The following is a 71,516-nucleotide window of genomic DNA, read 5'->3' as shown; positions in this document are numbered from 1 at the left end:
TTTCAATTACCTATCATAATTTTCTAAGTTTCTCAACTAAGTCCTACTATGAAAATTTACATTTCTTAGACTAAATTAATTCATCAAATTTGCACAAAAACACCACCACACATAGAATATATGTAGTTAAATTTAAATTAAATTTTTATGACTCGGTTTTGTGGTCCCGAAACCACATTCCGACTAGGGTATAATTAGGGCTGTCACATGATTGGTTCGTTATAATTACTTAATCTTGTTTATTTTCTACCAAAAAAAACTAGTCACTATCGACAAATCCAATATTAACTCTTGTATAAATATGTATCAATCGTGCTAGGGATCAAATCATATTATACATTATACATAACTTTCATTTATTATACCAACGTTTATTAGACTGAGTGATAAAAGTTTTAGACTTTGTAAGTAGAGGAAACAACCCTAGAAAGAGCTTTGTTCTTATTTAGAAATCCAATTAGAGGTGTACATGGGATGGGTCGGACTTAAACATGATATTAATATATTTTATATTTGTCCAAACTCAACATTACTCAAAATATGAGTCTAAAATTTTATCCAAACGCATTTTAAGCTTGTCCATATCAATTTTTTAAAATATTCATATAATTTTAATTTAATATTTAATAATTTAAAATATTTTTCATTTATTATATATAAATAGGTAATTTAATATTTTTAGTATGTTTAAATTATAGTATTATTTATTGCTATAAAATTTAATTTTATACGCTAAAATTTATTTAATATATAAAAATAATATAATATAATACAAACTTAAAAAACAAATCAAGGTCGAACCTAATATCTTAAATGGAATTAATTTTTTTACCTAAACTCATTTTTCAACTCTAACATTTTTACTTAAATTTTTTTAAATTAAATAAATAACCCGAACTACAAAACAAGTGTAGATACATTCCTATTAAAAAAGAACTTTCATCTAGTGTATAATTAATTGAGAACCTCCATAATTCCAAATCTACCAAACTCCTAGACCCCCTAAACTATCAGTATTCAGATTCAGATTGCTGTGAATAATGTTCAAAGGAACTTGTTCGTGTAATGACAGGGCAAGGGGGGACCTATGCACCATGTTCTAACTAGTCCGACCATTGATTAAATTAAGACCACGAGGTAAGAAAGTGACAAGTAGAGGAAGGAACATAGTAACCCCATCCACAATAAATTCCCAGGAACCAAACCACGCATCAATTTACTTTACATGTACTCTGTCAATGTCGTGTCAACAGCCTGTTTTATGTGACATAAATAAATATCCTTTGTACCTCCTCGCATCTCTCATTTTTACAGTGTATATTGCTAATACAAAGTGGGCCACCTCACATTAGTTGAAAAAATTTTTTAAGGGATGTAAATATAACGTGGACTTTTATTTTTATTGAGTAAATTGGGGCTAAACACCTAATACACGTATTGTCGCTGTCTGGTTTGATTCGTATATGTTTGTGTATTGCACATATTTTTTTGACACTGTTATTTTAACATTTTGTCTCTTTAAAAAACAGTATAAATAGTAGATTATTTTTTTATTTTTCCACAACAAGAAGTAAACAACAATATTTTCTCTGCCTTTCTTAGTTTTAGAAAATTTTTCCAGTCAAAATTCCAACTAAGTTTTCAGCTTTAGTTTCAAGTCTACTTCTCCAAATATTTTGGAGAAGAGCAATATCAGTTGTATTTCACATTCTTTATTCGGGTGTACGAATATTGAAATACTTTGTTAACCTTGAGAGGTAACACCCACTACACAATTACACAAATGGATGAATTTACTTCTAAAGCAATGATTCTTCAACGGCATAGTGATTGTTTTATTTATTTAGTCTGTTAGTGTTAGCTATTTCATTTTACAGTAATATATTTCCAACAATCTGCACCATTGTTACATTTATTTGTTTTATTGTGCAAGTCCAATTCTATTTGGGTTGTAATGATATTCAGGTAAATCTCTCCCAATAATATGCATGTTGTGTCATTTTTTAATGAGTTTTCGCATGACAAGTCTAGCTAAACAATATTATTTTTACCCACTAATACCAGCATATGTTTGAACTCCACCAAAGCCAAATATTAGACGTTCCCTTGACGGTGAGGTGCTCCCCGGACCCATTGGGTTACCCTCGAAGTCAGGAAACAATACCCAAAATTAAAATCAATTATAGACATTCTTATCACAATATCTCCACTATTTGAGGGTTCAACCGACTACTCCAAAAAAAATCAACCCCCAACAATTAATTTATATATGAGCTAATAGTTTTGGTTAATGCACTCAAGATTTGTCAAATATTCTTCCAAATAAAAATACATATAGTTATTAAAAAAATTGAATTAAAATATTAATAGCATTTAAAAATGTCATGTGTATTTATTAAATGTACATAAACTCGTGTGGTAGTATCATACATCATACCAAACCTTGGGACGTATCTAAATGTTGTTGCCATAGGAATCCGTGAGTTGTGTTCTATTTTTAATTCTCAATCCATCATTTTCACATAATAAAATAATAACTTCTCAAATAAAACAACAAAATTAAACTCTAATTATCAATTAATTTATATGTGAACTAATAGTTTTGGTTTATGATTAAGTTGTTAAGCCTTCTAATCATTTCTAATTATTGTCAATCTTCAACTTGTTTGTATTCTAATCATACCATTTGTAGGGTTGTTAAAAATTCAAATTCTCCTATTAGACCTTATACTTTGCGTAAGTTGTAGGTTTAGTATCTGTACTTTAATTTGGTACATTTTAGTTCCTGTACTTTTAGGATTTGAAAATTTTAGTACTGACCAAATGATAACTATCAAATTCATTAAGTTAAGTCCTGTTATTTTTTAAATTTGATGCGTTAAATATATTATCACATGTGTAATGCTATGTTTATTTGTTATTTTTACATATTAGTCATTAAAAATGATCCAATTGGTGAACTTGACTAAATCTATAACTTTAGGCATAATGCAAGGCTAATGATATAATTTAACCAAATGATTTAATTATTACCATTGGATCGGACTAAAATTTCAAAACTCGAAAAATATAAGAACTAGAGTGTCCTTGATTGAAATCATATCATATCATATCTAATTTTTATTAATTTAAAATAATATAAAAATATTATTCTAATAATATAATTTTAATTTGTAAAAATATTATTTTTTTAATAATTTTACAAATGAGTTTAGATTTGACAGATGAACAATACCAATTTAATCGGATAAGTAAAAATTTTGTTCAAATCCGTCCTTATTTGTAAAAGACTAATCTAAACCAATTTTAGGCCTCCTATATTTATTTTTATTTTAATATATATTTATATTATATTATTTTTAATATTTAATAATTTAATATTTTTTATAGTTATCTTAACATTGTTTTAATGTTTATATTATAATAGTATTATATATTAATTTAAATTTATTTTTTAATGTATTCTAAATTACATAATATATAAAAATATAATATAAAATATTATAAATTTAAAAATGAATCTATATTTTAACGATTCTAATATTTTTACCTAAACCTCCTAAATTTTGAACTTACCTTTGGATCCGAATGTAAATCACATAATATGTAAGAGATGGGAATTTGGAACGACAGAAAGAAAATAAGTTGCAAGGCTGATGAAAAAATTAATTTAAAATTGAAATTTATCAAAATAATATAATTTTGTTATTTTTATTCAAAATTTTAGATAATTTAAATTTGAATTAAATCAAAATTTTAAATTTTTAAATTAATCCGAATAGCTCAAATAACTTAAATTATTTAATTTAAAATTTAAATTTTTATCAATTTTTTTGAATTAAGTCGGATTTTGCTGATCCCTCTATGTAGTAATCATGTTTTATTGCCACACCGACACACCTCTTTACCTTTCCACTCTTCTGCCGAAACGTACGCTTTTAATCACGTGGACCACGTGATCACCCTGGTACCAAAAGAAAATAAAGACGTATCTTCAGAAATAGATAAATCAGTTCCCCTCAAAAATACCGGGAAGCTTCTTATCCGCACGCGCCTCTAAGCCAATTATTTTAAGAGTTGACATTCATACACCCTCGTAGCGCGTACCGCTCTAATTCAAGATTTTTAAATAGTAGTACCCACCAGGGTTCGCTAATCTTACGCCGCTGTTTCTTACATTCATCCTCAGCCGCACCCTCGCCACCAAATCTCATAATGCTATCCCACCACCGACGCTACGCCTACTTGTACTTTTTACCTCAAAATATCTCCCTTCTTTTTTCAATTTTACCGTTTGGTTGCTGAGAAAATAACAAAATTTGATGGAAATTTTCATTTTGTCTTGCATGGGATTCTTTTTATATTTATGAGACCTTTAAAATAAAATTCAAATATCATTTTCTTAAAAAAAACAAATTCAAATTTCAATTTCTTACTTTCCCACTTTATTTTTAAAAAATTGATATTTTCCCCTATTTTCTCAGACCAAATAGAATCAATTTTCCCTCTCCCACCATTTTCTCAGACACCAACCACAACTAATTACATTTACATTTCGTAAAAACTAGATTATATATATTTTGTGGATACACTTACAATGGTTAAAAGTTTTAACCTTTTATAATATTACATTTCTGTACCTGGAAAAAAAAAAAAGAAAAAGAATTGCCAAAGAGATTAAACGCCGTCGGAATTTCACTCAATCAACATCCTCACCCGACGATGATGAAACCGACGCCAGCGACGATAGCGTCGTGTTCTTACAAAACCCAGAATTTTTACCATCGTTGGCTTCTCGTTTTTCCACGACGAAATGACCCAAAGAATCCACGGTTTCCACCAAGTTCTCGTCGCATAAAAACTCGTCACTAAAAAGACTTTCAACGTCCCTTTCGAAATCATGCACGAAAACATGCGTTTCCCTCCCTCGTTTCTTGCTCCTCGCCAACACTCCCGCAGTAAAAATCGGAGCCATCCTCCCCGGAGCATCGGGAAAGTACCCACGTGGACCGTCAATCAAGATCACGTCCCAGCTTAAATCGTAAATATGGTTCGGCATGTCGTTGATGGCAAGCTTACAATCGGAAAACAAGAGGTTTTGAACCGGTCTACATTCGTCACCGACATGGGATTTTGCCGTTGACAACAAGCCCGACATTTGACTCACTTTGGTACCGTACTGTATATCATACGCTTCGATTTCCGGGTGACTCCGCTCGAATGAAGAAACCAAGTACTCACTCTCGTCGAGAAACACGGTGTGGCCGTGGATATTAAGCGAATGCCAGAGGAGAGATTCATGGGTAAGACCGAATACAAGGAACCGACAAGGTGAGGAAGGACAGTTATGAAGAGCGGAAGCAATGACGGATAGTTCAGAAGACGACATGTGATGGGTAGTAGAGTTGGCCGCCGCGGTTGAAGCATAATGGAGGAGCGCGGCGGTTACGGAGGAAGGGAGGGAAGAAGAAGCGGCGGTGGAAAGAGAAGGTGCGACGGAATTCGAAATGGAAGTGGTGGTGAAGAGTGTTAAAGAGAAAGCTAAAGCGAAAAAAGTGATGAAGAACAAGAGGAAAAAACGGTGAGGGGAAGAAGTGGGTTTGTGGATTGAAGGGTGGAGAAGAATGAGTTTAGTATTAGGGTTGCCGGCGTTCTTCATATTCTTGCTCGCCGTGGGTTGTTCTTTGTTCGGTTGGGGGTGTTATTTTTGAAGGGAAAGAAAGGGGAGGAATCACGGAGGAAATTGTGAGGAAGTACTGACCCCAAAGCACGAATCCCGAAGGGAAAGTGAAAGGGATTGACTGAGAGAAGAAGTAAATAGTAATGGGGGGGAGGGGAAGAGGTGGGGTGTTTTTATTGGAAGAAGGAAAGGAAAGGGAGAATGGTGGTGGAGCCGCTGACTGTGGTGAAAACTGAAAACACTTAAAAAACGGGTTGTCGTCGCTGTTGTCTGTGCTTCCTTGCATTAAAGTAATTAATTAATCACGTAATAAAGGGAATAGAGGGAGGGTTTATTAATTGGTTAAAATACAGTCCCTGTACTTTCCCAAAATTAGGAATGTAGTCTTTTTCCTTTTCAGATTTTAAAATTTAGTTCCAACAGTTAATACTGCAAAATTTGTTAATGTGATATTTTAAAATTCTGTGGATTGAGTCTTCGATTGACATTTGTATTATTGCTAATACAGGAAAATTTAAATTTAAGTGTGTTGAAATGTATTATCCTTCAATTTATAAGTTAGAGAATAGTTATGGTTAATTCTAGGTATTATATTTAAAAAAACAGATATGGTCAGGAGTTACTCGTTTTCTTTTGTTTGTTTCGAGAAAAAAAAATTGGTAATTTGTAAATTTTGTTGTTTTACTTGTTACAAAAGAGTAAAACATTTTACAAAAGCTTTTCCGTGTAAGTTGATTTCACAAAATCACGTAATCTTTTTTTCTCATTTTTCATGCCATAAGTTGATTTAATTGCATGAATTTTGTTTCATGCCATTTTCATGCCCTTTTGCTTCTTCTTTTTTCATTTTATTTTATTAAATTTAGATAGTTTGATTTATATTTTTCATGCCATTTGCTTTTTTTTCTATTATCAAAGTTTTAAATCTCAGATTAATTATGAAAATAAAATCTCAAACGTCATTTAAAAATTATTTAAGAAAAATTTATCAAACAAAATTATTTTATACGAGAATCATCTAAGCACCTAAAATATCAAATTTTAAATAAAAAACTAATACAATTTATAACATCCCCAATATCCCCAAGTCGACAACAGTGTTAAATCGAGAATAAATAAATTAAAATTTGAAGAAATAAAAACGAGTTAAATATAAATATAGATATTTTATTTTTAAAATATAATTATTTCATGCAATATTTAGTAATTAAATAATATATAAAATAAGGTAACAAATTTCAAACTCGGACCAAGCCTTGCTAGGGCTTTAAAATTGGAAGTCTAAATTCAATTTATATTTTAATCAAGTCTAATTTTTTTTATCTAAACTCCATTTTTATTCTAATGATTTTTATCTAAACCGTCTGAAATTTTAAACAAATCTTTGAATTTGAATAGAAAACCTGACACTTGAACAAGTATATGTTACAAGATTAAGGCTGCGTGAAAATTTAACGACAACAAATAAAACCAAAATAGAGGGACTAAAATCAGAATTAAACCTTTATGGTGACAAGGTTGTAGACAAAATTTTCTCCATTTTTTGAAATTTGAATGGGTCTGTAATTATTAATAGAGGGTTTAAATCTGCAAAAAGAGCTTGAGAAATAGACAGTTGTAACTGATGGGGGATTTGCATTTATGAGTTTATGACACACATAAGGAAGTACTTTTTTTTTTCTTTTAATTTTTGAAATTGATGAACTTTCTCTTTTTGGTACTCTTATTTTATTTTTCTTACTACCAATAATAATAATAATGAGTTTGCAGATTTGGGTTTTACCTAAGTTCAGTTATATAATAATAATAAATGGTTCGGATCTTGGAATATTCAGATTCGAGTTTTATCATGTAAAATTGCGATGTATGTATTTCAAGTCTCATCTTATGTGTATGTCATGTGTGGGTTTGATAGGTTCTTTCTATTATAATTCGATTTTCGTCAATTCTTTGTCTATTATATTTTATGTTGGTTTGATTCTATATTATAATTAGTCGAATATATTTGTACTAGACACACTTCTATTACCCGAGATAATCAAATATTCTCCTATCCACAAATACTTTATAAATTTGAATAGAGATGAAAAAATCTATTCAAATTGAATAACTCAAATAATTCAATAATTTGAAAAAAATAATCTCTCCCAACAAAAATTACAAAAAAATCAAATTAATTTTCAAAAATTCAAAATATTTATAAAATTTCAAATTTATATATATTTTTTAAAAGTTCTAAAATATATATAAAGAAAGTTTAAAAATTAAAACTTTTCTAGAATAATAATTTTGAGACTTAAACAGGTTAATTAATGATTCAAATTTATTATATTAAATTTTTTTTACTTTAAAAAGTTTTTAAATATATATAGTTTTAATTTTATATGATACAGCATGAAATTAATTATACCATAATAAATTTTAATTTAACATATTTAATTTTAAATTAGCTCGAATAATTTTACTTAAATTTAATTCAAATAAATTTCAAATCAATTAAAATGATAAAATATAAATCATCAATTTAAAAATTTTCACTCTATTACATAAAACGTTTACCCTCTATTTGCATATATAAAGTCAATGAGGATTCGTTTTACGGGTGTTTAAAAGAAAAATCATGAAATATGAAACCAAAAGTTAGGCTTTACGGTTGTGCCATTGACTACAACAACTGGGCATGGTTTTGTAGTCTTAACTATGATTTGTCGCATATTTACTCCGTGTTTTACGGGATTTTCTGTTATGGTTGTTACCACATGCTTCCTCGAGCCTTCAGTTTCGTACATCCTTTACTAATGTCCCCTGATTAGGGATGAAAAAGAAAACCCTAATCGAGAGATTTGAGATAAGATTTCATTTGATTAACATCCGAGTTTTTATAAATTAATTTAAATTAATTTTGGCTTTGTCAAGATTGATTTTGATTCGGATCAAAACTAAAAAAATTATAATGAAATTTGAATTAAAGCCAATTACATGTAAAGATTCAAATAGTACAAAATAAATTATATAATATCTAATGAACTTGAAATCTAATTTCGAGAGAAATAATAAACTTCACTTTGAATGAAATCGCCATTATTGAAAAGAGGAAGCAAAGACAAAAGCCTTCATTGGTGTGTTCTTGCAAACTAAAAACAACAAATACAAATATACGAAGCAAATAAGTTAATGTCAAGAAGCTCAAAAAATCTCATAATACTTCGATGGATGTCATCTTTGAAACAAATAACATCAAGATAAAATCATTGGTTTCATTCTAGTTTAGACATTAAACTTTTCGAAATCAAATATTTTAGTTACTTTCGTGTTTGATGAGTGACAAGAAGCTAACGTGAGATTTTTTTTATTAGTCTAATAACAAAATTAGTCTTTTAATATTTACACAGTCTATCATTTTGATCATAAATATAACATATTCAATAAATTTAGCTATTACTATTTATAAAATCTATCAGTTTAGTTCAAATTCTAAAAAAATCAAAAAGAATAATTGAATTCTTAATTTAGAGTGAGTTTCGATGAGCGGTGCATTTACTCGCAGTTAGTGTAAAAACAGTAATAACGGTGAGCTTAGATACTGTAATGAAAGATAAAAAGTAAACTAAACGCACTCTATATCCAAACTCACCTTAATCAATTAATAACTGAGTGACTAAAAACAACTTGAATCTTTTATAAAAGGAATTGAATGTCAATTAAATTGACTTAAATAAATATTTTATAATAATTAACCTTAATTAAATTTGAAATTGAATATCTATATTTATAATTTTTTATCGTGTTAATTTTAAGAAAAATAATTTAAACACATTTGACGTGTAATTATTTAATTTGTGTACTACAAAATTAGAAATAAATAAATAAAATACACGTGAAGCGTAATCTACCTTTGAAGCAATGTATTAAAAAAAGTAGAAAAAGCCCCACGACAATTAAAAGATATATTAAAAAAACATTTTTTTTACAAAATTAAAACTAATTTAAAAAGAAAATCCAAAATGTGCCGACAAAATCTGAGATACTTCTAATTGCATTACAACGAGATCTTTCAATAAATACCTCAACCTCATGTTGTACATCTTTTTATTTATTTATTTATTATTTTAGTTATGAAAAAATTATTTTATATATTTTTCCCACCACATTATTTATAGTATTTTTTCGATTATTTAATAAAATTTTAATAATTTTTTCATATTATTAACACATAAATTTGATTTTTTTACCTTGAATCATAAACTCCGAACTTGAATCTTAAACCTTAAACTCTAAAATTGAATCTCGAACTCAAATACTGAACCTTGAGCCTTGAACTCAAAGTTCGAGGTTTAGAGAATTTGAAGTTTAAAATTCAAGGTACAAGATAAAAGAAATTATTAAAATTATATGACAATAACATAAAAAATTGCTAAAAATCATTAAATAATTGGAAAGAAATTATGAATAATGCGATAGAAGAGTTCATAAAATAATTTATCCATCGAATCTTTATTTATTTTTATTTTTTATTGAAAACGAGAATATGATTAGAATATAAAAAACAACATATTTATATAATAAAAAAGTGTTAACAAGTATATTTAGAATTTAAAATAGATATAAAAATATGGGTTTTAATATATTAAAATATGAATTTATATTTTGTATACAATATTAGGGGTGAAGATAGGAGTAATACAGTTGAAATCTATATCAAACAGATATTTGATAAAAGTTTTAATCATTACTCTATTTAAATCAATACAAATATGGATTAATATTTAATACGAAAAAGTTTTTTTAAATATTTATAAATTTAAAATTTGTATAAAACATTTTAAAAGTTTTTGTTAAATCACTTTATAAGTTATTACAGCTCAATTAAGCACTAAACACAGGGATTAATGATAACAAGAAATAAGACATTGTGTTTGAAAAAGCTTTGTATTGATTAAGGAAAAAGTTGAAGCTAAATAATAATGGTTGGCAGTTGATGACCTTTTTGGAAAAAGGTGTAGGCAACTTACCCTACACCATTTCCATTTTTCACTCTTTTAATCCAATAATATATTAAATAAAATCTGAAAATTCTATAATAAATAAATACACTTTAGTGAAATTTTATTTTATTTTTATTTTAAATTAATAAAGACATTCTTTAAACTTTAATTAGTTGTAAAAAGTGGAATTTGGGCACTAAACCTGAAAAAGTTCTCCTTGATTTCTTCTAAGGGTTAATATAACTTTCAGTCCTCGAATTTAATAATTAGGTCCACTTCAGTATATATATATTTTTGGTTCACTTTAGTATTTAAATTTGACAAGTCTATTATGGTCATTGAACTTGACAGTTATAAAAAATTGATGATGTGTCACTCTGAGATTATACCAGTATACCACATCATCACCTGAAAATTTTTAAAATGTAATAAAAATCCGAGTGATGATGTGGCACAGTATCATAGTACCACATCAGATCCTGATGGGATCCAAGTTTAAGGCTTAAAATGGTTTTATTTGCGAAGTTTGGTTACAAAAGTGGACCAAAATATACAAGTACCAAAGTGGACTTAATTGCCAATTTCAAGGACTAAGAGTTTATTAATCCTTTACTCAAAATATATAGAGCTAAAATAGCATTGTTAGGCCCATTAACCCTTAAGCTCCAGTGGTTAAGGAATTAAAGAAATCTGGAGGCCCAAAGCCTAGATCTCGTTAAGCCCGATTCAGCATTTCCGTTGAGTCCAAGGATGGCCTTTTGTACCCTAGCTCAGAGGTGACCCACTTTAACAGGTCCGAGACAGCCCATGCAGAAACCCGAGTCAGGAAACCCATCTACATCGACCCATCTTTTAGAAGGATACATGTCTGCCATTCATCAACCAATTTTCAACTCAATTAAGAAATCACTAAAAACTCTATTCTTTCATAAAATAATAAATATTACTATAAAAGGTATTTATAGGATTTAAACTTAAAACATCAAAACACTATAATAACTTTATCATTTTAACCAAAATCTCATTTTCTTTTAATATTAATTTTTAATAAATATATTTTTTGTATAGAATTTTTCACTAATCTAGTAATTATATAAGAGGGATTAATTAGGAAAAAAAACCATTAAATAACCTACTAAAATGCCACTAAATAGCTATATATAAGAAGCTCCATCCCTCCCTTATATGGTCCAGATGTTTAATGTCGATTATTGATTCATCTTCAACAGCATATAAATGAATGATTCGACATATTCCAAGCTTTTCAAAGCTTATGGATGACAATAATCTGTTCGTCGAGTGGCAGACATGTCAGTATTGGATATGTCGATGTTGCCCTGTAACCGGAGAGTTTCGATAAAGATTGATGACTGGATTGTTGATCATGGTGGACGGATTTTCGATGAAGGGGTAGTCATTGTTCTAAATTATCTGCAAGAAATTACCAGACACTGAAACATGGGCTTCTTAAATGTCGTTCATGGAACATGCAAATCTTAAATGTTGAAAAAAGTGTAGCCATTGTTGTCCAAACTAAACTATTCTATAACAGTAATGTAAAAAAGCACTGTAAACATTAATATTTAGATACAAAACTACAGGTAATATGGTTTACTGCAATGGCATTACTGATTCTAACTAAGCTACTGTTGCCCTGTTTTAACAGGCTCACGGTTTCGTGTATAAGTTGTACATGGCAATGGCAAATGACCAAAAGGGAGACCGAGAATACTTGTTTCATCTGTATATCAAAGAAAGAATCATGCCATCAATTTGATGCCCCGAGATCGTGATCATCTCTGGATATTGGCATCATGTCAACTTTCAATCGAATGTTTTATCTGCAGGGCAGCTCGAACAACGTTTCCCCTTGTAATGATCCCGACCTTCGAGATGTAAATAGATATCGATTAAAATCATCCCGAGCTAATATGAATCCGATAGGCTAATTGTAAGAGAGAACATATAAACATGACAGAAAAGTTCTTACTAGTCTGCCATCAATATCTACCACGGGTAGTCGGCGATATTTGGTCTCGAGCAATAGCCTGATATGAAAAACATCGGATTAGGAACATCTAGATAACGAGACAAATGGGCTTGATGCATTAGGAAAAGCGGAAAAAAAAAATACCTAGCAGCATCTTCCAGGTTTGTTGTTTCACGAACAACGAGCGGTGAAGGTGTCATCAAGTCTCCGACCACTTTTCCGTTATTTTTGTTCATCAATTTCTGTATTTCATTGAATGTCTGCATAACAACCCGGAATTAGAAAAAGGCAACAATTGTGCCACAAAATTCACGATCTAGACCTCTTTTGCCTGAAACCCAGCATTCGATATACAAAAAAGGAAATCAAAACAAAACAGCAGGAAAACGGACAATGTGAACATGCTCCGAGGCAAGCACCATATGCTGTTAAGTAAATTTATCGAGATTGTGACAGAATTTAGCATCTGAATATTGATAATTTAAGACATTATAGATAAACTTCAAGCAAAACTGAAGAATCAGAAAGATAATGCTTACGTACTTTCCAAGAACTATCAACATTAGGAAACAAGGTTGTGTCATTTTGACTGCTACCTGATAGTTCAAAAACAGAACAAGTAAGTAGCCATTTCAGAACTATTGCAAGAGAAACCAGATATAGAACCAAGGTGGCAAAACTCCATAGCTCGTTACATCAATAACGAACAACAAAATAACACAAACGAAAAAAATATATCATCGATGTATCATCGAGCTTGCATGTGGATACTAGATCCGTCAAAACTCCAAAGTAGGTGTAGCATTCACCTCTAATTCCATTTCTGAGGTGCTCCGATTTCTTAACACTTTATAAATATGCATGCTAGAAAACACTACTCTAAGCAAGCCTTGTATACACGTTGTTATGAAGCATCAAAAGCAGCTAATGTCATTTACCTAGGCAAGGAAAGTTATCGATAAAACAGAATTCATGAATAATAATGACTTTAAACTCACGGTGTATGTATCCCAATACCAATCACTCGTAATGAAAAGATGTTAGAAACTGATATCAGTAAATTTCTTTCACGGCGATTTGAAATAAACTTCAATAATCCACTAGCAATCGCAAAGATGAAAAAGCCTATTTCAATGATCTATCACAAAAGAAATGTTAGGATGAAAACAATCTATCTGCTTTCGTCCTTAAATAAAACTTGAACAAGCAAGGAAGGGAAAACACCAAATCAACCCGAGAAATTCAAAGTTTCCAATCAGTTTCATAATCATCTTGTAAACTTACCTGAAATCGAGTCGAGTGCCAACAAATCATAATCGGAAACAACGCCAACCTGAAATAGGGGAACCGGTCAGTACGAAAGGCAATAGCTCAAAATTCCCAATCCCGGACGGATTATAGACCAGAAAAACCATCTTTCTCACCACAAAACAAATCGATATCGAACAAGATCATGATCATCAAGTAAAGAAACAGCAAATTTGTGCATTCATGTACCAAATCAACATGTATGATTCTCAGCAAAAGTAAAACAAACAAGATCTTAAGTCCATATGTAAGGTAAAAAGTATGGGATCAGGTAACATTTTCTGAAAATAAAACCCAAATTATATAAATGATGAAACAGTAATTAAAGAAGTTACCAAATTCCAGTCATCATCAATCACTGGGAAACCAGTAACTCTCTTCTCCACAAGTGCCTCCAATGCTGCAATTACAGAATTTAAGTGCAAAATTAGACACAAAAATGGTGATGATCAAAGCATCATCAGCTAATACCTTCATCCACACTTGTTGTAGTTTTGACAACATGTAAATCCTCTTTCCTGGTCATAAAATCACCCACAGTATAATTTCCATTTCTTGACTACAAAAGAACCAAAAACAAGTAAAAAAAAAAACAATCTCTTTAAATAAAAGGAAAAAAAAAACCCAAAAAGAAAACAAGGGGGAAAGAGGGATACGGGAACAGAGTTGGTGATAAGTCCAGCAGCAAGACGAAAAGAGCCATCTTTGGGTTTGGGGAGAGACAAGGAGGGTGCCAGTGCCACTTTATGGGAATAATGGTACATGGAGACAATGCAGGGTTGCTTAGAATGAAGAAAGGAATTGAAAGAAGGGAATAGCTTCAGGGTTTGAGAATTAACGAAAGAAATGGAACCCATTTTCGTTAAAAACACAACCTTTTCCCCAAAAAAAAAACAAAAGAAAGATCCTAGCTGTATGTTAATGCTATGACGATTGTTTATGATAAACCAAAAAAGGGGGGGAAAGGGAGGTTTGGGTATTGAATAAACAGTGGGGAAATTGAGAAGTGGATATTGAAAGGAGGAGAATAACGAAAGGGGGTGATCAGATGTTACTTGTTCCGCTGAAACAGGAGACTTCGGAAAGTGAGAGGAAAGTGAGAAATGGTCGGTTCATTAATGGGTGAGTTTGCTGCTTGTTCTTTCTTCGAGTCCCCACAGCCACGCGCCAATAATGCATTTGTCCATGCTTGTGGATATATTCGGTGCTTCGCAAGGAAATTGAGACTCATCTTCAAAGGGAGGGGGTTGGTAGGTAAACTATCCTTTTCTCATTTACTTGAAATAGAAAAATGAGGAGTTTATATGATTTGGATTTTATGTTTTAATGGGTTTAACTTAACATGTTGTATTTCTAATCCTAATAAGAGTTATAAGAGGTTGTAGTGGTTTACTATGGTTTATTCGAGTCTGAAAAGTTATAAGAAAGTTAAGATAATTAAAATATAAAACGAAGATTGAATAGGTGAATAAAGAGTTAGAGATTTTTATTTTCAAGAACAGGAAGTGCCTTGGCCTCTTTTTTTTTAATGTTGGAAAGACTTTAAGGTTTTTTTCAATAATTCTCGAGGTGTTATGTATTACTCACATATTAGTTTTGGATTCCTTACAAATTAGTTGGCCTTCGATTTAACCTGTCATAATTATAGGTATTCATCGATTGAGCCTAGGCATGATATTAGTACTTGCCTAAGCTCAGTTTGACTCAAAATATAGCTTAAAGCTTTGTCCTAACATGCTCATATTTGTAAATAGCTAACCCAATCTTATTTTAGGTCCGCCCATATTGTTTAAAAAATTTTAAAAATATATTTATTTAATATTTGATATTTTTATTTATTTAAATTTTTATATATAATCTCTTAACATTTTTAATGTTTACATTATAATAATATTATAATCTATTTAATTTTTATGTGTTATAATAACAATTTTTATTTGTGATTGTGGTATTATTACAATTGGCTGTATAGTTAGGTTATGCTATGGAAGTGAATGATCTAATTTAAATGAATTGCACGGATAAATTTATTTATTAGAATCGAATCTTTCTCACTCACAAAGCTATCCAATGAATTAAATCATAGGATTTGTTCTTAAAGTTATTTAATTAATAAACATTAATTGTCGGATTATTCCCACAATTAATGTCGAAACCATTTTCATATCGTGGTGTTGGAAAATGGGAATCGATTTTAAAAATGAAAACGGGAGTCGCCACCAATCTTTTTAGGTGTGATTGGATCACCTTTAAAACATTTTGTTTTAAAATCATTAGTTTTGGTCCACAAGTAAAAGAACGGGTTCGAGATTGGTTACGTCACGAGGAAGGATTAGCACCCTCGTAACGCCCAAAAGTTGGTACCTAATTGATTATCAAATGTCTTTAATGTCGAAAGAAAGAAAAATTTAAGATGTAGTCCTCTTTAAAATATTTTAACTTTGAAAATTGGGATTCACTAGCGTCAAAGTATTAACATTAAGTTATCCCTTTTTGAAATTCATATCTCAAGCAACAAAACGCTATATCCAATAAGTTAGGACATATTGCTTTGAAATTCCAAGATACTAGCTTGCATTTAGAAAACCTTTAAAAAACTTAGAAGGGTGCTTAATTATTCAATTCAACGAGAAAAGTGGCAACCCAATAAGTTAGGGCACTACTTTCGAAATTTCCAAACACCAAGCATCGCCTTATTTGCAAAAAAAATATCTTATCTCGAGGTAATAAGATGTCATATCCAGTGAGTTAGGACACAACACCTCAAATATCGAGAGTAAGTATTTTATTTAACACTCGTATTATGATTTAAAAGAATATGCCGTTATTTAGGTTAAACGTGAGAGAAAAAAAATCGAAATCCAAGAAGTTAGGGAACGATTGTCTCGGATTACCAAATACGAAATATTTACTTTAGTGAAAGAATCAACGTCGGATTGGATAAAACCTAAATTGTAATGAAACGAGATAATAAAGAATGCATAACAAATAAAAATTGATAACCATAACAGGATAAACATAAACACAAATATGAATACTAACGATAAATACGAAGGTAAGATAAATGAGTCGAATAAAAAATAAGAAAGGAAATAATGAATAAGCTAAATGTTTGAAATTATTTAAGAAAACTATAAATAGAATATATGATGAAATAATAATAAAAGTAATGATATGTAAATAAAATAAATATGCTAAAAATATACAGTTATCAAATTAGTTAATATAAAATAATAACGTATAAGTAAATACAAAAATAAAGGAAAATATAATAACAATAATAGAAAAATACAACAATAATAATAGTAAAAGATATAATAACATAATAATATAATAGTAATAGTAACAATATGACGATAATAGTAAAAATAATATATTAAATAATAGTAGTAAAAGTAGTGCTAATAATAATAATAATAATAATAATAATAATAATAATAATAATCTATTAAGTTATAATGAAAATAATGATAATGATGATATATTAGATAATAATAGTTAAAATAATAAGTAACAATAATAAATTATAATAATAGTGATGAGAATAACAAGTGATGATAATAACAGTAACAATAGTAGTAATAATATATTAGTAATACATAATAGAGGTAGTAAAAAAATATAGTAGTTATAGTAATAATAATATAAACAATAGCATATATACGTATGAAAAATAATGATAGTAAAATATAATAATAGTAATAATAATAATGGAATGAAGGTAATAATAATATTAAAATAAAGTAAACAAAAATAATACTATATATCAATATATATATATACATATAATGCAAATACACACTACCATATTATAATAATAATAATAATATAGAAATACAAAGAGTAAATAAAATATTAAATTTAAAAACAATACTATATATAAAAGTATATACATACATATATGTACATAAAAATATACACTAATATATAATAATAATAATAATAATAATAATAATAATAATATTAAAATGCGAAAAGTCGATATGATATAATAGTAATATTAAAATTACGTAATAAAAATAGTACTTATATATAGAAATGTACATACGTACATATATAATAAACATACATTAATTAATAGTAAAAACAATAGAAGTGCTAATAATATTAGTATTAGAATGAAATAAGAGATAAATGCAAACATAATAGTATAAATAAGGTAAACAGAAATAAATAAAAAAATAATAGGAAGGACATAATCGAATCTGAGAGCAATATTTTGGGGCAAATCCGTAATAAATAAAAGAAGAGGGGATTAATTCGCACATGCAAATAACCGGGAAGGACTAAAACGGACAATAGCCCTTTGACCCTTTTTGATTGCTATTGATATACTGATTTTTTGTTCTTGAATCTCAAAAAAAAAGAAAAATCTCCTCTTGAATCTCAAAAAAAAAAAATCTCTTCTTGAATCTCAAAAAATTTCTTCTCTCCAAAATACAATAAATTCCTCTCCAATCCCCCCTCCTTCCTCTTTTACATTGAGATTGTGGCTTTTTATAAGCTTTTACCACTTGTTCTTCTTTTTTTTTATTAATTTATTTGCCTTTTCTTTTGTAGGCAAATGGAGCAAAATGGGGGTGGGTGGCTAATTATGGTGTGGAGTAGGTGAGATTAGGTTTTTTTTCTTTTTTTGATTTTTTTTTTTGGGTTGGGTTAGTGTTTTGGGCTAAGTTTTGGGTTTGATATTGGGTTTTAATTGGGTAGTTGAGTTATGTTTATTTGGGTTTGGTTTTATTGGGCCCCGGGCAAAATTTGGGCCATACAATTAATTTATGACCAATGAAAGATAGATGGTGTGAGGCTGTTCCTCCATCACTTTTACTAGCTTATCATTGAGCATGAAAGTATTTGCAGTCTATGATCAATTTCGAAGCTGCAACTGCAACTGATGTCATACATGAGGCTAGAGACATGTTCATGGGCTAGGCTAACTGCTTAAGTCCAAAGACTCATCTGAATTTTGGGATGATTTAGATAAAAATATTAAGATTGAAAAATGGGATTGAACAACAAATTATGCCCGTTTGAAATAAGGGCTGAGCTCAAGCTTGAACATTTAAGATTCGAGTTTAACTTGTTTTTTAAATTTTTAATGTTTTATATTATGTTATTTTTATATATTATGAAATTTATAACATGTAAAAATTAAGAAAACATTAAAAAATGTTAAGATGACTATTTTAATAAAAATATAAAATTACTAAATGTTAAATTAAAAATAATATAAATATTTTAAAAATTAAAATAATATGGATGAACCTAAAATAAGCTTAGATTAACCATTTACAATTATAGATGGATTTGAGCAAAATTTTAAGATAATATTTCGAGTTGAGCCAAGCTTAGGTGTTAATATCTTATTTAGGCTCAGCCCATGAATACTTCTATTCTACCCAATTTTTGTAACAATTTTAGAACCCCTTTTATTTATTTCACAAGTTTGAAAAAGCTTTGGCCTCTCTATATGGTTGGACCTTTCTACTCGATTTTGATGTGTTGTTAAGATATTATTATGTGATATTATTTTTAGGAGTATCTAAATATATTGTATATATTTAAGAATATATTATATATCTTTCTTATTTCTACGTGACTCTTGTTGTATAAATATTAATATTAGGTATACTTTTGAAGTCTATAAATAATATTGAAAGAGATTATCCTATTACAGTCATATGTTTTAGGTGTAATATATTTTATTTAGGTGGATCCAACACCCATCAATAATAATAATAATAATAATAATAATAATAATAATAACATTTTTCATAATTATCCAAACAAAATAAAAATATTTTTGTTCAAAAAATCATTTTATTTTTATAAATCATTTCACGAAAGTTGTTTTTAGTAAAATAAACACATCCTAATTAAAAATGTGAATATCGAGTAATTTATCAAATAATTATATTTTATTTGAGGGTAAACTATAAAATAGTCACTTATTTTTACTTCAGATTACATTTTGGTCATATATGTTTTAAATGTTACATTTTAGTCACTTACGTTGTTGTTTTTTTACAAAGTGATCATTGTACATTAAACTTTGTTACCTCCCTAATGGCAATCCTACATGGCAATCTAAATTGACATTTATAACCCATTTAGACTACCACAGAGGACTACAGATAGGGAGGTAAAGGAGTTTAACGGTAGAGTGATCTCTTCGTAATAAAACGATAACGTAAGTGACTAAAATGTAACATTTAAAATATAAGTAACTAAAATATAATTTGAGGCAAACAAAAGTGACTATCTTTATAATTTATCCTTTATTAAATTCACAATCACTAATAAAAAAATTTTGATTATATATTTAAATTATGGATTTTTAAATTATAAAACGAGGAAATCAAAATTTTTATATATATTAATAAAAATATGTTTTTTTTATATATAAAAGGATGACTTTTTTTAACACGCCGCCTTGTTGTCTGATAATAATAGTTACCTGCTGAAATCACCTCACATGTGTTTTTCCTAAATTTACGATTATCAATGTTTTCATTTTTCTTGTGGGTTAAGTTTTAAATTAATCCTCCAAATTTAAAATATTCTAATTAAGTCCTTAAAGTATATGTATTGTATCGATCAGGCTCTTCTATAAAATTAGCTATTAGTTTGGGCATTAAATGTTAGCTCGGATTTTAGGCTAAGCCTATTTAAAGCACGTTGATCAAATTTTAAATACATTTCTACTTATCTCACGGATAGCTTAGATCTAGTGCATTAAAAAGAAGCCATCTTGTCGTTACTTGTATGAAGTTGTGGCTGAAGCTTTTGTTAGACACCTGTTTCGCACGAGTTTGAGTTGTGTTATCTCCATCTCCAACCTCTATTATTGTATATAAATAAATAAAAAACCGATTTTAAGTTTTAATAATATTTTTTTAACACTTCAAATCTAAGTCGTCTATATAGTAGATATTTAAAATTTTATTCAATTGTCCTAGATATGATCTACGTCACATATGAGTTGGTATTTAACGCCTAAATTGACGTTAGGATTGATGGACGTGCATGATTGGTGCAATGGTGATATTTTAAAAACTTAACTAGGATGCTTCAAAGTTTAAAATCTCTAGTTGAATTAATCCTCTATCTGTTAATTTTAACATTACCTACAAACCATAACTAATTTTCGAGAACAATTCTCAATTTTTTTACTTAAAAGTGATATTTAAACTTCTAATTTCATCAATTAATCGTAGATATTTGATTTGTTTTCTGCGGATTCAAAATTAAATTTACTATCAATTATGGATGTGGATAGATACACCAAATATCAATTACCTTAATCCACATTGTTTATTTAAATAATAAATGTGGATTTAAATATTCAAGTCACTTGTTACAAAATACTTACAATTTATATATATAAGAATTTTAGAGAGTTCAAATTTGGATTTTGCATATTTTTATGTTAAGAATGGTTGATTTTTTTCGGATTTAAATACATAACAGATAATAATATTTAATTTAGATTCAAATTTAAGTAGTAATACTCGATTAATTTGTAGATAATGAACGAATTCATATTTTTTAGGCAAATTTGCATTAAGATAAATTAAGAAATAGAGATATGCAACCCACTGCCATTCCTAATGATGTTCTTATCCAATGTCATACACTTTTGGAGGGAAATTGAACAAAATTGATGGTTCAGGATCACTCTTGACAAAAAAAAAAGAAAAGAAACTTTATTGACCAATCTGTAAATTTAGCTATAGTTAAGGGGCAATTTAATAATAAAAGATTTTTTGGGTAAACTACACTTAAGGTTACCAAACTATTAGTAAGTTTATGTTTTTATTACTCAACTTCAAAAAGTTACAAAATGGTCATTGAACCATTCACAAATTTTTATTTAAGTGACTAGGTTGTTAAGTTTTTGTTTTTATTCTTGAAGTCTAACTGACGAGCTTCAAACGATGATTCGATGACCGATACGATGGACCAGTACCCATTGATAAGTAGATGAATATATCTTAAATTCAAATTGATCTAGTGATTAGTGTCGGAGATCGGAAAATAAAGTTGTTTGGATTTTATTGACAATTTTGTGAAGTTAAAATTGCTTCATGAAAAAAAAGGTAAAAATTTCTCCCTAGTCCCTCTCAATTATGATATCGAACAAGTTGGTCTCTCTCAAAAAAATTATAGCAATTTAATCCCTATCAATTTTGAATGCGAGCAACCAAGGACAATTAATCACAACATTAATGTTTTTCGTCAATTTTACATGTATTTGACTGTTATAATAACAATTAGCTGTTATAGTTTACAAATTCTATCATTTAGGTCATGATTTAACAATTTTATCCCACAATATATTTGTAAATGTTTAAAGGTCGAGACGAAATTTGTTGAACTTTTTTAGAATCAAGACCAATTTAATAAAATATGTAAGCTTCGAGGGCTAAGTTTATTATTATATTAATCAAAATTATGCACAATTGACAAAAGACATTAATACCGTAATTAATTGTTCACTTTCAAAATTGACGAGATGAAACTGTTCCAATTTTTTTAGATGGACTAATTTGCTTAATGTCAAAATTAGAAGGGATTGGAGATGTATTTTGTAACACCCCCACGCCCGAGACCGTCGCCGGAGTCGAGCACGAGGCATTACTAAACTTATTTGAGCACTTAAACAAATTCGGACAAGCTGTCCAACTGCGTCACAGTTACTTAAAAATTCATATCTCGAGTTCCGAAACTCGAAATCCAATTCCGTAAATTTTTCCTTAAACTAGACTCATATATCTATCTACTAATTTTTTTCTAGAATTTTTGGTTGGGCCAATTAGTACAGTTTATTAGTTAAAGTCTCCCCTGTTTCAGGGTTAGACTGCTCTGACCTCTGTGTATTACAATTCATATATCTCCCTGTACAGAGTTTCAATAACTATGCCGCTTGTTTCTCCTGAAACTAGACTCAATAAGGATTCTAAGAATATAAAATACACCACCTAATTATTTTGGTATAATTTATGGTGAATTTCTAAAGTCAGAACAGGGATCCAGAAATCACTCTGGCCCTGTTTCACAAAAATTCAAATATCTCATAAATTATAATTCATATACCAGTTTTGTTCAATCCATATGAAAATAGACTCATTAAGATTAAATTTCATAACTTACTCATCATTTAATTCCATTTCTGCCATTTTAGTGATTTTTCAAATTTACATCACTGCTGCTGTTAGATTCTGTTTTATGACAGATTTCACTTTACTAAGGATTTTCATGAACTAAATAGCATTTTAAACATACGTAACATCAAATATGACTTAGATTGGCCATTCCAAAGGTTAATCATTTACAAACCCTTTTCTTTCCAAACCATAGCCATATCATAAGATCATTTACACAAAGTGAGTATTTTGCCATACATGCCACATTCAAAACACACAAGCCATTTTACCAATTTAGGCCTTCGGATAGTGTGAACGAGTCTTCGACCTATCCCAATTCTCAAGCCGGCTTGTTAAAACTACAATGAACGAAAAGGAGGGAGTAAGCATAAATGCTTAGTAAGTTCATATGCAAATAACGAGTAACATAACCATACAATTATACCAAACAATCTTAGCATGGTATCACCAAAACATATATCACATTTTTAAACATCATTCATCATCTTACCACCTTATCGTTGTTGTATCTATTTTCAACCCGAGGGTTAAGTACATACCTGTCCATAGTGTCCATTTCACAATACTTACCAATACGTCACTTGCATCTTAAGTGTTCTTCCATTTCACTAGAAATTTTACCCGTTGAACACATCGGAATATAACTTGGATACATGGATAATTTGCACATAAGTGCCATATTTGTAGCCAAGCTACCATGTAACCCGCCCATAAGTGAACTCGGACTCAACTCAACGAGCTCGGGCGTCAGATCCATAAGTGAACTCGGACTCAACTCAACGAGTTCGGATGCCTAGTTACATCTCACGAACTCGGACTCAACTCAACGAGTTCGGACATTCCACTTCCATAAGTGAACTCGGACTCAACTCAACGAGTTCGGATGCTCAACCATCCTAGTGACATGTCACTTGTATCCTAATCTATTCCTAAGGTTCAAACGGGATTTTCCTCGAACACGCCTCCTTGCCATCTTCCGTAAAATACCGAAACCAATACTCGGTAGCACTTTATATTTAACAAATAATACACTTAATTTGCATTTTATTCAAAATAACCACAAAGCATATATTTCATGATAAGAATCAGCATATCCTATATTTAACATCAATAACTTAAAAGTAACAATTATGCTACATTATTTACACATGAACTTACCTCGGTACAAAATTTTTAACAATCGAGCCTATTCCTCAGAACTTTGTTTTTCCCGATCACGACTTGAATCTCGTTTCTCTTGATCTATAATACCAAATTAATCTTATTTAATACATACATTCATTAAAACAGTCCTTAATACGAACTTTGGCAAAATTACCATTTTGCCCTAAACTTTGCATAATTACACTTTTGCCCTAGGCTCTGGAATTAAACTTCATCCCTTATTATTATGTTTTATGACATGCTGATCATTTTTCCTTCTATGGCAACATCAAATTCTCACTCTAACAAGTATTTATGACTAATAAATATTTTTACCTATTAAGCCTTTTTACTGCTTTTACTCAAAACCGAGTAACAAAAGTTGTCTAACAAAATTTAAAACCTCATATTCTGTCATAAAACACCAAAATACACAAATTTCACCTATGGGTATTTTTCCAAATATGAACCATAGGTTGAATTATTGTTAACATAAGCTAAATCGAGCTAAGGATTTCAAAACATAAAAATCATTAAAAGCGGGCTTGAAATCACTTACTATGAAGTTTGAAAGTTGAAGAAACCCCAGCTATGGAGGAGAGCAAAAATCGGCAGAACAATATGGAGAAGATGATCATTTTGAGTTATTTTTCCTATTTTTATTTCATTTAATATCCAAATGACCAAAATGCCCTTACTACTAAACTTTCCAAAATTCCTTCCATGTCCTAATTTTGTCCATGAACTTAAAATTGGTAAAATTACCATTTAAGACCTCCTAATTAATATTTCAAAGCAATTTCATACTAAAAACTTCTAGAATGCAAGTTTTGCAACTTATTCGATTTAGTCCCTAATCTCAACTTAAGCACTTTATGCATAGAATTTCATCACGAAATTTTCACACAATCATGCAATCATATCATAAACCTCAAAATAATTTTAAAATAATTATTTTTATCTTGGATTTGTGGTCACGAAACCACTATTCCGATTAGGCCTTAATTCGGGATATTACAACTCTCCCCTTTTAAGGATTTTCGTCCTCGAAAATCTTACCGTAAATGGTATGGGTATTGGTTTCTCATAGTTTCCTCAGGTTCCCATGTAGTCTCTTCTACCCGTGCTTTTGCCACAATACTTTCACGAGAGCGACACTTTTATTTCTTAGTTGCTTAACCTCTCGAGTTAAAATCTTAATCGGTTCTTCTTCGTAAGTCATATCCGGTTGTAGCTCAATTTCTGTCGGTGAAATTATATGTGAAGGATCCGAACGATACCGACGTAACATAGATACGTGGAACACATCATGCATCTTTTGTAATTCAGGTGGTAATGCTAACCGATAAGCTACTGGTCCAACTTTTTCAATTATTTCATATGGTCCAATAAAACGCGGACTTAACTTGCCCTTCCGTCCAAATCTAAGAACTTTCTTCCATGGAGACACTTTCAAAAATACCTTATCACCAACTTGAAACTCGATTTCCCTTCGTTTCAAATCCGCATAAGATTTCTGTCTATCTGAAGCAGCTTTCAAACAATCTCGAATCACTTTCACCTTTTTTTCGGTTTCTTTTATTAGATCAACTCCATAAATCGATTTTCCACGAGTTCATCCAATACAATGGCGTCCGACATTTACGACCATACAATGCTTCATAAGGTGCCATCTTCAAACTCGTCTGATAACTATTATTATAAGCAAATTCTACCAACGGTAAGTACCTTTCCCAACTACCTTGAAATTCCAATGCGCAACATCTGAGCATGTCTTCAAGAATCAATTACTCTCTCGATTGTCCATCGGTTTGTGGATGAAAGGCGGTCTTTGAAATTTAACTTTGTACCTAATGCCTCTTGCAATCTTTGCCAAAACCGTGAAGTAAATCTCGGATCTCTATCCGAAATGATTGACAAAGGTATTCCATGAAGTCTAACAATCTCACTGATATACAATTCAGCCAACTTATTAAGAGAATAATCTGTACGTACTTGGGAATAAAATGAGCCGATTTAGTCAGTCAGTCAACTATTACCCAGATGGCATTTTTCTTCCCCGGAGTTAACGGCAACCCTGATAGAAAATCCATAGTAATCCGATCCCATTTCCATTCAGGAACCATGATAGGCTGGAGTAATCCCGAAGGTACTTGGTGTTCAAACTTCACTTGTTGACAAATTAAGCACTTTGATACAAACTCAGAAATATCTCTTTTCATCCCACTCCACCAGTACATTTTCTTCAAGTCATTATACATTTTCGTACTGCCCGGGTGAACTACCAAACAACCATTATGTGCTTCATGCAAAATCTTTTGAATCAACTCATCATTTTTGATTTTCAAATCCGATTTTTAAACATCAAACAACCATCAGAACCGATTCTGAAATCTAATCCCGTATCAGCTTCACACTGTTTTCTCTTGGCTAGCAAATCTTTATCATTTTTCTGAGCTTCAGAAATCTCTTGTAAAAACATCGGTCTTGATCTTATCTCTGCTAGAATCGAACCATCACCTGATATCTTTAACTGAGTATTCATAGCTCTCAAAACAAATAACAACTTTCTGCTTAAAGCATCGGCAACCACATTCGCTTTTCCCGGATGGTAGTCAATAACAAGCTCGTAATCTTTCAACAACTCCAACCATCTTCGTTGTCTCAAATTCAAGTCTTTTTGTGACATCAAGTACTTAAGACTTTGTGGTCGGTATATACCCAGCACTTTTCACCATACAAATAATGTCGCCAAATCTTCAAAGCAAACACCACCGACCAATTCCAAATCGTGAGTAGGATAATTCCTCTCATGAGATTTTAATCGCCTCAAGCATAAGCCACCACTTTTCCTTCTTGCATGAGTACACACCCCAAACCATTTAGAGAAGCATCACTATACACCACAAATTCTTTACGATTCGGGTTGTACTAACACCGGTGCCTCTGTTAATAACTTTTCAATTCTTCAAAACTCGTTGACATTCTTTCGTCCATTCAAATTTAACGTTCTTTCGGAGTAGTCTAGTCATAGGAGTAGCAATTATAGAAAATCCATTTACAAACCGCCGATAATACCCACTAACCCCAAGAAACTTCTAACTTTGTTACATTTTTGGTGGTTTCCAATCAACAATGGCTGAAATTTTACTAGAATCAACCCGTATGCCATCACCGAAACAATGTGACCCAAAATCCAACTTCTCGAAGCCAAAATTCACTTTTCTTGAACTTAGCATACAACCGCTTATCTCTCAAAGTTTGCAAAACTATCTTCAAGTGCTCAAGATGCTCTGTCTCATCTTTTGAATAAATTAAAATATCATCAATAAACACCACAACAAATTTGTCCAAGTATGGTAAAATATGCGATTCATCAAATCCATAAACACAATGAGAGCGTTTGTCAACCCGAATGGCATAACTAAAATTCATAATGACCGTACCTTGTTCTAAAAGTAGTTTTAGGCACATCCGCTCTTTTACTCGCGGTGATAGTATCCGGATCTCAAGTCAACCTTTGAAAACCATGTTGCTCCTTTCGGTGATCAAACAAATCATCAATTCTCGAACGGATACTTATTCTTGATTGTCACCTTGTTTAATTGCCGATAGTCAACACACAATCTCATAGAACCATCCTTCTTTTCACAAATAACACGGAGCACCCCAAGGTGAAAAACTTCGGTCTCACAAAGCCTTTATCACCAACTCTTGCAAGCTGCGACTTTAATTCTTTCAACTCTGCTGGTGCCATTCTATATGGAGCAATCGAGATCGAGTGTTCCGTATCAAATCAATACCAAATTCTACTTCCCTAACTGAGGCAAACCCGGCAATTCTTCCGAAATACATCCGCAAATTCACACACAACCGGCACTGATTCAACTTTCTTTTCAACTTCTTTTGTATTAATTACATACGCCAAATAAGCTTCATAATTCTTCCTCAAATATCTCTGAGCCGACATCGAAGAAATTACACTAGATAATGCCTCTGACTTTTCTGATTCAATCCGCAGAATTTTACCACTTTCACACTTTAATTCTATAACCTTTTCTTTGCAATTTACTATAGCATCATGCAATGTCAACCAATCCATACCCAAAATAATATCAAATTCATCAAACGGCAACAACATCAAATCACCGAAAGTAATGACCCGAATCATTAAAGGGCATTTCTTGCATACTTTATCAACTATCACACATTTGCCTAGTGGATTCGACACTCTAATCATAAATTACGTGTTCTCAACAGTATATTCATACTAGACACCGGTTTCATGCATACATATGAATGAGTAGAACCGGATCAATCAAAGCATTAACATTAACATCATAGAGAGAAAATATACCAAGAATCACATCGGGTGATGAAGCATCTTCACGTGCCTTTATGGCATAAGTTCTAGCCGGAGCCCGTACTTGATTTAATCTTTGAATCTCGGCTACATTCTTCTTTGCTTGCTTCATTTCCGACTTTTCTCGAATATCTTCCTCTCGAGTCTGCACCACTAGCTTTTACACTCGAAATTTTTCTTTCTCAACTCTCTCTCAAGCGCCTCTAATAAAATGATCCGAGAACCACATTGAAAACATTCATTTGCTCTACATGGGCCAAAATGATTTCTACCACACCGGCACTCGGGCTTAACAAATCTCGAATTCCCCACACTAGCTGCAGAAGTAGTCTGAGATTTAAGACCCACATTTTGCTTCTTAAAATTTCCATATGATTGTCCTACCAAATCGAGGACGAGAATACATATTTCTAGATTTCTAGATTGTTGTGAGAATGAACTACTCGTCGGTCTTTTCTTCCAATTTCTAGTCTCAAATTCTACTTTTTCTTCTCTTTAAGTAGTTCTTCACCTTGCAAGCTCGATCAACAAGTACTACCATTTCTTTTAATTCAAGAATCATAACAAATACTTTGATGTCTTCATTGAGTCTGTCTTCAAATCGCCTACACATTTTAGCCTCAGAGGAATGTATTCTCTAGCATACTTACTCAACTCGACGAACTCCTTTTCGTATTCAAGAATCATCATGTTCCCCGCTTCAATTCAAGAAACTCTTTACGCTTCGATCAACAAATCTTTCATCGATGTATTTCTTCCAAATTCTTCTTGAAAAACTCCCAAGTTACTTTCTCTTTCGGTACTACTGAAGTCAATGTCTTCCACCAATGATAAGCTGAATTCCTCAACAATGATATAGCACATTTCAAGCATTCCTCAGGTGTACAAGACAATTCATCAAATACTCGAATAGAATTCTCGAGCCAAAACTCTGCTTTCTCTGCATCATCATCAATATTTGCCCTGAATTCTTCGGCCCCTTGTTTACGGATTTTGTCAACTGGAGTTCTATGAAATTTCATCAGATCTACACCTTGAGGCATCGGGGGTACAGGTTGAGGAATCGGGGGAGGTGGGGGAGGTTGTGCATTCGGTTCGTCTTTAACGAACTCGAGATACCAAGCATTCATCATTTGGAGAAAGGCTTCCCGAGCCCCTTCTCCTCCTCCTTGACCAATAGTAGGAGGTGGATTTTCAGTTAGCACCGCCCCTTCAGTCGGAGCTGGTGCATTACTCTCTACATCATCAGCCGCAGTTGGATCGGGATCCATTTACTATAAAAAAAATCATTTAAAAGGTCAGAAGTCGTCACACTATCCCAATATATATTTATGGCATGTATAGCAAAACCCGTACATACAACACATTAGTCCGAGAACCGACTAAACCTGCTCTGATACCACCAAATGTAACACCCCACGCCGAGACCGTCACGAGTCGAGCACGAGGCATTACTAAACTTATTTGAGCACTTAAACAAATTCGGACAAGCTGTCCAACTGCGTCCACATTACTTAAAATTCATATCTCGAGTTCGAAACTCAAATCCAATTCCGTAAATTTTTCCTTAAACTAGACTCATATATCTATCTACTAATTTTTTCTAGAATTTTGGTTGGGCCAATTAGTACAGTTTATTAGTTAAAGTCTCCCTGTTTCAGGGTTAGACTGCTCTGACCTCTGTGTATTACAATTCATATATCTCCTGTACAGAGTTTTAATAACTATGCCGCTTGTTTCTCCTGAAACTAGACTCAATAAGGATTCTAAGAATATAAAATACACCACCTAATTATTTTGGTATAATTTATGGTGAATTTCTAAAGTCAGAACAGGGATCCAGAAATCACTCTGCCCTGTTTCACAAAAATTCAAATATCTCATAAATTATAATTCATATACCAGTTTTGTTCAATCCATATGAAAATAGACTCATTAAGATTAAATTTCATAACTTACTCATCATTTAATTCCATTTCTGCCATTTTAGTGATTTTCAAATTTACATCACTGCTGCTGTTAGATTCTGTTTATGATGATTTCACTTTACTAAGGATTTTCATGAACTAAATAGCATTTTAAACATACGTAACATCAAATATGACTTAGATTGGCCATTCCAAAGGTTAATCATTTACAAACCCTTTTCTTTCCAAACCATAGCCATATCATAAGATCATTTACACAAAGTGAGTATTTTGCCATACATGCCACATTCAAAACACACAAGCCATTTTACCAATTTAGGCCTTCGGATAGTGTGAACGAGTCTTGACCTATCCCAATTCTCAAGCCGGCTTGTTAAAACTACAATGAACGAAAAGGAGGAGTAAGCATAAATGCTTAGTAAGTTCATATGCAAATAACGAGTAACATAACCATACAATTATACCAAACAATCTTAGCATGGTATCACCAAAACATATATCACATTTTAAACATCATTCATCATCTTACCACCTTATCGTTGTTGTATCTATTTTCAACCCGAGGGTTAAGTACATACCTGTCCATAGTGTCCATTTCACAATACTTACCAATACGTCACTTGCATCTTAAGTGTTCTTCCATTTCACTAGAAATTTTACCCGTTGAACACATCGGAATATAACTTGGATACATGGATAATTTGCACATAAGTGCCATATTTGTAGCCAAGCTACCATGTAACCCGCCCATAAGTGAACTCGGACTCAACTCAACGAGCTCGGGCGTTCGCATCCATAAGTGAACTCGGACTCAACTCAACGAGTTCGGATGCCTAGTTACATCTCACGAACTCGGACTCAACTCAACGAGTTCGGACATTCCACTTCCATAAGTGAACTCGGACTCAACTCAACGAGTTCGGATGCTCAACCATCCTAGTGACATGTCACTTGTATCCTAATCTATTCCTAAGGTTCAAACGGGATTTTCCTCGAACACGTCTCCTTGCCATCTTCCGTAAAATACCGAAACCAATACTCGGTAGCACTTTATATTTAACAAATAATACACTTAATTTGCATTTTATTCGAAAATAACCACAAAGCATATATTTCATGATAAGAATCAGCATATCCTATATTTAACATCAATAACTTAAAAGTAACAATTATGCTACATTATTTACACATGAACTTACCTCGGTACAAAATTTTTAACAATCGAGCCTATTCCTCGTAAACTTTGTTTTTCCCCCGATCACGACTTGAATCTCGTTTCTCTTGATCTATAATACCAAATTAATCTTATTTAATACATACATTCATTAAAACAGTCCTTAATACGAACTTTGGCAAAATTACCATTTTGCCCCTAAACTTTTGCATAATTACACTTTTGCCCCTAGGCTCGGAATTAAACTTCATCCCTTATTATTATGTTTTATGACATGCTGATCATTTTTCCTTCTATGGCAACATCAAATTCTCACTCTAACAAGTATTTATGACTAATAAATATTTTTACCTATTAAGCCTTTTTACTGCTTTTACTCAAAACCAAGTAACAAAAGTTGTCTAACAAAATTTAAAACCTCATATTCTGTCATAAAACACCAAAATACACAAATTTCACCTATGGGTATTTTTCCAAATATGAACCATAGGTTGAATTATTGTTAACATAAGCTAAATCGAGCTACCGGGATTTCAAAAACATAAAAATCATTAAAAACGGGGCTTGAAATCACTTACTATGAAGTTTGAAAGTTGAAGAAACCCCAGCTATGGAGGAGAGCAAAAATCGGCAGAACAATATGGAGAAGATGATCATTTTGAGTTATTTTTCCTATTTTTATTTCATTTAATATCCAAATGACCAAAATGCCCTTACTACTAAACTTTCCAAAAATTCCTTCCATGTCCTAATTTTGTCCATGAACTTAAAATTGGTAAAATTACCATTTAAGACCTCCTAATTAATATTTCAAAGCAATTTCATACTAAAAACTTCTAGAATGCAAGTTTTGCAACTTATTCGATTTAGTCCCTAATCTCAACTTAAGCACTTTATGCATAGAATTTCATCACGAAATTTTCACACAATCATGCAATCATATCATAAACCTCAAAATAATTTTAAAATAATTATTTTTATCTTGGATTTGTGGTCACGAAACCACTATTCCGATTAGGCCTTAATTCGGGATATTACATATTTTTACTGAAAAACTAAACTATAAAAGAGAAAGGGATGGAGAGTTTTTGATTAGTGCAGGCGGTACAAGTAGAAAAGGCCATATAGCAACAATTTTAATAATTAATGATTTGAATAAAAACTTACAAATAGTTTGGTGACTATTTTGTAACTTTTTTAAATTGAATGATTGGAACATAAATTTACTAATAATTTAGTGATCTCAGTTGTAGTTTACCATTATTATTTTTTTTACTTTGTCATTTCCGGGGCCCCAAAAGAAAAACCCTCTCCTACCAAATCCAACGGTGGAGATTTCATCCTCAGATCCCATCTTAGGGTTTACTACAGAAACAAACCTCCGAACATATATTTACTCATTTATATGTTCAGTTCTCTCGCCTTATCAGCTCTTCAAAAATCTCTCTTTTTCTTCTTCATTTTTCAACATCACCTTCTCACGCGCCGCCGCCGCCTACTCTTCCGCCGGCGGGAAATATCCATTCCCTTTTCTTTCCCTTCCCTCTCCTCCCTTTTATTAAAAAAAGAAGAAAAAAAAGTCACCAAAACAAAACAAAGTTTGCTTCTTTAGGAAAGGTTTTTTTCAAAAGCACTTGAGATTTTACCATATCATTTATTATCACAATTATTTTACTCGTTAGGGTTTGTTTGATTAATAACAAGAGGAGAGGGAAGAAAGAAGAAAAAAACCCAAAAAAAAGAAAGAGAAGGAAAGAGAAAAAAGAGTTTTTTTGTTGGGTTTTTAGCTGTTGTTTTAGGGTTTACAAAGATGGCGCATGTTCAAGTTCAGGGACAAAGTGGGGGCGTTAACAATGGATCTGGTGGAGCCAATAACCAGTTTGTAACCTCGCTATATGTTGGGGATTTGGATCCAAGTGTGACCGAGACTCAGCTTTATGAGTACTTTAACCATATTGGTCAGCTGCTTACGGTTCGGTTATGCACCGATTTGTCGACCCGGAGGTCCCTTGGTTACGGTTATGTCAACTATGGCAATCCCCAAGATGGTGAGTATTAAGTTTTTTTCTCAGCTTAAAGTTCCTTTTTTTTTATTTTTTAGATTTGATGATTCGCTAATAATGGATGGTTGCTTTAGTTAGCATTTTAAACAGTGTTCATATATATATGTTTAGTCGATTTGCATCTAGTTTTAATGAATAATAGAATGAAAGAGATCAAGTGATTAGTTTTGCTTCAATTATTGTGAAGCTGATATAGGCAGGAAACTAAGATGTAAGTTTCAGTTGTGTTTGTTGAAGTTTATGCTCAATGTGCGGTTTTTCTGATGATTTTCATGTTCAGATGAGGATTCTGGCTATGTTATTGATTATATACATATAACAAAATACCATTTTGTCTCGGTTTGGATTGTATGTATTGAGCAGCTGAAAATTTACCTCTGGAGGTTTGGACCGCTTGGTTGATGTCATGTGAGCCATATTTATCAGCCAAATGTTAACTATGTCTATTTAATGTCGAGGGTATGACTATTTAACCTTAAGCTGGAGATAAAATAGGAAATGCTGTTAATGTGCTTGTTAAACAGATAGTAAAGGAGAATGTTTGTAATGATTAAAAAAGAATGCTGGATAACGGCCTTACAGAAATCATGTCCATAACATATTTTTTGCTGTTAAATGCTTTTTTTGTTACCTTATCAGGTTTCCTTGAAAATATTATTAACTAAGTTGGTTTCTATCAGCAAGATCAAGATCAACGTGAGCGTTAGCTTTTCATTATCTTAATCACTGAATCCTCAACTCTGTTTACTTACAGCTGCAAGGGCATTGGAACTTCTGAATTTCACTCCTCTAAATGGAAAGCCTATCCGTATTATGTATTCCAACCGTGACCCCAGTCTTCGTAAAAGTGGTGCAGGGAATATATTCATCAAGGTAATAGAAGTTGTCAGTCATGTGGATTCTTTTGCTGCTTTGTTTTAAAAAAATCTGTTCTTAATGTATGTCTTATGGTTTGTGTTGTGTTTGTTCTCCGTGAATATGGCAGAATTTAGACAAGGGAATCGACCAAAAAGCTTTGCATGATACGTTTTCTGCATTTGGAAACATTCTCTCTTGCAAGCTAGCCACAGATTCTTCCGGCCAGTCAAAAGGTTACGGGTTTGTACAATTTGACAATGAAGAATCTGCCCAAAAAGCAATTGAGAAGTTGAATGGTATGCTATTGAATGATAAGCAAGTCTATGTGGGCCCTTTTGTTCGCAAGCAAGAAAGAGATACTTCTACTAGCAAGACAAAATTTAACAATGTCTATGTAAAGAATCTCTCGGAATCAACTACCGATGAAGACTTGAATAAAACTTTTGGTGAATTTGGTCCGATCACTAGTGCTGTGGTAATGAGGGATGTAGATGGGAAATCCAAGGGCTTTGGGTTTATCAACTTCGAGAATGCAGATGATGCTGCTAGAGCCGTTGAGTCCCTCAATGGAAAGAAATTTGATGATAAGGAGTGGTTTGTCGGGAAAGCTCAAAAAAAATCTGAAAGGGAGGCTGAACTGAAACATCGATTTGAGCAGACAATGAAAGAGGCAGCGGATAAATTTCAAGGAGCGAACTTGTATGTCAAGAATTTGGATGATAGCATAAGTGACGAAAAGCTTAAAGAGCTATTCTCTCAATATGGTACCATAACATCATGCAAGGTGCGTTACCTTATTTTCTAGAATAGCTAAGTTCAACGAATTTTGGTAATTAGTTGGCTGATCCTGTCATTAAATGTTACAGGTTATGCGGGACCCTAGTGGAATAAGTAAAGGATCAGGGTTTGTTGCGTTTTCAACCCCAGAAGAAGCTTCTAGAGCTGTAAGTTGTTAAAGGTATACGTATTCCCATGACTGTATCATGTATCATAATCTTTCTCTTGGTATAACAGCTTGCAGAGATGAATGGCAAAATGGTTGTCAACAAACCTCTCTATGTTGCACAGGCTCAAAGGAAGGAAGACAGGAGGGCCAGGTTGCAGGTGTGTTCTCTTGATATTTTCCGTGTCTTGACCAAATTTTAGCGGCACAAAAGGATGGTTTTGTTTCTTTAATATGCTAAAGTATGTGCTGCACTTTTAACAGGCTCAGTTTTCTCAAATGCGACCACTTACAATGGCACCTTCTGTTGCACCACGAATGCCAATGTACCCCCCTGGTGGTCCAGGTCTTGGACAGCAAATATTCTATGGTCAAGCACCTCCGATTTTCCCCCCTCAGGTACCTATTTATATAAGTATTTTATATCTTGGCATTGCTATGGGCTATATTTTAGAAATTCATGGTTTTATTTATGGCTTTTTCTACTGTTAGCCTGGATTTGGATATCAGCAGCAGCTTGTTCCAGGTATGAGGCCTGGCGGTGCTCCAATGCCAAATTTTTTCGTACCAATGGTTCAGCAAGGCCAACAGGGTCAGCGTCCCGGTGGGAGAAGGGCTGGAGCTGTTCAGCAAAATCAGCAACCAGTTCCATTAATGCAGCAGCAGGTTTGTTTATGACTTCTCAGATTTTGTAAATCTCTAATACATAAGTTCATATCTTTAAAAAACTCCCATCTGATTACTTCACTAAAATGTCAGATGGTACCCCGAGGGCGGGTCTATCGCTATCCAGTGGGGCGTGGTCTACCTGAAGTTTCAATGCCTAATGTTCCAGGAGGCATGCTTTCTGTTCCATATGATATGGGCAGCATGCCAATGCGTGATGCACCACTTTCTCAACCAATTCCAATTGGAGCTTTGGCCTCAGCACTTGCAAATGCTACTCCAGAACAGCAAAGAACGGTACGTTGCATAATACTAGTCCCTTTCAGTCATTTGTTAAAAGGGTTAACTTACAAACACCACAATGATATTACTTAGAAGTATCCTAGTTAAATGAAATGTTCACATATGGTTGAATTTTAGATGCTGGGGGAGAATCTCTATCCACTCGTTGAGCAGCTGGAACCCGATGCAGCAGCCAAAGTAACAGGGATGCTTCTGGAGATGGACCAGACGGAGGTTTTACACTTGCTCGAGTCACCAGAAGCTCTAAAAGCCAAAGTTGCAGAAGCAATGGAGGTTCTGAGGACTGTAGCACAGCAACAGCAGCAAGCTGGTGGAGCTGCTGATCAGCTGGCTTCATTGTCTTTAAATGACAACCTTGTTTCATGAGTTGGTAGTAGTGTTGGCCTTTAATGTGCTGAAAATGAGTTTGCTTGGTTAGAAGGATGATAGCTGGGTTCTTTTTTATTGATTCAGTACTGTTTTGGAACTTGAAAAATACTGTCACTGTTATGGGGTTATAGTTGTGACTGAACTTGGTTTTTCACTGTTCATTTTTATCTTTTTTGGATTTGGAATTTTTATTGTGTGCCTTTTGGGTGAAAATTTTTGCAGATTCATTGGCTTTTTTGAGATTATGATTAATTTTGTTTTTTTTTTTGTTTTATTTTTATATTGCTTTTCAAGTTTTATGAGCTGATTCTGATTTTAGTTCTACTTGTTGAAAAGTTTCGGGGTTTTAATTTCATGTTCTTAGCACTGTTTCAAAAAAAAGTTGAAATATCCATTTTAAACTATGTTAAAAAGTAAAATTAATTTAAATGATTTAAATTATAATATATAAAATGTTAAAATTACATATCTTAATTTTTGCAAACTCAAATATATTTTAATTTATATATCATAATTTTAGAATTTCTTTTTAGGTTAGATTTAACTTGGGGTTTCACCTAAATTAAACAGATTAATTGCAAAAATGAGGTATTAAGAGAATAGGATGTTTTTGACGTCAATGTGTCAAGGGCACCAGTTATAAAAAATAATTATTTAATAATAAATTAAATAAAAGTATGTTAATGCCAAAAGGGGTGGAGCGAAAATGCGAGGCACCTTTTAGTTTCTTTCTTTTATAATTTGGGGTGAAGTCAAAATAAAAATTAATTTTAATTTTCATAAAATAGAAGAATAAAATTTAATATTATACGTTAATCACTCCAAATTAAAAAAAAAATAAAAGTCGGAAGGAGAAAACGTTGTGCACTTGACATTTTCATAAATAATCTATAATATGCTTCATTTTTGTAATATCTAATAAAAACCCATTAATTTGTGATTACCATCAATATTTATTTTGTTAAAATAATCATATGTATATTTTCTTTATTAAAATTTATCATCAATACATCCACATACTCATATCAACTTGATATATTAACAATATCAATTAAGTTTACAGAAATTATAATTTTTTGAATATTTTTATTATTGAAAAAGTACTAATGAACTCTTTTATGAAATAATTGAATCTAATAAATAAACAAAAGCTTGAGCATTGGAGAAACGATATATTAATAAAATTTGCAATTGAGTTGTACATAAATAAAAATAAATAGCAATTTGTTTGATTTCTAAATTGCTGAAAATTTGAAGAGGAACCCTAATAGCCATGTTTACTATGCACAAATCTAAGAAGCCAATTATACTGTTTTTAACACCATTCTTGGCCAAATACTACCCAACATTGTGAAATATCAGCTTGTCAAATTATATTTGAACAATGCATTCATACAAGCTTTCCAAAAAAAAAAAAGAAAAGAGAAAAAAAACCCCTTACTAATGTGTTTCATTAGCATCATTTTTAATTAACATGCCTCAATCTCAACCCAACATCAGCATCACGGTCGAGCGGCCGGATTATTCCGGTGCCCCTCATATTAGAAACCGGTGGTGCTTCAGAGGAAGTCCCTGCTTCACTTTTCTTCTCTTGCATGTCTTCACCGAAGTTATGAAGTCGCCGACCAATAAGGTATCTGTCGTCCCTAATGGAGTTGTGGAGGTTGGTGAACCAGACATGGAATCTCTTTGCACAAAAACACAACAAGCTGAAGCCAAGGCATCCTAGCCATGCAAATCGGTAGACTGCTGAGTTAACCACTAATGGGTAGCCGAGTACAGGAAACACCCCTCGGGCTAATACGTACGGTAAACACAATGCTGTTAGCAGCTTCATTATGATGGGAAACACGATCTCCCGCAATACCCAGAGGCCCTGAAGCCTAGAGAAACCATCTTCTCTCACCCTTTCGAACTTTATTCGCCAGCTTTCATCTACCAATGGCATCATATGATCCAGCATAACCTGTGGATATAAGATATCAACTTTTGACTGTGATGGAATAATATCCTCATATGTCTATCACGAAAACCTAAGACATGTCGGAACAATTTCTTTTTTCTGTCGTACATAATAAATTTTGGTATAACACTTACCAGTCTAGTCCATATCTTCAGAAAAATGAGACCTAATGCCCAATCCTGATAAAGAAGGAAAACTGGACTCTCATCCACAGGCACCCGCATTGGCACAATCACCAAAAGCTCAAAAAGCAGACCAATAAGAACAGGTATGACGAAAATCTGGACATTATAGTGCCAATAAAGATTTCTTAGTTAGGCTATTGGGAAAAACAAAACAAGTACAAAACCAGATTATGCCAGATCACATACCCATATTGATAAGAGCATTGAGCTCTTGATGACAATGGCACTCCACTTCCAGATTTGGCTCAGCAGAACTGCAGCCCTCTTTGTTCTTATGTGCTCAATGGTGTATCTAGCCCCAGCCATGGCTGTCCAAATGAAATAGCTTCCAATAACAAAAGCATAAAGGTCTACAATGAAGAAAAAACCCAATTAGCGCCAAATTATAAAGGAGACATTATAAGGGGGAAAAAGTGAAACTACATTACCATTGCACTTAATGCCATGAGTTATTGGGAGAAGAGGAATTGCATTGAATAGCAAGCGTCCAAGTGATATCGGTACTACTATTAAGGCAGAGTTAAATATAAGCAGAGTCATCCAAGCGATGACCAGCAACAGCACAATGCGAAGAACAAAGCTGCACCTGCTAAAGAGTGCATCAATAAAATTTACAAAGCTAATTAGAAACAAAGACAAAAAGGAACAAAGCAGAAATTATGACATCAATAAGTGTGTGTATAAATAACTGGCGAATTGATATAGCTGCCGACTTTGCACATTGACAAGCATAGAATATTGAGTCCTTAATTGCAGGATTTTGAAATTAACAACTAACTACTTGAGAAAATTTATTTGGATGCATCGGATATAAGAGAATAACTTGAATACTCATCCCAGAAAATGGTAAAGTTTCATATCATTCTAATACATCAAATAAATCTAAAGCCTACACACTATCCGACGTCAATAATAACATTCCTGTAATGCATATTCAGTGTTTTTTTTTAAATGTTTAGAGTTTAAGTAAAGCCTACACATTCTAGTCATGAATGTACAATCTTAAAGCAGAGGTGCATGCAAATATACCATCAAACAAAATGAAGACAGACTAAATACTGAGTGCAATTAAAGCAGACACATCAAATAATATTGTCAATCAAAAGCACCATATAACTTACTCTGAATCGGTTTGTTCATCCTCATCAAACTCCTCCGCAACATTGGAGTTCCCTGATGCCATGAGGCCTCTATTTGGATCATCAGCAGCAGCAAATGCAACCATGGGCTGTTCCTGTCCACCTAGTTGCACAACCTGCAGTCTATCCTGTTGTCCTGGTTCCATATTAACATTGTCTTGGCCACCATTCTCCTCGGGTCTGGGAAGTAAAAAGTCTGTTAAGCCTAATGCCCAGCCAACTGCAGTGAACCAATAGCGCAAAAGAGACTTGATTGTTGCCCTCAACTTAAAATGCTCAACAGCAAAAGGAATGCATATTTGAAAGAGAAGCATGTCAGCTGGAATCTCGGTAAATGGATCAGATACCCTGCAACAAACAAGTCATTTAAATGGAAGCTAACAAGAAGTATACATGAGTGCAGAAATGAGAAAAGGTATGATCAAATCTTACGATATATCAAGTGGGAAAATAGAGGGCACCATCCTCATAGCAAGCTTGACAGGCAAAAATACCAGCATCACAATCAAACTCCCATAAACAGCAACAGATAACAAAACCCTCCGAGCATGCTTGTGTACAGGATCATCGATTAAATCACGGAAAGGATTGTAGTTTGGATCGGCTGGATCTCGCAGGAAGTACAGAACTCCATTTCGTAAGACCTGCCCTTAACAAAAATGATATTATAAGACTCATGCTACAATATGGTAACAGTTTACAAATAAAATAAATCATATTATGGAAAAGAGGATTACCCCTCGAAGAAGGCTGACAAAGATGCTTATTTGTAGCATGTACACAATTCCTACAACCCAATGTATCAAGGAGCTTGCTAAAGGTGAAACTGAGAAGAACTGAACTCTTTGAGACATTGATTTCCCAAACATTCTTATAGTACATACATCTAGCCACCATCCACACATCAAAGGGAACACCCCAAGCTCAATTACAAGCAGGAAAGCAACTTTAATCATTGTCATCAGATGCCTCATTGCTGCCAAGAACTGCCTGAAGAGGGATGGTATTGTCTCGGCTATTGAAGCAATTCCATAGAATCTCCCCATTGACAAAGGCTCGCCCCTACTGTACCTAATCAAAGTGACAATACCCAGGTAGAAGAAGACTAAAGAGAATATAAACATGTAGCCAATGGCAAGAGTTGTAACATCTGAGAGTCTTGATGCTCCAATGGTTACTCCTTTCAAAAGATCTGCTGAAAATGGTGCACTTGTGTTGCTTGAAACTTCAGCGATTGCAGTAGAGTTTGCTTTCAACATTTCTGCAACCTGGCCAGGCATGCCATTTTCTTGGCCTTCAGATGTCAAATTCGTAACAGCAGTTAATGCATTCTTCAACGTGATGTTTGCTAAGGAAAGGGCAGTGTCTGTCAGTGGCATGACTACTGACAGCACCGGACCACTTGCAGAAGAGAAAAGCCAAGATACATAATAGAGAATGATCCGGCCTATAGAGAAAGGCACAAAAATTACAACACCAAGGAATATCATATTGCTTGCTAGAACCTGCAGGAATGGATCATCAAGTCATCAAAGAATATCGTGCTAACCAGGGAAAAAGGCTAAAAATTAAACATTGCATTAGCATCATGGAGATTGAGAGTTCCCAGCTGACATCATGCAATTCAAATTAGTACCATATAAAGGAACACAATTATAAGATTATATTTAGAGCCAGAGTAATGCATAAAACTATAAAATCATAGAAAGCCATCTATTGTCGGTATTTTGGAAGTGGGTACATTTAAAGGAATGGTAATAGACACATGAATTGCACTCTTAGAAACAGCAGAATATTCAGGATGAAGTTTCCTCCATTAAGAATATAATAAAGCAAACAATCATCAGGCATCCAACCAAGAAAACGGCGGAAAATTGGTCATTTTGACCACTCAATGAAGTCCTAAGCTATAAGTCTTATCAAATTTCAATTTACACTAAACCTATGCCACTTGACACAATATCACACAAAACATCCTTTGTTTAGAGCGATGATAAGTGATAAGCTAGTCTTAGTGCCTAAAGGTTCCCAAGAAAAATCCAAAAGAAGAAGTCAAGTCAAGCATTAATAAGAAAATGTCAATTAGAACTTAAGCATAGATAGTATAATTGAAAGAACCAGAGAGACTTACAGTAAATGCATTCTCAATCAAATGGAAAACAGGACCCTGCATGCCGACAAGCTCATCAAAAGGTACATCCTCAGCACCATCAGCATCATCCAGACCATCAAACATCTGTTCAACATGAGCTTCAAGACGAGCTGCCTGCATTTCCCAACGTGCAGCCACATTTTCAGCATTCCTCCTAATCATTTGACCGGCTCCACCAATAGCTTGTGCTCCACCAGCATCTTCACCATTTCCATCACCAGCTAAATTCCTATTAGCTTGTCCTGGGGGTCGTCTAGCAGCACGAGCACCATTCCTATCCACTTCCTCTTCTCTCTCAACATCTCCTCCAAGCTCTTGCAAATGCCGAAAATAATCCCTCAAAGAAGTGGCTCCAAGAAAAATAAACACAATGCTAGCAGAAAGTAGGAACCCATGCAAGCAATCAGTAAGAACGACCGTGGTTGAAATATGGCTCAAGAATAATCTCTGAGCTTCACCAAAACTCCTGACGAAAGCCAACCGCCATATCCAAAAGGTAATGAAAGGTATAATGAGGAGCCAAACAGAAAGTACAAAACTAAGGCGCAAAAAGAACTGTAGAACATGACAAGCTTTCATAGCCATCCCAACAACAAACTCCTGAAAAGGAAGCCTTGCTGGAGCATTCTCGGCATACACAGGAGAGAAAGAAAATGCATGCTTGCAAACCTGCAAAGAAAGTCAAGCAAAGTTTTAAAATCACATAAAAGAAAAGGGTACAGATAGAAAGATACAAGTAGTAAGAAGCTTGAAGAGAGACAGACAGAAATAAACAGAGACAGGAGGAGTTAGGGAACTGGCTCTCACGCAGCTAGTATTATGAGATGCCATATAAAATGAGAAGCCATGCTCACAACATGCAAGCAGAAAGTATCCCTAGATCAGCAAACTTCCCCAAAAGCTATAAACTCCATTCATAATGTGGAACCAACACTTGTGCGTGACCTTTTAGCTATCAAAACCTATAAGTTCAAGGCTAATCACTAACAGCAGTAAATTTATGTCTTTGATCATGTGTTAGTCAGTTTGAACTAGTTGTGTCAGAACGCATGAGAATCATTAGAAAACCATGCTTCTCATCAACCGTATGACAGCAACTACCATCCCGTTGGAAGCTTAGCTTGGCACATTAAAATAACAAAAGTAAATTTGTTCTTTTCAAATTATACGGACCTAGCAAGAGAAATCTCCCAAGATTTTCAACTTCAATGGCATTCTTTATTATAAAGATAACCAGCAGAAAGAAATTGAAAGAAAAGCCCAAAATTGTCTTAATTTCTTAATCATCTTTGTTAATCATCAAATAATCATACCAAAATCAAACAACAAATCATGAAATTTAATAAAAATTAACCTAAAACCCTAACTGAAATTAGCCTAATCAACGAAAACAGCTTTCATACAAAAAGCGATTACAAAAAAGAACCTAACCTCGCATTGGCGAGCATTGCTGTGATTCAACCATTGAAGAAGGCAATCCTGATGGACATATTTAATACTGCCGCTACACGCGCAAGGGTATCGAAGCGGATTCTCTGCATCGCCTGGGTTCCGGCAGATCCTGCAAACGTCTTCCTCTTCTTCCTCCTCCTCCATATCCGCACCATACTTCGCCTCCGCCGCCGCCGCCCCGAACGACATCGATGATGAGGTCGCTTTTTCTTCCATCTCTGACGATGTGGACGACGTTGATGGCAACGGATGTATGTTGTCTGCGATAACGGCATCGGTCGAAGAAGGAGGAAGAGGCGGAGCCGCGGGAGCGATCTCCATCGGGTTGAGTTTGCGAACGACGGAACGAGTCGGTTGAGTCTTTGTGGGATATTTGCAAATATTTTTTTACGATTTTTTTTTAATTTTTAATTTTTCCTTTTTTCCGCTTATGAGGGACAAATGGATTGAGACTGAGTTTGAAATGAGTTATATTATATTGCGGGATATGTCGGCAACTCGGATTGGTTAGCTTTTAAAAAATAAAGATAAAATTTAATGATAGATTAAAATAATAGATAATTAATTTATATTATATTTTTAAACAAATTTCGAGCTTTAGTTCAATTGACACTAAATTTCTATATTTTAACACGATAAAATAGAATTTCTCTAAAATAATGTAATTATTTTTAAATTTAATTTTGAATAAATAAATATATTATTAAATTAATTTCACCTATTAACGACCTTCGATTCATTTACGAAATCTTTCTTTTCTAAATGAATAAATATTTTAAATTTAATTTTGAACCGATACATAATTCTTTTTACGAACATTGCTATTTCAACCAAAATCGCATTTAGATTTCATGTCAATTTTTATAAGCATAACGACTTATTTGGTACTTTAATTTTATAAAAAAATTAATTTAATTTTTAACTCTTTTAACTATTGAACTTGCGTTGTTTGTCAAATCACTTTAAAATGAAAATAAAAATTAAAACTTGTTAGTTAACGTAGCATCCACTTGACAACTCACATGTATGTTATATAAACAATTATTTTTTAATTAAAATATTCTTTATAATTTTAATAGTTTTTAATATTTGTTTTAAAAAAATTAAAAAGCTAATTAATTTATTATATGACATGCAATTTTAATTTTTTCATACATTTTGAGGTGATTTGACAAATAAGTAAGTTCAAGAGTTAAAAAAACGAAAAATTAAATGAAAGGTTAAAATATTTTTTATGTAAAGTTGGAGAGTCAAATAAATTATTATGCCTTTTCTATAAATTTATTATATAAAAATATAATTGATGTATCATAATTTAATATTTAATAATTTATTTTTAAATAAAATTTAATATTACGAGTTAATTAAAATCACATAATTGGTGACATATGCTCATAGTTGATGCTAGTATAAATAAATTGGAAATATTAATAACAAAATTACAATAGAATAAGATGAATTCATGAATCAAAATAATTATTTGATTTATAATATATTATTTGATTCAGTTTTAAAGTTCTTTATTATTATTAATCCAATGAATTTATTTAAATAATTTACATAAAAAATATTTAAAAACTTAATAATTTTTAGGGGCGGATTCAGTCAAATTAAAATGGTTTTACACCATTTTAAATTTTTTATACGATTTATATTTTAAAAATTCGATTGTTAAATTTATCAAATTCGAATCTTGGAAACGACATTATTAAGAGGACAACCACGAACCCCAAGCATAGACTATAAACGAACATGTAGAATACAAAAAAACAATCAATCTAAAATATTATCTATAATAATAAATATTTAATGGTTGATTTGTTTTTACCTAAAAAGAATAATTAGAAAATTTTATTTTATGCCAAACTTAACACGCATAACCCATATAAATGGAGTATGAAATACGATGGTTGGATTGTTTAAATATTAATTATGTAGAAAGTTGCGGGAATAACGTAAAACAACTTTAGTTTTATATTGATGTAAATGGATTCCGCCCATTTTCTACTATAAAGTAAATTTTAAATTGATGTAATTTGGATAAATATTTTAAAACTATATTTTCTTTAATTACTAATTCTTAAAGCAAGAAGTTTATTATTTTACTTAATTTTTGAGATTTTATTATCCTACTTTAGTAAAAAAAAAAGTTAGTCAAATGGTTGGTAAAATATATGAATTTGAACTATTGATAAGTCATTCAACTGTTAATTTTTTTTATTAATTTTATGCATATGAATTACTAAATCGTAAATTTCGTAAAGGTTTAGCAAGATTAATAAATTAGATTAATTTCTTAACTTTTGTAAATTACAATGATTAATTGCCAATGATGTTTCGATTTGTTGTAATATTAAGGCCTTAAAATTTTGATGGTGAAATTGAGTCTCAATATATCTTTTAGATTATTTTATATTTAAGTACGATGTGTGAATTTTATCCGGATTTATTTATTTTATTTTATGTTTAAATATATCTTGATTTTCTATTAAATTTATTCTACTTCTAATGATAAAATTTATATAGTTGTACTTGTAAATTCCTTGAAAAGAATATAGTGTTTATTTTTATTTTATAAAATAAAAGAATAAATTTCATAATTAAACCATAAATATAAAAGTTAAAATCCGTAGTAAAAGACAGGACAAAACAATACACTCAATAAAGTGAAATATTGAAAAAAAAAATAGTGATATAATAAATTAAAATATCTTTACCCAACATTATCATTATTTTCCCAACTTTCACCTTGACTCGCGTTTGACGCGCGTGGCTGCCGCCCACCTTAAAGTAAACTAAAATTTAATGCAATAAAATATGGGTCTGGCTCGCCCCTTATTCAAGCCCGAGTCTCATTTTTAAATTTATAATATTTTATATTATATTAATTTAGAATATATTAAAAAATAAATATATATTAAATATAATACGATTTTAATATAAATATTAAAATAATATTAAAAAATTATATAAAAATAATAAATAAAAAATTATAAAATAATATAATATAAATATTTAAAAAATTAAAAATAATATGAACGAACCTAAAATAGATTTAGATTAATCTTTTATAAATATCAATAGTTTTAAATAAAATTTTAGGTCAATACTTTGAGCCAACTTAAACAAACATAAAGTATGTTAATATCATATTTAGGCTCGATCCAAACACGACCGATGAACACCTCTATTTCCGTACAAACCTTTTTCCTTTCTTTTTTTTATTATAATTTCTTAATTTTTCTTAATTAACATCAAGTCTAAGTTAAGGCGAGAAAAATCCGTCTTACCTTGTCCTGTTGTCATTTTTAACTCTAAATACAACTAAATTTTATTTTTGATATAAAATTCCATATTCAATAATCATATTCAACTCTGATTAAATCCAAAATCTAAATTTGTACCCTTAAACCAAAACATAGCTCTTTCGACCCTGTTTACCTTGTAGACAAAACCCGTACCCGAAATCCAACCTCTAACAGCGCGTGACACCACCTTTCTTTTATCTCCTCCCCGAAAAATAAAATCTCCAAGTATCCCACTGCATGAAAACGACTCCATTTTTTATGGCACTTTCTACTTTAATTGGAAGCCCCCCATACATCCTCCATTGATCTTTTGATGATGATCATCATCATACTAACATTTTTCTACCCCACCTTTAAAATAAATTTCCTCCCTTTATCACCGCTCAGCTCTTTATTACTCTCTTTCACCATTTTTCATGGCTTTTTTTCCTAAACATTTCTTTAGATTTTAACTTTGTTTGGTTGTTTGTCGGTGGACAGTAGCATCCAATGTTATTAAAAATAAAAATAAAAACCTACCCTTTTAATTAAAACCCAACAAAAATCCAACTAATCATCCGTCTGGTTTCTGGGTTTATGTGGTTTGTAATTTAAGCCACAATCATTTCATCTTCCATCACTTCAAATGCCAGTTTCTTCTTAACAATTCTCTCTGTAATGTTGGTTCAAAGCTTTAGCTGTTGTTGAAAAAACTTGATTCTCTGCATAAAAACAAAGGTGAGAGAGAGCCATTGAACTGTTCTTCTACCTATTGTTCGTGTTTACCCATGATAATGATGTTGATTTTGACTGTATCTTGAAAATAAACTATTGTCACTTTCATATATAAGTGAGACTGTGTGTGTGCATGGAAAAAGCTAGCATCACCATTGTTTAATTACTTAACTTTCCTTCTTTAGATGCATTAGTTAGCAAGTTGATTTGTTCAAAAATGGTAACTATGTATGGCATGTAGTATTTGGAAGGTATACTTTAAATGTTTTAATCCCTAAATACATGCATTTGTTAGAGATGCTTACAATGCCTTTTTAATGCTGTTTATAGTGATTGATTTTGCTTTTACATCTACTCGTGTTTGTGAAAAGTACCGTGTGAAGTGTATATATGGGAAATGCTTAGTGTTTGTTTTGTCCATTGTTTTATAGATTGGTTAAGATGCCAACTTATTTGATGGCCCTATAATTAAGCTGTTCTTTTGTTCAGAAACTGAAACTAGAATCATGGATCACAAATCATGGCTTTGGAGGAAAAAAACTTCGGAAAAGACTATTGTTGCTACGGATAAGGTCGATGTTTCTGTGAAACGAATTAATGAAGAGGTAAACCAAAAAGCTTTAACTATCTTGTTTCTTGATTCTTGTTTTGAGATTTTTATCTTTATGATCCATGAAAATGACCCGAGGATTGACATTTTTGCTTGCTAGGAACGAATGGAGGGGGGACGAGATAGAATAGTAAAGAATCTAAATGAGAAGCTTGCTTCGGTTCTCCTTGAAAATAATGCTAAGGATGATTTGATGACAAAAAATGTGAAAATGGCACCAGTACTGAATGCAGGTATCATTTGAAGATCAGCTTATTTTGTTTGAAACGTGCACTTTCCTTTGGCTTTGTAGAATCTAATAAGTAGAAGTTTTTGTTTAGGTCGGGACATGGCTGAAGCAGATGCATTCGCTCTGAAGAAAGAGCTACATGAAGCTTTGAGGCAAGGGAAATTGGCAAATGAAAAGTTGACTCAGTCGGAGGTTGCATTGAAGGAATGTATGCAACAGCTAAATTTTGTTCGAGACGAGCAGGAGCAAAGGATCCGTGATGCTGTTGCAAAGACATTAAGCGAGTTCGAGAAAGAACAGAAAGCATTACAAGACAAGTTGACAGACACAAACAGAAGGCTTGAAGAGTTGACTATCGAGAATACTCGGCTAGCTAAAGCCTTGCTAGTCAAAGAAAAAATGATCGAAGATCAGGAGAAGCAGAAATCTCAATCAGAAGCAGAATTCAGTGCACTAATGGATAGATTAGATCTCACTGAGAAAGAGAATGCATTTCTCAAATACGAGTTTCATGTTCTCGAGAAGGAGCTTGAGATCAGAAACAAAGAGATGGAATATACCCGTCGATCAGAAGATTTAGCACATAAACAACATTTGCAGGATGTAAAGAACATTGCTAAGTTGGAAGCCGAATGCCAAAAGTTACGTTTACTTCTACAAAAGAGGCTGCCAGGTCTGGCTGCCGTGATGAAAATGAAGAATGAAGTCGAAATGCTGGGAAAGGACAAGTCAGAGACGAGAAGAAGAAAGCTGAACCCAACTAGAGATTTGATCGTCAGAGGCTCCACTGCTGACATATCTCCTGAAAATCCAATCAAGAGTATCAATCTCTTGTTGGAGCAATTACACAATGTGGAAGAAGAAAACAAGAATCTCAAAGAAATAATGACCAAGAAGAATGCTCAAATCCAATCATTGAGTTTAATATGTTCTCAAACATCATCCAGGCCAACAACAGAAATTGGGATTCAGCCTAAAGAGTTGTTTAAAGGACAAAAGTCCGTGGAGCTGGTAAGGAGTAGTACGATATCAAGTGAGCTATCCATAATATCAGGTTTTGATATTGGCAGCATTGATGGAACTAGCTCTTCTTGTTCATGGGCTAATGCATTGTTTCCAGAATCTGCACGCTTGGGCAAAAGACTTAAGAATCCAATGGATCACAAGGTCTTTACAGATCCAGAAATGAGATTAATGGACGATTTTGTAGAGATGGAAAAGTTAGCCTTATCGGATGGTAATGAATTGGTGCCATTTGAGCAAGGTCATGGTACCTTCAGCAATACAAAGCAGATGCAGTCAAAAGATGTAGCAGGTGAAAGATCATTTGATTGGCTTCAGGTTGTTTTGCAAGCTATCTCCAAGCACAAATGTATTTCCAACCGAAGTTCAATTGAAATTCTCGAGGACATCAAAATTGCTTTGGGTTGTAGCAGTCTTTTAAATGCTCCTGATGTTGATAAAACTGCATGTTCAATGCATCCCATAGAAGCTGATGGTCCCCATATCAGCGGCTACATAGCCTGGAAATCCCCGAACGCTTCTCCTACTACAGGTTCACTAAGCGGAGCTTCTAGTGTTGAGACCTCAGCCGAAAAAACAAAAAAGCAACTGTTTCAGCCTGAACTGAACAAGTCAATCGGTAAAATCATTGAACTGATTGAAGGAATTGGACTAACATCTTCCGATTCTTCTGACAGTTGTCTAGAGAAAAATCAAACTCCTAAACAATCACCGGCTCATGCAGACTACTTTGTTCGTGTTTTTCAATGGAAAAGTTTGGAATTAAGCACCGTTCTACAACATTTTATTCGTGCATGTAACAATCTGTTGAATAAAAGGGCTGATCTTGAAACTTTTGCTGAAGAACTCTCATTTACTTTGGACTGGATTGTGAACTATTGCATTACTCCTAAGGAAGCTTCGAGTGCGAGGGATAAGATCAAAAGACATTTTGGTTGGAATGATTCACAAAGTGAAAAAGAAGTTGCTTATGCAAGCCATGGAGTGGAATCAGATGTGACCCACATTTCTAAAGAACAAACATCACTTGTAGACTCCTTTGTTTCTTTGCCTGAGCAGAGTCACAGTGTTATCCCCCCACTGGAGGAAGAAAACAAGAGATTAAAAGATGATCTGAAGGATATGAAAACGAGGCTCGAGTCAGAAACAGACAAGAGTGAGGCCCTGATGTTACAACTTCAAGAATCAAAGGAAAGCATTGGAAGCTTACAAGCAGAACTTAATATGTTGAAAGAATCAAAGGAGACGATAGAGGAACAGGTTGAAAATCAGAAATCAATTAATGAAGATCTCGATACACAGCTCACTGTTGCCAAAGCTAAACTAAACGAAATCTTCCACAAGTTATCATCTTTGGAAGTTGAGTTGGAGTACAAAAATAGCTGTTGTGAAGAGCTAGAAGCTACTTGTCTTGAGCTTCAACTCCAGTTAGAGAGGTAAAGTGTTGCTTCCTAGTTTTAATTCCTGTGATTTCTAAAGGAACTTGTCAATATAGTTTCTGATTTATGAAACATAAACTCACAGTGTGGCAAAGAAAGAAACACCGAAGTATGTCATGGATCAAGAAGGGAAGCAATCTCAAAATGTAAGTCATTCACTATTTATCCTATCATTCGCCTGCCTTGCTAAAACTTTATCCGGTCTTTGGTATTTTTCTGATATGTAACTTTTACAGTTGGTATAGGTAATAGGCCATGCCAATATTATATGGTGCATTGGCAGTAATATGAATGGCAAATGGCAAACTTTCTATTCAGAATAACTGCTTTGTTTTATATTAAACACTGATATTATATGTCTGCATTTTCGAACATACAGGGTTGGGAAATTACAGCAGCTTCAGTCAAGTTAGCAGAGTGTCAAGAAACAATTCTGAACCTAGGTAAGCAATTAAAAGTGTTGGCCTCACCGCAAGAAGCAGTACTATTCGACAAAGTTTTCTCCAATAGTAAAGCCGCTACCACGGCTATAAACAACAGAAGGGTGAACAAACGTCTCTCCTTGCGCGATCGAATGCTAGCCGACAATGGTAGTAAACCAGAAGATGCAGAAAATTCAACCCTTCTCCACTCCGATAATTGCAAGACTTCAGGTTTGTTGTTACATGCCTCGGGATCATGTCTTGGTTCCAAGAATGAAAGTGCCAATGCCGGAGTTATGGCTTTGGCTATCGTACCAAGCAACAAGCAAGGAGTGGGTTTGCTAAGGAAGTTGCTGTTTAGAAGGAAGAAAGGTTACACTAAGAAATTTCGTTACCAACACTGAGGAGCGACCGGTAATACAGAGTGATGACATCGCAACTCCAGGTAATCCACCGTGTGTTCATAGTGTGGCAATTGGTTTTTTGTTTGCTGTTTCCTTTTCCGAGTTAATATCATATGGTGAGAGCTTGTAGTCCTTTTGCAGAAACTCATATAGAGGTGTATAGTAATCTGATATGGCTATGTATATTTCTGGATTGAAGGGCTTTCCAAAAAAAAAAAACCCAGATATTTGAGTCGGTAGCTTTAACAAGAGAAATATCATTTGTGAGATTTGATCATAATTTTTTTCCTTTGAGATGATATCACTGCAAATTTAAGAGTCTGATTGTATGTTATCTTACTCCAAAATTTGATAAATTAGTCCTTTTACATTAAATTAAAGAGTTTTAAAATTTTCATTTATCTGTACTGTTAAAAATTATCGTGGTTGATGTACAGTGATCAGTTTTTAACAGTACAAATGAATGAAATTTTTAATAAAAAGATCGTTTTGCTTTTTAATTTAATGTATAAAGATTATTTTATTTATTTTTTAGTAGAGAGAATAAAATGCAATCCGATTATTAATATAAAAACCTGTATGATATTTTTACTGCTTACAAAACAAAAGAAACAGAGAAGGGTAAAAAAAAATTCACTAGAACTTTCATGTGGTATATTGTAATGTTCATAAATTTTCACTTGTATACGTATAACTTTTTTTTCCTATGCTTTGTTGGCCTCCATTGCTGCCACTTTCATTTCAAGTAATGCATCTTCAAAGCACTTAGCTAGAAACTCTGGGTCAGGGATGATATCTTTAGCTACAAGAATTTGCATTTCGGCTTTACCCGCATAACTCACCATGTGCATCGTTAGAGCCTGCTTTTAAACGTAATTTATCATACTTTTAAGAAAAACGAAGAGTCCAAGCAACAGTTGGTGTTGTACCTGTGGTAGGCTAGAAGTAGAGACCTTGATGCTAGAGATAGGGTTGCCTGAAAGTGTAATGTCCTCTAAAGGGCCAATCAAGTTTGAGATAGTGAAGGTTGTATTACAAAGGAGCCTGTAATTAATCAAAGAAGCATACTGCAACACCAATTCACATAATTAGTAGGCAAAAACGGGTAAAAGTATCATGGAGGTCCCTGTATATTAGTCTCTATTTAAAAATTGGATAAATTAGTCTATGTATATTAATTTAAAGAGCAAATTGATCATTTCAATTAAATATTTCATTTATTTGTACTATTACAAACTAGCAGGACTAATGGAATAACTGGACATTGATACTAAGTTGTCACGTGCACCTTAGTTTTTAACCATAGAAATGAATGAAGTTTTTAATAGAAGGATCGATTTGCTCATTAATTTAATGTATAATGACTAATTTACCCATTTTTTAAGTGGAAGGAGAAAATACAATCCGATTCTTAATATAACAGCCTCCATGATACTTTTCCGGAAAAAAAATCTCCACATCAACTATCTTATAGATGTTTCAATATCGTTTTTGTTCTGTTTTTTTTTATTTTTTTATTTTACTATACCTTTATTCCTAACAGGGACACTATAAGATCCCCAATCCTGTAAGAAAAGTAAGCTTCCAGGGACTGTTTCTTCCTATCAACCATCACCTTTGCTCTCTTCAAATATTCCAAAGGATCATTACCACTTTTATGATAAAAGACAGGTAACAAAATTACCCCAAATTTGTTTCCCCATCTTGTTTCTGAATTATCTTTCATTAATTTAGATATTTCCTGACAAAGAGAAAAACCAGACATGATGGGCAAAATCTGAAACTGGCGTCTGTCAAACACAATGTGTGAAACCTAAAACTAACCTGCAACCCTGGTTTTGCTCTTAAATTAACCATAGCTACACCTGTCATACGAAGGCCTTCATGCAAGGCTATAACAAGAACAACCAATGAACTTAAAATCAGTTTCTAGATTGGCACCAAGTGTTTGGTTATAGTTTTATGAACAAATTTATTTACCATTTGGTGTTCGGTGATCTAAGTATCTTGATAGTCCACATGACACTATCCCAAACAGGACATCATTAATCGTCTGCAAAAACAACAAAAGACTTGACATTTTGTCGCCATTATGGATTAATTAAGCTCAAAAACAAAAAACCATTATGCTAAATCTCATTAAAAATTGTTTCTTTTAGTCCCATAATTTAGGGTCAAGTCAACCTCATGTTAAGGCCTTTGAACCAGAATTATATGGGATAGTTACATTTATTGGTAAATTCTGCTATTATTCTTTCTACTTTGTAAAAATTATGAATTTAGTTGTTGTATTTTATGAAATTATCAATGCTAAACTTTATATTTTTAAATTTTGAAATTAGTATTTATTTAAATTGATAAATCTATTAGGTTAAATTCAATTACTAGTTATTTACTATATGTACACTTGATGAATCATTTTAATTCTTTATATATTTTGATTTTTAAAATTTTAATCTTTTCATAAATGATAGTTATTAATTTATTAATTGAATATTTAGTAAGTAATATGAGAAAATAACAAACAGAACTTAATTTTTAAAATTTGAAAAGTATAAGGACTAAAAATGATAGAAATTAAAATTCAGTAGTAATTGAGAAAAAAATGATAGAAATTAAAATTCAGTAGTAATTGAGAATTTAACCTTTTCGGGTTACTTACTGTATCGGGAATGGCAAGGGTTACTTACAGTATCAGGAATGGCCTTTTTGACCTCTTTCATGTCATCAAGCAAGAACTTAGCGGTGGCTAGTTTCCTCGGCCAGAGTTCCACGCCATCGCCACCAGAAACCGCCGTTTTCCGGTCAGAAACAAAGAGACTCCTCAGCAAAAACTCCAACACGAATACGAAAGTGAGCCAAGCCATCTTTAAAAACCCCCACATGGAACCAAACGACCATGGCGAATCCCTTTTTTTCTCGGTCGTCTTCTCGGGAACCATCATGGGAAGCGCGTCTGGATCACTCACCTTCCTACAACTAGCCATTAACATGGACATTAAAGAGATCCCATCACCTAAAGAATGGTGGATCCTAAACACAACGTGCTTATGCGCTGTTAAAAGATGAACTTCCCATAAAGGCTTGTCCGTACTCAATGGACTACTCACTGATAAATCAGCTACATACAGATTCACTGCTACTTCATCATCTTCTTCATCTTCATTAACCCGGTGTTTAACAACAATAACATGTCGGTCAACGTCGAGCCGGGTTTTTCTCCAGTGTTCGAATCCATTATCGTCACGAACCAGTAAGCTACAAAATCTAGGGTGCTGCCCCATCGGCGAAGACATAATAGTCGCTTTTGCACCGTCTACGTCGATGGGGTTTTTGGTACGAGCAATACAGTGGATAACCACGTCCGTTTTCTGCTGAAGAAAAAGCCGACCGGCTGGACTCAACGGTTCGTCGGAAAAAGTTCCCGGACAAGCCATGAAGGTTAAAAAAAGAAAAGGGTAACCGCCTAATCTGATTCTTCAAAACTGTACCGTATTTTGGTGAGAAAAAGTACCGAGTTTCCTCTGATTCGTTACTTTCACTGTAACACCCTTTTCAAGGTTACAAGTTTTGAGACGAACACTTCAATGTCTTATCGTCGTGTGTAATTACTGACAAATTTTCCAGTTTTGGAAACTGTCAGTGAAAGCAACATTTTCAGACTAACACAGATACAAAGACGAGATTAAATTTGAATATCTTTAATATGCGAAGAAATGCTTTTGCCATGTGGAAGCGTTACGACCACGGGTTATGCGTCCATCCGTTTTGATTACTTCATCAAGTCAACCTACAATTTAAAATTTTATTAATTTAAATCACTAATATAATAAAAAAATTTATTCAATTTACTTAACTGTTAAATTCTTTTTCTTTAAAAATTCTATCAACAAACTTCAAATCACGATTTGACGATGATATAATAGATTAAAACTCATCCATCAATGTAGGGATGGTACCAAAAGGATTCCCCCCTCCCATATGGTAAAATTTCTTTATTCTCTTTTAAAATTTTTGAATTTTTTAAATATTAATGGTTAAGTTTTACTTTGACCCTTTAAAATGAAAAATAATAATTTATAGTTCATTTTAGTTTCTTCACTATATCAACAAGTAGAAGAGCATACATTATAATCAAAACGATTTTATAATTAATACCGAAAATCAAATAAAATGTTATTTGAATTTTAGTTTATAAATTCGTTACTTTTAAAGTTGTTTCATACCAAAAAAAAAGAATTATAAAATAGAAAGAGAGCATTCGATTGAGTAGTATAACATCAATTTTAACAACCCATTGAGTGAAATGAAAATTTTTGAATAGTCCAATGACCATATATGTTTTTTTTTTCTACACTATACTTAAAACTACTCAATGTCCTTTCCTAACCCATAAATAGGAGTATAATGCACTTTTGTGCACTCGAACCCACGACCTCCTATATTGATAATAATGTCCATATTGATTATTAATAATAATATTTTATGTTATGTTATATAGAAAAAGTTAAATTTTATATATGTTTTATATAATATTTTTAACAATGAAATATTTTAAATTAAATGGTTTTATTATAGCTTAATTAGATAATTGTTTTAAAAGAAAAGATAAATTTTATTTATAAAATAAAATAAATTTTCTCTCTTCAAAAGTGAACCTAGCACATCATTGTCGCATTTTATATATTTTTAAAATGCACCATATTGCCACATGACATTATTCAATAAAACTGTAATGTATGACAAAATTAATTCGAAATTAATTCGAGAAAGGGAAAAAGAGTTTTCGATTGATGCAGACAATGTAAATAAAAAAAGTCATATAACATCGATTTTAACAATCCATTGAGTGAAATGAAAACTTTTGAATAGTCTAATAACTAAATTGTAACTTTGTTAGTTAAGTGACTAAAACAAAAATTATTCATAGTTTAGTGACTACTAATATAGTTTACCTAATATAAAAAAGGTGTAATTTAACCTCAAATTTATAAATATATATATTTTTTAGTGTAATAATTAATCGATTCAATCGATTAGGTTATTTTGTATGAAGTAATTTTCCTCTTCTTCTTCCTTTTTTTTTTTTAACAATTTTATTATAGATTTTGATCATATATGTTCTTTTTTGACACTATACTTAAAACCACCTGTAGAAGCCCAAATTGCTCAGGCCCGATTATATCAAAACCCAACCAAACCTCTAAACCCACTAAAACCCTTAACCCATGACCCATTTACATCTACCCAAACCCATTACAAAACCCAAATATTAAACTCAATTCAAAAGCCCATTAAGCCCCCCAAAAAAAAACCTAACCCAAAAAAAAAAAAAAACCTAACCCCCCAAAAAAAACCAAGAAACCCTAGCCACCTAACCACTTTCCCACTTGCCCCATTTTTCCTCCCATTTTTGATATCCATTGTCTACCACCACTACCTACAAAATAGAAAAAGAAATAATAGAAAATCATGTAAAGATGGCTATAAAAGCCATTCAAAATCATGTAAGGGGATTTACAAAGATTGAAAAAAAACACAAAAATTCCTTCAATTTTGAACACAAAAGAAACATCAATAAAAGGTTGCATCTTTTTTTCCTCTTCTTCGAATCTTTTTTCTCTTTTTTTGTGTTGTTTTTTCTTTCTTTATATATACATATATTGTTAAAAAATTTACCTTTTCCGCCCACCGTGAAATTTGTGGTGACAATGACAATGACGACCGACGATCGATCGATGACCGCCCCCTTGGCGGATTTCCTTTCCCCTCCTTCTCTCTTCTTTCCCCTTCTTTTTTTAGGTATTTTATATATATTATGTATATATTTTTAATGCCATTAGTTATATATTTCTTATGTATATATTCTTAAATACTATTATATACATATATATATATTTTAAATACCATATTGTGTATATATTATTATTACAAATTATTACTATTGCTAGTATTATTATAACTATTATTATATTAGTGTATATTTTATGTACATATGTATATATATATTTTGCACATATCATTATTTTATATTATTGTTGTAAATTTTTATGTATATATTTTTTATGTACGTTTCCTAATATTTTCTTTTATTGTAGATATTATTATTATTATTACATACTTTTATTATATGCATATATATATATATATGTATTTTATGTACATATTATTATTTTATATTATTATTACCAAATATATCATTTTCCTATTTTATTATTAGTACATGATTTGTTTTATTTTGTAAATATCATTATTATTGTTATTCTAATATTCTAGTATTCCATGTTAATATTTTTCATTAATGATATCATTTTTTTGCGTCCTTTATCTATTTTAATTTCTCACTTTAGGAATATTTTTTCTCATGTTTTAATTAATTTCAAAAATAAGGCAATGTACCGATTTAATATTAAACCATCGATTTCATCGCTATGTTGGGTGAAATTAAATGGCTTGTGTTAAAAAGCAGGACACCCTTTCTAAAAAAAAATCGAAAACTAAAATTCTCATTTTCAATCGGATCACGATTAAATATTATATTGAACTCGTATTTTTGAAAATCAAGTCAACACATGTTTATGAGATACCAATTTTGGGCGTCGCGAGGTGCTAATACCTTTCTCACAGCATGAATGACTCCGAACCCCAATTTTTCTCTGGACTTTCATGTAGACCTAAATTTGGCCTTCTTTTTGTTTTAAAATAATTTTATTAGGTGTCCGATCACACCTATAAAAAAGGATCGGTGGCGACTCCCTTTGTTAATAAAATCGAAAGTTGGTTTTCAAATGTTTAATAAATCGCCACAATTAGTGACCAAGCGAAACTAAATTTTTTTTACGTCGCTACAGCTGGCGACTCCACTGGGGACGCTTTTTGAGAGTCGAGTCGAATTAAACTCGCGTTGTCAAAATTTTCAAAGTTCCTTGTTCAAATTAACATTTAGTCGTGATCCTCAAATTTTTTGTTTTCAAAAAAATCATGCATTTGCATCGTGTTGTATATATTCTAACTTGTTTTATCCGGTTGTTTTTCAGCTTTAAATTTTTGTGATTTTAGTTTTGGTTTAGTTTTTTAAATAAAACGTAAAGGTTTGCAAGTTTCTCCCCATACACCGTGCACGTGCATTTTTGTTGTATAACATGAGCTCTATACCCGGGCTCCGTCCCTGTTAAGTGAAAGTAAACGCTATGCCTTCGTGAGTTAACTCGTTCCTCCGCACAGGCTAGTGAATACTTTCGAGTTACATATGACTTATGCTTTCGTGAGTTAACTTGTCCCTCCGCATAGGCATAAGTGAATGTAATCCCTCGAATTGATCTCGTAAGCCTATGATGGGCCATGACCGAGGCTCTGTACTAATTTTAGTAGATGACAGTGCAGACGATTCGAGTACCCATCTAGAACCAAAACCGCATATAGTGAACCATACGAGCCACCCAACTAGAGCCATGCCGAACCTCCGCTCGTTTAGTAGTCACCGAAATAAGTACACGGGAAAAGCACATATTACCTTCTATTTCTTTTACATTTGTGCTTTCTAAGCAAGGGAATCGAGTCCACTGGACCAAGTAGCTTAATTTGTTAGATTTTCCACAATTTTTCTCTGTTTATATGTGTTGCGCTAACCAAGGTCGTTTGTCTGTATTTTTATTTTTCATCATGCATCGAAGGCATCTTGTTAGCAAGGTGTTGATTAGAGATTGGTTGCCAAAAATGGGTTTCTAATGGAGGAGTCAATTATACGAGTGACCGAAACGTTGTGTAATACTCCTTTGATTAAGGAAATGCCTAAATAGGGGCTATATTGAAATTAACACCAAATTTTTGCATATTCATTCATGACTAACATTCATTTGACATTCATGCATTCATTCATGCATTGCATATCCCATACTCGGTCGCTGAAGATAAAATATATAATTCGCAGTTGTAATACCACAAGACTGGAACCACGTCATCCGTATAAAACGCGCCGACAAACTAGAGTAATGGAGGCCGAATTCAATGAAAGGATTGAAAGGATGGAGAGAATTCAAAAGAATTTACAAGAGCAGTTGGCTAGGTCACAGCAAGAGACGAGAGACTTAATAGTGAGATCACGAGAAGAATCGCTCGAACAGAAGGATCAAATGGCCAAGATGATAGAGATGATGTCAGCTTTAGTTAAAGGAAAGGGACCCATGCAGAGCCCTGACATTGAGGAATCTCGATCAAGAGTTAATCACAATCAAGACTCGCTCTATCCCCCCGGATTCACTCTACCACCCGCATATACAACACAAAGAGGGTATACTCAAGGGGAACCCACAGTCTTGGAACAACGACCTATGCCACCTGCTCCACCCACTAATGCAGGGCAAGGAATATTAGTGTCGAACCGAGGGCAAGCCTGCCGATCCACTAGTTCGAGATCCGGACGACCAATGACGGTAGCCAAGTTGAAATTGGATAATCATGATGCAAAATATAGAAGTCTAGAGGAAAGACTCAAAGCAATAGAAGGCACTGAACTCTTCTCCGCACTAGGTGCCAAAGAACTCAGTTTGGTACATGATCTAATCTTGCCTCCGAAATTCAAGGCGCCTGATTTTGAGAAGTATGATGGGACAAGGTGCCCAAAAGCACATCTCATTATGTTCTGTCGAAAAATGACCGGTTATGTGAACGAGGATAAACTACTCATACATTGCTTTCAAGATAGTCTAACAGGGTCAGCTCTTCGGTGGTACAATCAACTTAGTAGAGAAAAGATTCGATCTTGGAAGGACTTGGCGTCAGCATTTTGCGAGCAGTACAAGCATGTATCGGATATGGTGCCAGACCGTATGACCTTGCAAATGATGGAGAAAAAGCCATCAAAGACTTTTAGACAGTATCTTGTGAGAGATGGAGAGCGTCTCACCAAGTGGAACCCCCACTAATAAAAACGGAGATAACCGTTCTCTTTATCAATACTTTAAAGGCACCGTTTTATGACAAATTAGTGGGAAGTGCCACGAAGGATTTCGCGGATATTGTAATATCCGGTGAACTCATAGAGAATGCCGTCAAGAGCGCTGGAATTGAAGGATCAGAAGGCTCAAGAAAAGCAGCACCCGTAAGGAAGAAAGAGCCAAAAGCCTACATGGTGGGAACTGGGAGTCGTTACATTCCCAATTCGTATCCTAACCAACCCCGACCTTGAAATTACCCACCTCTAAATTTCCATTATTCTCCTCAAACCCCTTACTACCAAACACCGTCTTTTTACTCTTCCTACCCTGTATACACCACGAATAACCAAAGACCCGTCACCACATTCCCACAAAACACGGTACCCGCTCAAAGCCAGCCCAGAAATGAACCAAGACCAGCAAGGCCCAATCCCGAGAGACAGCAATTCACCCCTATTCCTGTGTCGTATGGGGAACTGTACCCAAAACTTCTGGAGAAGCAATTAATATCCCCCCATTACATGGCACCCCTTAAACCTCCATACCCAAAATGGTACGATCCAAACGCTAGTTGTGCATACTATGCTGAGAATCAGGGGCACTCTACGGAGAACTGTCTTGCCTTCAAAAGGAGAGTTCAAGGACTCATTGATGCGGGCATTTTGCGATTTGATGGTACTGGCGGTACAACCGGGAATCCATTCCCAAACCACACCGAAGGGGATGTGAGCGCAGTAGGAGAGGAAAACGAACGGAAAAGTAGAAGATGGGTTTCTGAAATAAGAACACCTCTGCAGAAAATCTGAGAGGTACTAGTTGAAAAAGAGTTGCTCTATTGTCTTGACGGAGTATTCGAAGGAAAAGATGCAAAAGGTCACAGTTTTTGTGAGTTCCATGGCGTTGAAGGGCACGACATTCAGTCTTGCGATGAGTTCAGAGGATTACTGCAAAGTATGATGGATAACAAGGAGATTGGGATCTTTTATAAAAGCGAGGAGGCCGATAGAGGAGAAATATGCGCTTCTGACAATCAATCATCAGGTTTTCTATATAGCGCCGACCGACCGTTAATAATTTATTATGACGCGAAGAAAGAGCCGGTGAAGCCAAAAATGATAATCGAAATACCATCTCCTTTCCTTATAAGAACAATAAAAGCGATGTGTGGAATCGATGTTAATATTTTCACACGGAAGTTGGAAATTCCAAAGCCATAATTGAAGATGTGGGAGAGGTAGGTCATTTTACCCGAAGTGGACAGTGCTATTCTAAAGAAATTGAACTGGTAAAGAAAAGTAGTGACTCGAAGCAAAAAGGGAAAGCAGTGATGCACGAAGTCGAAGTCGAGCAAGAAATTCCACCGTGCAAGAAACTAAAAAGCACGTGAGCGAAGAAGAAGCTCGAAATTCTTGAAATTTATCAAGCACGATGAGTATAGTGTGGTGGAACAATTAAGCAAGCACCCAAGAAGAATCTCGGTTTTATCTCTACTCTTAAATTGAGCCATATCGGGCGCTTTCTTTGAAAGTGTTAAATCAAGCTTACGTAGCTAACAACATATCCGTTGAGAAGCTTGATAGGTGGGTAAACAATCTGAATGCGAGACAATTTCATCTCTTTTAGTGATGATGAGATACCACCAAATGGTAGAGGCTCGGTGAAAGCGCCGCATATCACGACTTCATTGCAAGGGCTACATAATACGAACGTGCACATCGATAATGGGCGGCGTTAAATGTTATGCCATTGGTCACGCTTTCCGAATCTGATGGATTTGTCCTACTTAAGGCCCTGTCATTCCACGGTAAGGGCATTCAACGGAGACGGTAGCGAAGTCATGGGAAAGATCGAAATCCCTTTGGAAGTAGGCCCTTACATTTATGATGTCGAGTTCCAAGTCATGGACATTACACCCTCTTATAACTACCTTTTGGGAAGACCCTGGATCCATTCTGCTGGAGCAGTCCCATCATCCCTCCATCAAAAGGTGAAATTTATCATGGACGGTTGTTTGGTCACCATCGAGGGAGAAGAAGACATTGTCGCATCTGTCTCTGCCGATGCACCGTACTTGGAAGTGAACAAAGACGCATTGGAATATTCCTTTCGATTCATCGATTTCGTCAATGCCACTTTTGTTGTTGAGGGAAACAGAATTCCGGTGCCAAAACTGTCGAGAAATACTAGAATGGGTGTCAAATTGACCGTAGGAAAGGGAGCTCGAGCGAGAAGAGGTTTAGGGAGATATCTGCAAGGAATAGTCAGGGCTTTAAAGCCAGTGCACCACAAAGCCCGATACGGTTTGGGGTTCCAGCCAGACATGCGTCAAAGAAGAAGACAGTGGAAGAAAGATCAAGAAAGAAGGATCGCAAGAACTTTGGGCCGAGAACTAGAATGGGAGCCCATAGAATACCCTCATTTGTCAAAAATATTTACATCTGCCAGAATGATATACCCCGGACAGGATAATATACAAAGCACGCTGTTATTAATTGAAAGGGGTCTTCAGAATATCAGTATAAATGTCATTGACAAAGGAAGCGAGGCTATTAAAGATGTTTTCAATGATACGCCATTATCCTCCGGGTTTTATGTTAAACAATTGGACTGCCGAGGACCTTCTTGTAGTTTATAAGTCTTCAGAGTAATGCTCAAACATTAACATTCTATTGTGTCCTTAGATATAATAGAATTCTTTTGTAAGAGCTTGCATTCACTCTTTATCATTTAAATAAATATCAATGAAGGTACATTTTATCACGATCTTTCGCATTATCACTAATTTCATAATGGGTCAGCGTTAAATGTTATGCTATTGGCCACGCTTTCCAGAATACCGATGGATTTGTCCTACTTAAGGTCCTGTCATTCCACGGTAAAGACATTCGACGGGACGAGGCGCGAAGTCATAGGAAAGATCGAAATCCCTTTGGAAGTGGGCCCTTACATTTATGATGTCGAGTTCCAAGTCATGGACATTACACCCTCTTATAACTACCTTTTGGGAAGACCCTGGATCCATTCTGCTAGAGCAGTCCCATCATCCCTCCATCAAAAGGTGAAATTTATCATGGATGGTTGTTTGGTCACTATCGAGGGAGAAGAAGACATTGTCGCATCTGTCTCTGCCGATGCACCGTACTTGGAAGTGAACAAAGACGCATTGGAATGTTTCTTCCGATTCCTTGATTTCGTCAATGCCACTTTTGTTGTTGAGGGAAACAGAATTCCGGTGCCAAAACTGTCGAAAAATACTAGAATGGGTGTCAAATTGACCGTAGGAAAGGGAGCTCGAACGAGAAGAGGTTTAGGGAGATATCTGCAAGGAATAGTCAGGGCTTTAAAGCCAGTGCACCACAAAGCCCGATACGGTTTGGGGTTCCAGCCAGACATGCGTCAAAGAAGAAGACAGTGGAAGAAAGATCAAGAAAGAAGGATCGCAAGAACTTTGGGCTGAGAACCAGAATGGGAGCCCATAGAATACCCTCCTTTGTCAAAAACATTTACATCTGCCGGAATGATATACCCCGGACAGGATAATATACAAAGCACGCTGTTATTAATTGAAAGGGGTCTTCAGAATATCAGTATAAATGTCATTGACAAAGGAAGTGAGGCTATTAAAGATGTTTCAACGATACGCCATTATCCTCCGGGTTTTATGTTGAACAATTGAATTGCCGAGGACCTTCTTGTAGTTTATAAGTCTTGAGTAATGCTCAAACATTAACATTCTATTGTGTCCTTAGATATAATAGAATTCTTTTGTAAAACTTGTATTCACTCTTTATCATTTAAATGAATATCAATGAAGATGCATTTTATCACGATTTTGAGAAAATTTGTTTGTTTAGGAGAATTGAAGCGAAAAAATCTTTGAAGATTATGTCTCGTCTCCTGAATTGTTAAGAATGGTGGAACAAGAGGATAAACAGATTTTGCCTCATGAAGAATCTGTGGAAACAATAAATTTGGGCCTTGAAGAGAGGAAACAAGAAGTGAAGATTGGGACTTCTATTTCGGAGAGTACCGAGCATAGTTTGATCACTTTACTCATGAATACAAAGATGTTTTCGCATGGTCATACCGAGGATATGCGAGGCTAGATAAAGATTTAGTGGTCCATAAGCTCCCATTAAAGCGAATGCAAGCCCATCCAGCAAAAATTAAGGCGGATGAGACCGAAATCTTTGTTGAAAATAAAAGAGAAAGTCAAGAAGCAATTTGACGGGGCTTCCTACAAGCCTCCAAATATCGAAATGGGTGGCTAACATAGTCCGGTACCAAAGAAAGATGGCAAAATACGAATGTGCGTGGATTACCGTGACTGAATCGAGCAAGCCCAAAAGATAATTTTCCCTTGCCACATATTGACACGTTGGTGGACAACACAGCAAAACATTCATTGTTTTCTTTCATGGATAGATTCTCGAGGTATAATCAGATCAAGATGGCCCCTGAGGATATGGAGAAAACTACCTTCATAATAATGTGGGGAACGTTCTGCTACAAGGTGATGCCATTCGGGTTAAAGAATGCTGGGGCAACATATCAGAGGGCTATGGTAACGTTATTCCATGACATGATGCATAAAGAAATAGAGGTCTAAGTCGATGACATGATTGCTAAATCCCGAGGGGAAGAAGAGCATGTAGTGAACCTCGAAGTTGTTTGAAAGGTGAGAAAGTTTCACTAAAGCAAATCGACCAAATGTACATTTGGGGCTACCTCGGGAAAGTTGCTAGGCTTCATTGTCAGTGAAAGAGATATCGAAGTTGATCCAAATAAAATAAAAGCCATCCAAGAATTACCACCTCCGCGCACGCAAAAGGAAGTTAGAGGATTTTTAGGGAGATTAAACTACATCGCTCGATTTATCGCTCAACTTACCAACCAATGCGACCCAATCTTTCCGCTTCTTCGAAAACATAACCCGGGAGAATGGAACGAGGAATGTTGGGTGGCCTTTGACAAGATAAAACAGTATTTGTCTAATCCTCCAGTGCTAGTACCGCCAATGCTGGAAGACCATTAATATTGTATTTGGTGTGTTCGAGAATTCAATGGGTTGCATCTTGGGGCAACACGACGAGTCGAGAAAAGAAAGAAAAGCGATCTACTAACTCAACAAAAGTTTCTTGAATATGAGGCAAAGTATTCGTCCATAGAAAAATCTTCTTTGCGCTCTGGTTTGGGTAGCTCGGAGACTCGGACAATATATGTTGTATCACACGACATGGCTAATTTCAAAATTGGACCCAATAAGATACATGATGGAATCATGCAAGCACTATCGGGAAGAATGGCACGATGGCGGATCCTCCTTTCGAATATGACATTGCCTATGTAAGTCGAAGTCGATAAAGGGAGCGCAATAGTGACTTCTTAGCAACTCGAGCAACGAGAGGAATATGAGCCTTTAAGATTCGATTTCCCAGACGAAGACTTAATGTGCATCACGAAATAAAATCGAGTCATCAAAGAGAAGTCATGGAAGATGTGCTTTGATGGTGCGTCAAATGCTTTAGGGCATGGAATTGGAGCAATCTGGTATCACCAGACGGGAATCATTATCCGTTCACTTGCAAGACCGAACTTCTTACGTACCAATAATATCGCGAGAATATGAGGCTCAGTATCATGGGGCTTCGTGCGACTATCGAGCGAAACATCGAGATCTTGGAGGTGTACGGGGACTCGACCCTAGTGATTTACCAAATCCGTGGAGAGTGGGAAGGAGGACTCAAAATTGATTAAGTCTGCGATTTAGTGGCTAGATTGATCAAGAAATTCAAAGAAATAACTTTTCATTACTTCCGGAGAAGAGAACCAACTGGTGATGCCACAGCCACTTTGGCTTCAATGTTCAAAGCAAGTAGAAAGCGAAATAATGCCCTCAAAATGAGCATATCTGAGGTCCACACACTTTGTTGTAGCATTGAGAAAGAAGTAGACGGATGGCCTTGGTTCCATGATATCTTAGAATATATCAAGAATCAAAGGTATCCCGAACAAGCGAATGAGAACGATAAAAGAACAATTAGAAGAATGGCGGTGGATTTGTTCTTGATGGGGATATCTGTATAAAAGAGGAAAGGATCGGATGCTTTTGAGATGTGTGGATGATGTTGAAGCCGAAAAATACTTGAAGAGGTCCATGAGGGAATTTGCGAGCGCATGCCAATGGTTTTAATATGGCGAGAAAGATCATGAAACTCGGTTATTATTGGCTGACAATGGAAAATGACTGCATCAATTTTGCCAGAAAATGCCACAAATGTCAAATCTACGGCGATAAAATTCATGTAGCCTCTTCACCCCTTCATGTCATGACTTCTCCGTGGCCTTTTTCTATGTGGGGCATGGATGTCATAGGGCCAATTTCTCCAAAAGCTTCAAATGGACATCGATTCATTTTTGTGGTTATCGATTACTTCACAAAATAGATTGAAGCCGCTTCGTTTGCCAATGTGACGAAGACTGCAGTGTGCAAGTTTTTGAAAAAGGAAATTATTTGCCGATATGGTTTGCCTGAAAGAATCATTTCAGATAATGCCATGAATCTGAACAATAAGATGATGGAAGAAGTGTGCGAGAAATTCCAAATAAAGCATCATAACTCCTCGCCCTATCGCCCAAAGATGAATGGGGCTGTGAAAGCAGCCAACAAAAATATTAAGAAGATCATTGGGAAAATGACTGAGACATATAAAGATTGGCACGAGAAACTACCATTTGCTTTGTATGCATATCGCACATTTGTGCGAACATCTACAGGAGCAACTCATTTCTCTCTGGTTTATGGAATGGAAGCTGTGCTACCTATTGAGGTTGAGATCCCCTCTCTGCGAGTCTTAATGGAATCAAAGTTAGAAGAAGCATAATGGGTACAAGCTCGATATGATCAGCTGAACCTCATTGAAGAAAAACGTCTTAGGGTAATTTGTCATGGACAAATGTACCAGAAAAGAATGATCACAGCCCATGACAAGAAGGTACGACTAAGAGAATTCCATGAAGGAGAACTCGTGCTGAGGAAAATTCTCTCAATACAAAAAGACCTGCTAGGAAAATGGGCACCAAATTGGGAAGAACCATATGTCGTAAAGAAGGCATTCTCAGGAGAAGCTTTGATCCTTACCGAGATGGATGGGAAAGAAGTGTTGAATCCAGTGAACTTAGATACTGTGAAGAAATATTATGCTTAAGATGAAAACCCGAAAAAGGCATCTTAAAAAAAAAAAAAGGGATCAAGGCGAAAACCCGAAAAGGGCGTCTTGATTAGTACAAAAGATTAGGATGAAAACCGAGAGGCGTCCTAATGAAACAAACTGGCGGTCAAGCGATAGGTCAAGCGGTGAGGCTACTGATATTTGAAGCATTTCGAAAGCTCGAAATCTTCTACGCAAGAAGTCGCTTTCGAAAAGATTTTGATTGAGGAGCGAGGAAGAGTTCATGTGTTGAATATCTAGAGCATTTGTATCCGTTGAATCGATCATTTCTTTCTTTTGACATTTTTACTCTCATTGGTTAACTTGCTTTGTTTGCCACATTTGAAATAGATGAATATGAAATATCATTTTTTTTCCTACCCGACCTTTTTCATGCATCTCATTATGTGTTTATTTACATGATAAATGGTGAAATGACATACTCTAAACAAAAGAAATGTTAAGCATTACCTGGATGAAAATTTGATAAGCACAAGAGTCTCAAAGTAAGAACAAAGTTCAATCGGGGGCAAAAGAATGATATCTGAGAAACATCGATTATTCGTGAAGCTTGAAGACAGGTATAAGGCCTGAAGAGAAAGTCGAGAATCAAAGCAATGAACACAGATCCTCAACAATCGTGGCTAAATGGACATACGACAAACATGCTTAAGGAGCACTGCATAATCATGTAGGCATAAAAGCATTTAAGACAAACATGTGTATATCATGATAACATCATACATGGCATATACAGGTACTCCAACAGAGCAAGAGATCTTGAATGAGAGTCGCACTGAATCAAAGGAAAAGACACCCGAATTCTACCAAAGGACAGGTTTTGGTATTTTGATGTTTTTAATTCATGCTTTTCAAGGAAACTCAACTCATATTGCGAGAGACGAGTTGAGCCTCAGGTCACGCTGAGGTATTTTCAATTTCTGTTTTCAATTTACGTTGTTCAAGAATCAACTCATATTGCGAGAGGTGGGTTGAACCTTTTAATTTCTACTTTTTCAAAATCAGCTCATATTGCGAGAGGTGAGTTGAGCCTCAGGTCACGCTAAGGTATTTTCAATTTTTGTTTTCAATTTACGTTGTTCAAGAATCAACTCATATTGCGAGAAGTGGGTTGAACCTTTTAATTTCTACTTTTTCAAAATCAGCTCATATTGCGAGAGGTGAGTTGAGCCTCAGGTCACGCTGAGGTATTTTCAATTTTTGTTTTCAATTTATGTTGTTCAAGAATCAACTCATATTGCGAGAGGTGGGTTGAACCTTTTAATTTCTACTTTTTCAAAATCAGCTCATATTGCGAGAGGTGAGTTGAGCCTCGATTCACATGCTGAGGTATTTTCAATTTCTGTCTTTCAAAAAAAAAAATTCAACTCATATTGCGAGAAATGAGTTGAGCCTCAAGACACGTTGAGGTAATTTCAGTTTCTGTTTTCAAAATTCAACTCATATTGCGAGAAATGAGTTGAGCCTCAAGACACGTTGAGGTAATTTCAATTTCTGTTCAAAATGAGTTGAGCCTCAAGACACGCTGAGGTAATTTCAATTTCTTTTCAAAATTCAACTCATATTGCGAGAAATTAGTTGAGCCTCAAGACATCTTGAGGTATTTTCAATTTCTTTTTCAAAAAAATCAACTCATATTGTGAGAAATGAGTTGAGCCTTAAGACATCTTGAGGTATTTTCAATTTCATTTTTCAAAAATCAACTCATATTGCAAGAGGTGAGTTGAGCCTCGGGACACTGTTGAGGTAATTTCAATTCTGTTGTCAAAAAATCAACTCGTATTGTGAGGCGAGTTGAGCCTCGAGTCACACGCCGAGGTATTTTCAATTTCCGTTTTCAATTTCGCCTTTCAAAAAAAAAATCAACTCATATTGCGAGAGGTGAGTTGAGCCTTGGCTCACGCTATTGAGCTATTTTCAATTCATCTTTCAAAAAATCAACTCATATTGCGAGAGGTGAGTTGAGCTTGAGATCACACTGCTGAGGTATTTTTTCAATTTATATTTTCAAAAAATCAACTCACATTGCGAGATGTGAGTTGAGCCTCAGTCACATTTCGAGGTATTTTCAAAATCTGTTTTTGATTACATTTTCAAAAATCAACTCATATTGCGAGAAGTGAGTTGAGCCTTGGCTCACGTCTTTGAGCTATTTTCAATTTCTATTTTTTTCAAAAAATTCAACTCATATTGCGAGAGGTGAGTTGAGCTTTTTAATTCTGCGAGAGTTGAGTTGAGTCTTTTAATTTACATTTTTCAAAAATCAACTCATATTGCGAGAGGTGAGTTGAACCTTGATCACATATCGAGGTATTTTCAAAATCGCTTTTCAAGTTAAGTTTCAAAAATCAACTCATATTGCGAGAGGTGAGTTGAGCTCGGGATCACATGCCGAGTAGAGAATAAAGATTGAAGCGATTGAAGACATCGATTCTGTCTCCTTAAAGTTGCGATGGAGTTGATCGAGGTATCGATCTTGCCTTTACGGAGTCGCAGAAGAAAAGACCACAAACCTTATCTCACTGAAGCGATAGAAGAGTAGATTGAAGTTGTAGATCTCACCTTTCTGAAGTTACAGCGAAGTAGATCAAAGCCATACATTTCATATCCTTGAAGTTACATTGGAATAAATTGAAGCTACAAGGCGTATATCACAAGATGCAGTGGAGTGAACCAAAGCTACAAGATGCGGTGGACTGAAAAGGGACTAACTAAACAAGAAGAGTTCCAAAGCAAGTCAAGACCTAGCAAGACCGGGCAAATTTGGTCTTCCTTGAAAGTCTTTGCTCTATTATCGTTGCACGACAATGAGCAAAGAGGGCATTATAAAGAAGCCCAAATTGCCCAGACCGATTATATCAAAACCCAACCAAACCTCTAAACCCACTAAAACCCTTAACCCATGACCCATTTACATCTACCCAAACCCATTACAAAACCCAAATATTAAACCCAATTCAAAAGCCCATTAAGCCCCCAAAAAAACCTAACCCCAAAAAAAACCAAGAAACCCTAGCCACCTAGCCACTTTCCCACTTGCCCCATTTTCCTCCCATTTTGATATCTATTGTCTACCACCACCACCTACAAAATAGAAAAAGAAATAATAGAAAATCATGTAAAAGATGACTATAAAAGCCATTCAAAATCATGTAAGGGGATTTTACAAAGATTGAAAAAAACACAAAATCCTTCAAATTTTGAACTCAAAAGAAACATCAATAAAAGGTTGCATCTTTTCTTTTTCCTCTTCTTTCGAATCTTTTTTCTCTTTTTTGTGTTGTTTTTCTTTCTTTATATATACATATATTGTTAAAAAATTTACCTTTTTCGCCACCACTTACGGTGGCGTGGTGGTCGACGACGGCGAC

General features: G+C 33.7%; 6 protein-coding genes and 1 long non-coding RNA gene across 13 annotated transcripts; 2 read left to right on the top strand and 5 right to left on the bottom strand.

Moving 5' to 3' along the window:
- Window positions 1-4,553: 4,553 nt before the first annotated feature.
- Window positions 4,554-5,995, bottom strand: LOC108474681 (protein IRX15-LIKE-like). The gene has a single exon (XM_017776674.2). It carries the CDS (start codon window positions 5,657-5,659, stop codon window positions 4,700-4,702), a length of 960 nt encoding a protein of 319 aa, XP_017632163.1. The 5' UTR covers window positions 5,660-5,995; the 3' UTR covers window positions 4,554-4,699.
- A 6,191-nt stretch (window positions 5,996-12,186) lies between these two features.
- LOC108474505 (CBS domain-containing protein CBSX2, chloroplastic) lies at window positions 12,187-15,209 on the bottom strand. The gene is made up of 8 exons (XM_017776456.2): window positions 14,620-15,209; window positions 14,435-14,522; window positions 14,299-14,363; window positions 13,940-13,988; window positions 13,199-13,251; window positions 12,800-12,915; window positions 12,656-12,713; window positions 12,187-12,551 (listed from the first exon to the last, which is right to left on the bottom strand). Exons 1-8 carry the CDS (start codon window positions 14,818-14,820, stop codon window positions 12,483-12,485), a joined length of 699 nt encoding a protein of 232 aa, XP_017631945.1. The 5' UTR covers window positions 14,821-15,209; the 3' UTR covers window positions 12,187-12,482.
- Window positions 15,210-23,889: 8,680 nt separating this feature from the next.
- On the bottom strand, window positions 23,890-32,396 carry LOC128290517 (uncharacterized). 2 transcript variants are annotated; one of them, XR_008280382.1, is made up of 3 exons: window positions 32,314-32,396; window positions 31,026-31,847; window positions 23,890-24,285 (listed from the first exon to the last, which is right to left on the bottom strand). It is a non-coding gene; the product is annotated as an uncharacterized LOC128290517 (long non-coding RNA). The 2 variants fall into 2 exon arrangements; XR_008280381.1 differs by having other exon boundaries at window positions 31,091-31,847.
- A 688-nt stretch (window positions 32,397-33,084) lies between these two features.
- LOC108475983 (polyadenylate-binding protein 8-like) lies at window positions 33,085-37,150 on the top strand. The gene is made up of 9 exons (XM_017778010.2): window positions 33,085-33,783; window positions 34,553-34,671; window positions 34,784-35,440; window positions 35,523-35,600; window positions 35,671-35,760; window positions 35,864-35,998; window positions 36,092-36,265; window positions 36,359-36,562; window positions 36,686-37,150. Exons 1-9 carry the CDS (start codon window positions 33,546-33,548, stop codon window positions 36,932-36,934), a joined length of 1,944 nt encoding a protein of 647 aa, XP_017633499.1. The 5' UTR covers window positions 33,085-33,545; the 3' UTR covers window positions 36,935-37,150.
- Window positions 37,151-38,096: 946 nt separating this feature from the next.
- LOC108476021 (probable E3 ubiquitin ligase SUD1) lies at window positions 38,097-44,318 on the bottom strand. Of its 2 annotated transcripts, none has more exons than XM_017778068.2 (9): window positions 43,808-44,318; window positions 42,356-43,045; window positions 40,962-41,729; window positions 40,657-40,868; window positions 40,207-40,572; window positions 39,514-39,674; window positions 39,272-39,435; window positions 39,035-39,181; window positions 38,097-38,903 (listed from the first exon to the last, which is right to left on the bottom strand). In XM_017778068.2, the coding sequence occupies exons 1-9, from the start codon at window positions 44,147-44,149 to the stop codon at window positions 38,403-38,405; spliced, it is 3,351 nt and encodes a 1,116-aa protein (XP_017633557.1). In that variant the 5' UTR covers window positions 44,150-44,318; the 3' UTR covers window positions 38,097-38,402. The 2 variants fall into 2 exon arrangements, with proteins under 2 accessions (XP_017633557.1, XP_017633558.1); XM_017778069.2 differs by having other exon boundaries at window positions 39,514-39,671; window positions 43,808-44,310.
- A 3,069-nt stretch (window positions 44,319-47,387) lies between these two features.
- On the top strand, window positions 47,388-52,257 carry LOC108475976 (filament-like plant protein 7). Of its 2 annotated transcripts, none has more exons than XM_017777998.2 (6): window positions 47,388-47,853; window positions 48,340-48,455; window positions 48,561-48,693; window positions 48,781-51,148; window positions 51,237-51,297; window positions 51,531-52,257. In XM_017777998.2, exons 2-6 carry the CDS (start codon window positions 48,357-48,359, stop codon window positions 51,975-51,977), a joined length of 3,108 nt encoding a protein of 1,035 aa, XP_017633487.1. In that variant the 5' UTR covers window positions 47,388-47,853; window positions 48,340-48,356; the 3' UTR covers window positions 51,978-52,257. The 2 variants fall into 2 exon arrangements, with proteins under 2 accessions (XP_017633487.1, XP_052881356.1); XM_053025396.1 differs by lacking the exon at window positions 47,388-47,853 and adding an exon at window positions 47,936-48,101.
- A 279-nt stretch (window positions 52,258-52,536) lies between these two features.
- On the bottom strand, window positions 52,537-55,719 carry LOC108475978 (wax ester synthase/diacylglycerol acyltransferase 4-like). Of its 4 annotated transcripts, none has more exons than XM_053025397.1 (6): window positions 54,668-55,719; window positions 53,958-54,030; window positions 53,802-53,869; window positions 53,506-53,718; window positions 52,907-53,044; window positions 52,537-52,840 (listed from the first exon to the last, which is right to left on the bottom strand). In XM_053025397.1, the coding sequence occupies exons 1-6, from the start codon at window positions 55,412-55,414 to the stop codon at window positions 52,682-52,684; spliced, it is 1,398 nt and encodes a 465-aa protein (XP_052881357.1). In that variant the 5' UTR covers window positions 55,415-55,719; the 3' UTR covers window positions 52,537-52,681. The 4 variants fall into 4 exon arrangements, with proteins under 4 accessions (XP_052881357.1, XP_052881358.1, XP_017633489.1 ...); XM_053025398.1 differs by having other exon boundaries at window positions 53,662-53,718; window positions 54,668-55,718; XM_017778000.2 differs by having other exon boundaries at window positions 52,537-52,837; window positions 54,668-55,708.
- Between the last annotated feature and the right edge of the window lie 15,797 nt (window positions 55,720-71,516).

Source organism: Gossypium arboreum, chromosome 3 (assembly GCF_025698485.1).
Source record: "Gossypium arboreum isolate Shixiya-1 chromosome 3, ASM2569848v2, whole genome shotgun sequence".
Taxonomy (NCBI): Eukaryota; Viridiplantae; Streptophyta; class Magnoliopsida; order Malvales; family Malvaceae; genus Gossypium; species Gossypium arboreum.
The sequence above is the reverse complement of the archived record's forward strand: the minus strand, read 5'-3'. Positions and strand labels throughout refer to the sequence as shown.

Bases quoted from the DNA above. Each gene is read 5' to 3' on its own strand.
- LOC108474681 (XM_017776674.2), bottom strand. From the start codon at position 5,659: ATGAAGAACGCCGGCAACCCTAATACTAAACTCATTCTTCTCCACCCT.
- LOC108474505 (XM_017776456.2), bottom strand. From the start codon at position 14,820: ATGGGTTCCATTTCTTTCGTTAATTCTCAAACCCTGAAGCTATTCCCT. The intron at 14,523-14,619 runs GTATCCCTCTTT...GTTCTTTTGTAG, and splicing joins TTATCACCAACTCTGTTCCC to TCAAGAAATGGAAATTATAC. The intron at 13,989-14,298 runs GTAACTTCTTTA...CCCCTATTTCAG, and splicing joins TTGATGATGACTGGAATTTG to GTTGGCGTTGTTTCCGATTA.
- LOC108475983 (XM_017778010.2), top strand. From the start codon at position 33,546: ATGGCGCATGTTCAAGTTCAGGGACAAAGTGGGGGCGTTAACAATGGA. The intron at 33,784-34,552 runs GTGAGTATTAAG...GTTTACTTACAG, and splicing joins CTATGGCAATCCCCAAGATG to CTGCAAGGGCATTGGAACTT. The intron at 34,672-34,783 runs GTAATAGAAGTT...TGAATATGGCAG, and splicing joins CAGGGAATATATTCATCAAG to AATTTAGACAAGGGAATCGA.
- LOC108476021 (XM_017778068.2), bottom strand. From the start codon at position 44,149: ATGGAGATCGCTCCCGCGGCTCCGCCTCTTCCTCCTTCTTCGACCGAT. The intron at 41,730-42,355 runs GTAAGTCTCTCT...CCATTCCTGCAG, and splicing joins TGATTGAGAATGCATTTACT to GTTCTAGCAAGCAATATGAT. The intron at 39,675-40,206 runs GTAAGTTATATG...TGCACTCTTTAG, and splicing joins GATGAACAAACCGATTCAGA to CAGGTGCAGCTTTGTTCTTC.
- LOC108475976 (XM_017777998.2), top strand. From the start codon at position 48,357: ATGGATCACAAATCATGGCTTTGGAGGAAAAAAACTTCGGAAAAGACT. The intron at 48,456-48,560 runs GTAAACCAAAAA...TTTGCTTGCTAG, and splicing joins TGAAACGAATTAATGAAGAG to GAACGAATGGAGGGGGGACG. The intron at 48,694-48,780 runs GTATCATTTGAA...GTTTTTGTTTAG, and splicing joins GGCACCAGTACTGAATGCAG to GTCGGGACATGGCTGAAGCA.
- LOC108475978 (XM_053025397.1), bottom strand. From the start codon at position 55,414: ATGGCTTGTCCGGGAACTTTTTCCGACGAACCGTTGAGTCCAGCCGGT. The intron at 53,719-53,801 runs GTTAGTTTTAGG...TCTCTTTGTCAG, and splicing joins GAGCAAAACCAGGGTTGCAG to GAAATATCTAAATTAATGAA. The intron at 53,045-53,505 runs GTATAGTAAAAT...TTGGTGTTGCAG, and splicing joins TGTCCCTGTTAGGAATAAAG to TATGCTTCTTTGATTAATTA.